The sequence below is a fragment of the Macaca thibetana genome, chromosome 2, assembly GCF_024542745.1.
Source record: "Macaca thibetana thibetana isolate TM-01 chromosome 2, ASM2454274v1, whole genome shotgun sequence".
Classification (NCBI taxonomy): Eukaryota; Metazoa; Chordata; class Mammalia; order Primates; family Cercopithecidae; genus Macaca; species Macaca thibetana.
This window is the reverse complement of record NC_065579.1, coordinates 54034469-54106557: the sequence shown is the minus strand read 5'-3', so window position 1 is coordinate 54106557 and position 72089 is coordinate 54034469.

The following is a 72089-nucleotide window of genomic DNA, read 5'->3' as shown; positions in this document are numbered from 1 at the left end:
GACTGTACATAAAGATTATACATAAAAAATAGAATCTATCCACTGGAATTCTCCAAAGCTCCTCCTAACAGACTCATTTTGGCAAACATATTTTACCAAATATGTGTGTGTGTGTGTGTGTGTGTGTGTGTGTGTGTACACTTTATATTTGCTTTGGGTCTGTTAAAATTGATTAAGCAGCAAGGCATGAAGTACAGCTCATGGAGTTTTTTTTTAATAAGAAAGAAAAACTATACCCCAACTTGTGAATGTGTCCCTAAAATGTAGACAATATACTGAAGATGAGTTAACGTTAAACTTAGGGGAAATGTTTAAGCTTAGTAATAAACAAAGAGATCATTTGTAGCAAATAACGATCCAAGACTAGGAGAGTGCCACTACTTGCACACAGGGACCTAAGCAGTTCACTCACCCTTCTTGTATTAGAAGCAGAATCTCTTCTTTCCAGAGAGATTGGAAGTCTATCCACAAAGCTACTAATGGAATCCTTAAAGCCAGCTAATGCTGTTTTATCTTCCATGCTAAGGATCTTGGGTCGCTCACAGAACTTGTTGGGGGCTCAGAAAACATCATTTCATAATATGCCCCTTTGTATTCAAACTGAGAGCATCTGGGAAGTAGCAAATGCAGGGAAGGGAAGGGCTTTCTCTGAGGCTCCTCCATCTAACTAAACTTTTGTAAATTTCTTCCCCACATATCTCATCAACTAAAGAAAATCAGTGTATATCACTGGAAGGATGACTGGAGTTGACACCACACCAGAGGCCAGGAGAACTTTGTCCTGGACAACTCTCTGTCCTTCAGGCCCATTCATCTCTCTTAAATTTATTTACTCTTCCCCTAACATTGCCTACACCTCTCCTATAAAGAGGAAGGGTGTTTGAGCTTCAACCATCTGGCCCTTGTTTGAGTCACATATTTTGTGTGACTTCCATGCACAAGTGCACATAATAAATATGTATAGCTTTTTTCCTGTTAATCTGTCTATTGTCAGTTTATTTCAGCAGACTCAGTTATTGAACCTTCAGAGGAAACGTTTGAACTTTCCAACAAACCTAAAACTCTCTTCATCCTCCTTCTCCCCTTCCCACACCTTTTGTTAGTCTCCTTCATTCATACATTGAACAAATAAATGTTTTCCTCCCAAACCCAAATTCCCACTCTTTCTCTCCTTCTCAAAGACATTCCAATGATCATTTGTGTAAGATGACCAGAGAAATGGTTATCCAAACTAGCATGTTATAGACAGAACAAATGGTCAGCCAGACAGGATCCCAAAGCATTAGGCAATAAAACATGACTTCTATGAAAGCAGGAACTTACCCTCCTATGTATAACTACTTAACAATCAAGCTTCTCTACATCTTTAATCTGAAACTCACCTACCATTTCCCCTACCATCCTCTCAAAGACTGGAGAGGAGATTGTGTCAGCATTCTTCTTATTCTCCAGTGCTATGTACTGAAATCTTTTTTCTTTGAAACACGTTCCATGACTCTCTCTGTTCCTTTCTCTCTCTCTCTGTCTCTCTTTCTCTCTCTCTTCCTTACTCTCTTCTTTTCCCCTCTACTGTATTTCTTTAACAAATTTTGCTGCTGTTTACTAAAGCTTCTTATATCTTGTTCAGTTTTTCTCTTCAGTTTTTGTATGATTTCAATATGCAAGCAGAAAATCTGTTCTATAGCATACCCTTTTCCTTAGCGTAATTGTTCTGTTTCTTCAAAACTCCCATGAGAGGGCAAGGGAAAGGGTGCTCATTGAGCGCATTTTTCAGCTTAGTTTTGCACAAAGAAAGTTATGATTCCAAAGACCTTCATACATTTTGGATAGTCCCACATTGTTTTAGTCCAAGTTAGTGGTACTTTTACCTATGGAAGTCTCTAAATTGTTTTTAATAATTTTCCTGTGAATCTGATTAGCGTACATGTCATTTGACAAAATTCACACCATTGGCTACAGAAAAATAAAGATCAAGCTTTTAAAGAATGTAAGTTAGTTTTACTCAGAATTCTCACTGAGGATTAACCAGCAGGGCCTATGTAGCCCTAGAGCAGTTCCGTCAGACTGCTGCAGCCCAGTATTTTATCCCACTGCTCATATACAGGTAGAGAAGGTTCAGTATGTGTGAAATCACATTAAACTTGCTCAGAAGTTATACTGAGGCAGAATCATATCAAGGTTTGAGTGTGAGAGCACATCTGGTTATAGATTACAGAGACATAATCACGAACCCCTTGAGATGTTTTTTATTTGCAGGGAAAAGCAAGGACTAGAGTCATTTTTCTTTTAAGGAATATAGTGACTCAGGCCAGAGACATGGGGGGGCTGTGTGCTCTATCCTGTTTTGTGTTCAAAGCATTTCTGCAGAGAGTTGCACGTTGTTACATAGGCAGGCGCTTTGTAAAATCATGCTGGCAAGCAGAAATGAGTAAACATGGCTTCTTACATTTGCTCCTTTATCTTACAACACCCGTAATTCTTTTGAGACAGGCCCTGTTCTCTAGACTCAATCAGTGCTACTTTGGTTAGGTCAGGCTGCTGGGAGGCAAGACCCTTATGATTCCTAGCAGAATTTTGCAGGCTCAGAGGTATACCAGGGACCACTTTAATTCCTTCAGAGGTCTTAACTAGAGTTTTTTCAGCCACAAGCTTGATTTGATCATTTCCTTAATCCCATTACTTTGATAATTTTTTAACTGCCTCAACTAGATGAAGATGGTAAATAGCTTTATTTTTTCAACTGTGTAAGTCCTAGTTCCTCTCTATTCCCTCTATATTCCGCTTGCGAAGTGGCCAGTGTTTTGTCTGTCCTATCTATTTCATGTAACATTTTATCATCTGCAGCTAATAAAAGACAGTTGATCATTTTAATATTTTGTGTAGAAATCTTGCTCAAATCCAAAAAGTTTATTTAAAAACATTTTTCGTTTTTCCAGTTACCGCAGGTGACAGTTTTACACATGTTTTGTCACTATTAATGGGACACAATCTTTCCAGTCTGCCATGGCAGTTCCCTTAGTTCTCTCCCAGCCTTTGCTAAGTTTCCTTGCCAATTTAAAGTCTGTGCTTGTCATCTGAATCAGAAGTTGGTGCCACATTCTTCAGGGGTTTGTTATGCCAGCATTCTGCTTCAGGATACCAAATTCCATATCAATTATTTATTGCCACAGTGTAGTGCTACATAACAAATCACCCCAAAACTTAGTGGTTAAAATGGAAACCATTTACTATTTCCCACAGATCTCTGGACAGCCTCGAACCCTTGCAAGCTATGAAAATGGCACTAACACATTTATTAAATAAAAAATTGTTAAAGTTAAATATTTCACTGAAACTCCAGAGGCATTCCTTAGGCTTTGTATAATACATGGTTTAAATTTGTTCTGAGGAAATAAGGTCTCAACCTTGTCAGTAGTGATATTTTTTGGTACAATTCAAAGATTGTATGAAATATTTTCTGGATCTGACAAACTATGGAACATCCTGATAAAAATACATGTTTAATGTGACTTTATAACCACTTCAGATGCAAGATAGAAATGAAACTAGACAAGATTTTATATGAAAAAAATGCAAATTGATTTATTATAGATAAAATAGGTAATGAACTATTACCTATAGAGTTAGGCGAAATCACAGAAGGTGCCCAAACATGGAGAAAATCGCTTTGGCAAAAATTGAAATGTTTTGCTAGCCTTAGCTATTCATTATGAAGTTGTTTAGCACTAAATATGTTAGCAAAATTTACAAAAAAAAAAAAACACAAACAAACAGGCTGATCTAAGATGGGCTCTTGACTTTTGTAAAGTATATAATTTTTTAATTTTTATTTTCAGAGTAAAAATACATTCAAACAATGCAGCAAAATGCTATTCCAATAAAATCTTTGGAATTTAAAGGAAAAGCAAAAACTTTTGTAATTTTGACTAGGAAGAAGAAGTTCATGTATAAGAATCTCAAAAACAACTTTGTGTGTGTGTGTGTGTGTGTGTGTGTGTGTGTGTGAGACAGGTCTCACTCTGTCACCAAGGCTGGAGTGGCGCAATCACGGCTCACTGCAGCTTCAAACTTGTGAGCTTAAGCAATCCTCCTGCCTCAGCCTCTGGAGTAGCTGGAACTACAGGAGCACACCACTGTGTCTGGCTACTATTTTTCTTTTGGTTTGTTGTTGTTATTGTTGTTGTTTTAGAGACAGGGTCTAGCTTGTTGCCCAGGCTGATCTCCGACTTCTGTTTTCAAGTGCTCCTCCCACCTTGGTCACCTTGGTCACTCAAAGTGCTGGGATTACAGGCATGAGCCACCATGCCTGGCCTCAAAAGCAAATTCTAATGAAAATATTTTCTGCCCAGTGTTTTTCAATGTAGAGTTTGACTGAGGAGACTTTTGAAAAACTTGAGGAATGTATCATTGTTTTTGGTTTGCTTTATAATATGCTAGTATTGAAAAACTCAGAAGATAAAAAATTAAGAAATACCATATATATATAAAATACTATATATATACACTATATATATAATACTATATATATTTATAGAGAGAGAGACAGAGAGAGAGAGAAAGAGAGAGACAGAGACAGACACAGAGAGAGAGCTCTGAAAGAAAGTGGAATTCATACATTATAAGAAAATTTAAACTAGTTTTAAGAATCTGTGATAGCGATTTGTCGTAACTGATCACGTTCGAATGTTAACATGGTATGAAACATTTTTAGTTCATTTCTGAATCTAAGTATTGCTTTAAGAACTTTTATTGACAATTTTAATAGCTACTGCCTCAAAAGAATAGTTTTTCCAGCTTAAAATAAATAAAAACATTATTTAATGAAAACTCAAGATTATCTTCTCATTAGCTTCATTAGAATGCAGATTATGTGAAAATTTTGATTACAACAATGATATGTGATTTTGCTGAAATAAAGGAAAGCAAATTTCACAAAATATGTAAGACAATTTGTCTTTATATTACCATTTATCCAAAATTGCTGATCCTTCAGCAGAACACTCAGATGTATAACCATAATTGTTACAGGCATCTCTATAACCATAGATGTATACATGACTTTCTACTTTGTATTAGAAAGGTATATTTCTATTTACATTATGAAGCTACATTTATTATATTTTCAGTTATATGAAAATATAGCTTTGTATGTATTTTTTACATACATACAATATACAAATTTTGTTAGGGTTGGGTAGGAGCTAGAGATAAAGGTATTGGAGTCATCACTTGGATTCATAGATATGGATGAGCCATAAAACTAATGGGGTCCTTAAAAATTATATAGTATAACCACTTCCTCTTAGATGTTATGCCAGATGGTTTAACAGTAAAAAGAAGGCCTATCATGACTAACTTCATTTTGCTCCTAACCCCATCACTGCAGTCATTTCTTTTAGGTTAACTGCTTTTGCTTATCTCTGCATGTAGGCAAAGCTAACTATGAGAGGTATTTCATTTATAGTTTAAAGCAAGAATAATAATAGTTTCTTTCCCAGAACTAACTCCCTGAGGAGATAAGAGAGGATGCATGTGACTAACAATGTTATGCTAAAGATTGATAGGAACATTGTGACCTGACTTACATCATCCAAAGCCAACTGATTGAGAAGAAAGAAGATTCAGAACCTCCTCGGACCCTCGTTGCCACCCAGATGTCTGTGGTCATCGGTCTATTGATCTCAATCCCTTCCCTCTTCCCCTAAGATAAAAGGAAAATAAAATTCCTGAAATTCATATTTACTTAAGATATTGCTTTAGGACACTAGTCTGCCATCTTCTCAGTTTGCTGGCTCTCCAAATAAAGTTACTTTCCTTGCCCCAACACCTTGTCTCTGGATGTATTGGCTGTCATGTGGTGTATTAGTTCATTCTCACATTGCTATAAAGAACTACCTGAGACTGGGTAATTTATGAAGAAAAGAAGTTTAACTGACTCACAGTTTCTGCATGGCTGGGGAGGCCTCAGGAAACTTACAATCACAATGGAAGGCATAGGGAAAGTAAGCACATCTTCACATGGCTGGCAGGAGAGTGAGAGCAAAGGGGAAAATGCTATACATTTTTGAACAACGAGGTCTCATGAGAACTGACTATCACGAGAACAGCAAGGGGGAAGGAAATCTGCCCCCGTGACCCAATCACCTCCACCAGATCCCTCCCCAAACACTGGGGATTACAATTCAATAAGAGATTTGGATGGGGGCATAGAGCCAAACCACATGATGCAGTGAGTGAGTATGAGCATTGGACTTGGTTACTATGGCATTATTGTCCTGTTCAAAATGATCACAACTTGTTTGAATCACAGCTAAGACTAGAATTTCTAGTTTTTTCTGTATAATGTTTGAATATAGGTTCTAGATTTTGTAACTTAAAATTATTGAAATTAAAAGAAGGATACTCAATTAATATTTAAATTGCAAGAACAGAATGCCTTAGATTTGTTATTAAAATATTTTTTCATGAAAAATTGAAACCTCAACAAATATGCCTTCAGGGGTGTGTGTGTGTGTGTGTGTGTGTGTGTGTGTGTGTGTAATGCCCGTGCTCCAAGGTATTTTATATCTTAAACATTTTAAGATTGAAAATTATTTCTTGTATTTGATATCTGATTAACATTTTCTGAAATTAAAGTGCAGCTGACCCTTAAACAACATGAGTTTGAACCATATGGATCTACTTACACATGAATTTTTTTCTTTCTTTTTTATTTTTGAATTTTGTTCAATTGAACTCAGATCAAAAATACATTATTGGGGTGATGCAAAACACATGAAAATAGAAGGCCAACTTTTTGTGTACACAGATTCTGCAGGGCTGACTGTGACACCTGAGGATGTGTGGATTTTGGTATACTGTGGGGTGGGGTCTTAGAACCAATCCCCCACATATTGAGGGATGACTATAAGTTATTTCCAAAAAACAAATTTAATAGGAAACCACTGAACTCATTGAAAGCTTATAAGTATGCATCAAAGGGAGTTAACACCTGCGCTTAAGGGAACAAAGAGGTTTTATTCAATACACAGCAAATTTCCCTGCAAGCCAAGAAACCACTCTTCACCTCTGGTTGCCAGTATGCTCTGAGTTTGCTTGGCAGAACAAGGACAAACCTCATAGACACACAGGCAAGTTGGGCAGTCTTGAGAAGGGTTTTCAGGGGCCACACTGAATCATACTGGGTTGTTAGGGAGACTGGCCCAGGCAAGTCCATTCCAAGGAGTGAGAACCAATGGGGGACAAGCAGCAGAGCCAAATGACAGCACCAAGGGAGCAACATCAGCCTCAGATTTAACGGGCAAGCATACAATCGCAGGCAAGAGCGTAGGCCAGATTTCAGGAATCAAGAACAGGCACAGACCAGAATATGAAGGACCAACAGACAGGAAGAAGTGATAGGATCAACTCCAGGGTACATGGACACAATCTAATTTGGTGCTGGCCACAGAAAGCCAGAGATGGTCAGATCAGCTGAGTTCATGGCACAGGGCATGGTCAGACAGTAGAAACGTAAAAACGAGAAAAAAAATGTAATGACCAACTTCTTTTTTAAAAATCAGGTCTCTAAATATACCTGAAAAAAGATCGAGTTGGCAGCCATACGTGCCATATCTATCTCACAACACCCCCAAAAAGAAACATTTTAAATAGCCATTTGTGAAATTAAATTCTTCATAAATTAATTTTGCCAAGTTGGATCCTTTCCCTGACTGTATCCAGAGCATATGTGCAGAAACCTCAAATGCCCTTTCTCTTGTCTGAGAAAGCTCTTGGAATTTGTTCTCTTATATTGGCCTGGACACAAGAACACTTAAAAATAAATTCTCAATTAAAGATTATAAAAGACAATCTAGAAGATTTCACAACATTTTTCTTGATAACAAGTAAAGAACATTTCCTTGATAACGAGTAAAGAAATTCAAATGTTTGACCAGAGGGAAATCAGGATGAAAATGTCAAGTTCACTACTCCAGAGACACGCCAAAATGGAATAAGATTTTCTTTTGCCTCAGGTAAAATTGTGAAATTGTGTACAATTCCATGATTATTCATTTTTCTCTTACTATTAGCAGAGTCAAAATATAAGACAAACTATTGATGAACTACTACTACAAGTCATTTTCTCCCTTTGCTTTGTTGCTAAAAGTTCTCAATTTTATTTTTTATATTTAATTACTATAGTTTCTCAATCCAAATATTTCCAGGATTTTACACTTTAATTTTTCTTAAACCAAGGTCTCTCTTACAATCAACATGTATATTTATTGGAAATAGTGTCTTTCTTCAGAGGCTGTTATTAATTTCAATATGCCACTCAGAAATGAATGAAGAAATTATAACATTAAAAATTACAATAATCTTATAAGAAAAGGAATTCAATGAGACATATCCAGATTAGTTAACAAATTCTAAATTTTAATATAGAGATTCCTTTGATGTACATATTTTAATTTAACAATAAAGAAGGTAGATTGAGTACATATATTTACTTTATTTGCCTCTCTGGTTTCCATTAAAATCATAGCAAAGAGCTGCCTAAAAAAGCATATCAACCAAAGACAAAGGGAAAAGGAAAGAAAATGACAGTCGCAAAATTTTGGAAGCTGTAAGATGAATGAGTGATACTGACTTAGCAGAAGCACAGCTAAATTCTGAAAGTTAAATCTCAAGGCTGGGCAGAAGAAACAAGTAAATATTTGAATTCACACTGCAAACCCTTAAATGCATAGGAATTGAGGATATTGGACAGCTCCAGATATAAAGAAGATAGGACAAAAACTGGGAGATTGGTTGAAGTCTCTTCATGTTAGACGCCAGGTCCATGCAGCTAAACAATTGTCCTCTCCTGCTGGGGGCTAGAGGTTCATTCTCTGGAGTGTAAAATAGAGGATCTCTGGGCTGGTAGACAGCAGGCACAGATCGAGGTAAGGAATCACATCCATTCCTGCCACTTCCCTCTAAAAAAAGATAAAAATATTGATACCAGGACTTCCCCCAATGAAATGGCCCAGACAGAATATCAATCAGTAAAGCCATCAACCAACTACTCCTCTCCATTTTTAGTGTCCTGTTCTTAACTATGAGAAAACAACCAAGGATCAGAAAGCATCAAAGAAAGAGACAAAAACAAATAGATAAAAGCAGCTTTTAAGCAACAGAGACTATTCAAGTACAAGAAAACTTTAAAAAAGAAAGAAAAACAAGCAAACAAAAAATGATTACTAACGTCCTAGTATAGACAAGAAGAGAAATTGCACACATTTTAGAAAAGATGAAAAGAACAAAATGCCCTTAATAAAAGTGTTGAAGATTAAAACTATGACAAGAATGAGAAAAATAATGTTTGCAAATTTTTCCAGAAATTAAAATTTAAAAATTAAGAGCTGGAAAATAAAAGAAAAAAAGAAGTGAGAGAATTAGAAGATTATTAGCCCAAGAGTTCTGGCCTCTAAATAACAGAAACTTGAAAAAGAAAAAAAAAAAAAGAAAAACTATCACTGCCAAAACAATTCGATAAAATCTCTAAGAACTGAAAGATATGAATTTTTCACACTGAAAGGGTTGACTTACAATGAATGAAATAACCACCATAAACTTTCAGGACACTGAAAAACAGAAATGAAATCCTAAGAGCTTTCAAAAATGTTTTTAAAAGTCCCATACTGTTCCGGTCATTAGTGTCATGCAACAAATTCTCCCAACACTTAGTGGGTTAATAAAACAATTTTATTATGCTCTTGGGTTCTGTGGGTCAGTAATTTAGGCAGAGCACAGTAGGAATGGCTTATTTATTCTCCACAATCTGTATGACTTCAGCTGGGAAGACAACTAGAGATGATGGACAGATGGCTCAAATCATCTGAAGTCTCATTCACTCATATATTTAGCATTTGATGCTGGCTGTCAGCTCGAACCTTAGCTTGGGCTGTTGACAGAGGAACCCCATGAGGCCCATCTGCCCTGAGTTTCCTTAGAACATAATGTTTAGGGTAGTCAGACTTCTTATATTCCCACTTGGGGTTCCACAAACAAGTGTCCCCATGAACAAGGCAAAAGGCATACTGCTTCTTCTAAACTAGCCTCAAAATTACCCCAACATCACTTCCATTATAAGGTATTGGATATAAGCAAATCACTGGCCATGCAGATTCAAAGGGAAGGTACACAGATCTCAATGGGAGAGTAGAAAGGTCACATTGTAGAAGAGCATGTGAGACAAAGATATTTTGCAACCATTTTTGGAAATACAATCTTCCGCACCACAAACATATAAAATTAGAATGACTTCAGGTTGCTCAAACAGTAAAACTGGAAGTTGTATAATGAGGAATTGATGCCATTTAAATATGAAGGAAAATACATTTAAACCTAGAATTCTATTTGCAAGCTAACTGTGAATAACATGCCGGTGGATTATCTACATTTTCAGACATGCAACATCTGGAGCATTTGTCTCCCAGGCACTCTTTCTCATAAAGTTACTGAAGGATTTGCTCCAAGATGAAGTCTTAAACCAAGAAAGAAGAATATCTGCGCTCTAGAAACCCGAGTACTCCATACAATGCAGCGGCAAAGAACATCTCTGAAAAAAGAAAACCAGAGTCCAATGACAACTATGCACCAGGTGCAGTAAGCCTCCAGTCCGGGCTCTAGGAGACGCTGTTTCACAAACATGAGATTGATAGAATACATGATGTCTATACTGAGAGAAGACCTAGACAATTGGAAACAGTTTAGTTTTGAATAGCATGTGCGTGTGTGTGTGTGTGTGTATATATATGTGTGTGTGTATATATATACACACACACACACACATACATATATATATGGAAAACTAAGGAGAGGAGTCAAAAGTAAGATTAATTACTAACTTCAGGAAGAACATAATAGTGCAAGAACATAATCACTGGCTATGGCATTGCTCAGCTGCAAATAGCATTTACATCCTGATGAACATATTTAATAAAATGAATGTTGTTCTAATGAAAACTATTAAAAAGGATGGAGTGGATCTGGGAAGCTTGCATGTGTGGGAGGGTATAGTTGTGAAAGGGAACTAAATCCTTATTTTTCATGGTAGAAAGTGAATAGAAAATGTCTAAAACGGAAAAATCCTGAAGAAGTAATATTAACATATTATTTAGAAATATGGAGAAAAGAATTAATTTAAATAATGTAAAGAGGCTATACTTATAGAATGGGGAAGAGGGACACAGAGGACTTTCACTTCAATCATCAGGCTTGTACAAACAATTTATGTGCATATAATGTTGCCAAAAATAAACATACGCCAGGCGTGATGGCTTACTTTGGGAAGCCAAGGAGGGATTTGAGGTCAGGAGTTCAAGACCAGGCTGGGCAACATAGTGAGGCGTCATCTCTACTGAATATTTAAAAAAAAAATTAGCCAGGCATGGTGGTGGACCCCTGTAGTCCCAGCTACTCAGGAGGCTGAGGTGGGAGGATCGCTTGGGTCCTGGGGGTCAAGGCTATAGTGAGTCATAATTACACCACTGCACTCTAGTCAAGGCAACAGAGCAAAACCCTGTCTCAAAAAGTAAATAAACATAAAATAAATAGTAAATAAGAAGCATAGAGATTTGTCAGTTGCTCTTGTTGGTGGGATGGTGATGGTGTTTTGGTGGTTTAGACAATGCTGTATTTTGGTAGGAGAGGGTTTTCATAATAGTCTCACTGCAAACTAATATCACCCCCTGAGCCTTGCCCACAGAGATTTTTGCTTAATGGTCCAGAGTGAGACCTGGTCATAGGTCTGTTTTTGATGCTCCCAGGTTGAGAACCACTGCACTAAAACTGGGATCAGCAATAGCTTTCTGTACAGAGCTAGGTAACAATTATGCTAGGCTTTTGGTTTTTTGTTTGCTTGTTTGTTTTTTGGCCACATATGGTCTCTAATGTTTTGTTTCGTTTTGATTTGATTTGTTTTGTTTTACAATCCTTTAAAAATGTAAAAACCAGACTAAGCTCATCTGCTGTGAGCAGCGTTTGGATAGGGAGCAGTAATTTGTTAACCCCTGCATTACAGATTCCTAACCAGTTACCCTTCAACACCCTTTTGCTTCTTCCTGATTCAGGACAATTTCAATTAAACAAATATTCACCACATGTTTATTTTCTTTCCATTCAAAAAGTTTATCAAATTGACAAATGATTTTTAAAGTACAAATTCAAGGACAAAGGTGAGAAAGGTGAGGAGATGACAGCAGATGAGGAATGTCAATAAATAACTGGAAAATACAAATAAATAACAAACAGCTGGAAGGGTGGTTCTCGACAAAGCAAAGTTCAGGAATGCTAAAGTGCAGACACCTGCAGAGGGATTGCAGCTGTGAATGGAGCCAATTTTCCCTACGGGAACTTAGAAAGCTTCAGGACTTGATGGTCAAAGGTACCACAGAAATTGGGCTAAACCATAAGACCAAAAACAAGGGAAGTGATAGAAAGCCTATTATTTAGCAGTCAGAGCAAAGGCCTTGCTTCATCCTCCAAAGCTGCAAGGCAGAGGATTATAGAATGCTTCACTGTGAAACTGAGCAGCTCAAGAGAAAAATCCCTTAGTATCTTCTACATGAGAAGGGCACCTTGCTGCCTTATTGTCCTACAGTGAATTCTGCCAGTCAAACTGCACTCAGCGATTCCATTTGCTTCTCGGGGCCTCCTGCTAACTGCAAGTGGGAGTCAAGCATTGCCAGGTGTTTGAGAAAAGTCTCTAATGTAAAAAACAGGCCCAAAATAATAGAAAATCAAGCCCAGAAAAAAAGAGAATAAGCAAGGAGCACAAAAAATCTTTCAAAAGTATATAACTAATATCCTCAAAAAGATTAAAGGATATATTACAGTCATGAGCAATAACAAAAGGCTATTAAGGAATAGGCCAATGCAGATATCCAGGCCTGCATGACTCAGCGAGTTTGGCACGCAGGTGCACACCTCCACTTTTTATATAACCTATTTGTGTAAGTTCATACTTGGCTCTGAGCCACTATTGTCTGTAAAAGGTATAATTGCCCTGCTGACACTGTGCACAGGGACTTGGCTCAACTCAACTAGACATGGCTTTTGTTCAGGCACTGGTACCCAGAGAAAGAGAGAGAGCGAACCAAAGCTGTTCATCTTGCATGTGAACAGAGGGAGCCAGGACACAGCTTGGCATGGCACGGCATGCCACAACACTGCTCGTGCTCATGCCAAAAGAGAAAAAGAGTTAAGCTGCTGACCCAGAAGGCAAGGGAGAGCCAGCTATGCCGCTGCAGGCATGGGGGTGGTAGAAGCCACAGAGCTGGAGCAGACACCCAAGATAAAGGTGAACAGTGTGAGAGAGCTAATGTGGCTAAGCTGCTGATGAAAAACTGCCGAATAAAACTACATTTCACCCGCCTATGGCCCCCTGAGTGTTCTTTCTGCCCATCGACCCACTCCTCCCCTTGGACCGCAGCATAGGCTGAACCCAGACCCCTGAACCTAACATTTACTTACAGCAGGAAAACCCAAATGATAATCATGAACTTACTAAGTCCTTGACTAAGGAGAGAATTCTTACAAATATTCATAATGTAAAATTTAGTCTTAATTAAACCAAAATTCTGATATAATTATATTGAAAAATTGACTAGGGGAATTAGTAGGAGAGACTTTATAAAAGAGCTGTATCATTTTTTGAACAAAAATATCAATAGATGATGTCTAGAATTGGCGAAGATAAAGCACATTTTGAAAGATGAGCACATTGTCTTGAAATACAGCAGTAATGTCAGAAAAAAAAAGCTAAAATTGTATGACCTCTAGACAGCAGATGAGGAAAGTACAAAAATAAAACATACTATTTTAACAAAAGTATATAAAACAAATTACAAATCATCAACAATAACTTCGGGCATTTCCTCCTTGAAAGGACGTAATCTAACAGGATTACAGTATAGTTTTAAGAACCCAAACCAGAAATTATAAGAAGTTTTCCTTATGTAAATTCTTACTATAAACATTTCTGAGTTTATTTTATTTTTATAGTAAGTATTCAAGTTATATTGTTAGTGGAAAAACAAGGAAATAACTGTATCCACAGCAGAATATAAATTTTAAGAAAAATACACACGCATATATATTTATACAAAGGGTATCCCTGCAAGGATGTAGCTGACGTTGAGCAGAGTCGATGCCTGTGAGGAAGAGGACTAGAATACAGAGGTCAGAAATGAGAGGAAGACTTGCTTATCCCTATATACTTCTGTGTATTGTCTTACTTTAAAGTATCCTTATGGATGAATTCTACTTACGTTAAAGTAAGTAAGATTTTTGTTACAGTGAGAAAATATAGTAAAAAAATTACTATATGTGTCTTATGTCCAAAATTATATATAAACAAAATGAGTATTTGTATGCATTTTATAGTTCTGACATAAGATATACAGGAAGAAAATCATTTGCGGCCTGGATATATAAAATAATGGATTTATTTTGAAATGATTTGAATTAGTGCCTGTGTGATATCCAGAACCTGGAGTACCTGTAAGTCATTTGGGCTGGAGATAGAGCAAGTGCTGTAAAAGCCACTGAATAAATAAGATCACCTGGGAAACTTTTAAAGCGTGAATGAGAAGAGAAGGGAGTTGGGTGTGAAAGCAACAGTAATTTAAGAAACAACTTAGGAAAAGAGATTAAAATGAAGCCAAAGAATCTGTTAAGACCATTGGTCATGCTACCTGCCACATACACAATCCTTTCTAAGGAAAGCTGCTTTGCTTAAGGGACAGTTACAAGTGGCCATGCTTAGCTTGCTTTGACCCCCATTTCCTCCACAGCGGATTGGTCCAGCATGGGCCCCAGACATCCATCTATCTATCTATCTATCTATCTATCTATCTATCTATCTATCTATCTATCTATCTATCTATCTATCTGTCTATCTATTCATCCACACATATACATGTATATGTATTTATGTATCGTACTTTCTGTATGTCCTTGAGAGATGGAGGAAACGATGATGAATTTCAGAAGACATGAGGAGGTATTAGTAAGATGAAATAATAAAAAATAGAGATAATACAAAGAAAAAACTAGAACATATGCAGAGAGAGAGAAGCCAATTTATCAAAAAGGACAATATAAAATTAGAAATATCAGCCTCCTAAAAGAATAGTGTCAACTTTAAAGTACAATTATGAGCAAATCTCTAAAAGTACTTTGTTCACTCAGTAATGTGTTTAAATCTTGTCTATATGACTATAAGAAAACTGAATTTATGGCCTAGCAAATTAAACAAAGAACTTTAGCGTGCTAGCTAATCTCACTGACATCAAATTCTAAAATATGATTATTTTGACATGACATCTTTGTATCATAACAGATCTTACTACTTTGTTAGCCTCCCACATAATGTAAAGATATACTGTCTTAAAGTCATTCTACTTTGCACATCTGACTTTCTGGCAGGAGGTTTGTAAAATAGGTTTTAGATAATTGTGGACAGTCAAAAACATGACTGATGTAGGAGAAACTGATAGTTTATGAATCTTACTGCTAATCATGTCAGATGTAATGAACTTAATTAAACTACAGGTGTTTTGAGGGTATTTTAAGGTTTTTTTTTTTTTTTTTAACCTCAAACAGAATCATTTGTTCCATACACACTATACAAACTTCAGCATGATTTTCACTATCTGGAACTGAACTCCCTCTGATGTCTCCCCTCTGCAGCTGTTCAAATAATTTCTTCTGTAGCCTTCACACCTAAAATGTGGATGGTTGTTCAGGGTTCAACAGTGAAAAACTGAGGAGATCCTCAGAGAGCAACAGAATTACCAGTGGATCTCCACTGTGGCTCTGAAAGTTCCTTTTGCCATGCAAGGTACCATATTGGCAGATTGCAGGGATTAGTTTGTGTGCATTTTTGTGGGCAACTAGGCTTGTGAGGATGTAAAGCAACAGAAATTCTTGGACACTGCTGGTGGGTGTATAAACTAGTAAACATTTTGGAAAACTGCTAACATCCACAAAGCCAAAGAAATATATACCCTCTGACCCAGCAATACCATTGTAGGCATAGAGCCAACAGAAGTACATAGATATATGTGTACCAGAGATATGAACAAGACTGTTCACATCACTGCTATTTATAATAGCCCTAAATTGTTAACTTCTCACAGGCTATCAAAAGTAGAATGAATAACTACACTGTGGCTTAGTTACACAATGCAGTACAACACACTAACGGGAATAAATGATCTGCAAATATACACAATAATATGGATACATCTCAAAAAATAATGTTAAGCAAAAGAAGCTGGACATCAGAGTACATACTGTATTATTCCATTCATAAAAAGTACAATGCAGGCAAAATTAATGCATTATCTTAGAAATTCAGATAAACATACCCTTCGGTGAGGGTAACCAGAAGAGAATAACATAGCTCAGAAGAATTGGTAATGTTCTGTTTTTCGATCATGTTCAATTTTTGAAAATTAACTGAGCTGTATACTTATGATATATATGCTGTTCTGTGTTTATTTCATACTTCTATTAAAAACTTAAATTATGCTACTTAGTTGTGATGGGTGGGATTTCTTTATGACAATTAATTGAGGGATAGGCTTCTGACTTGTTCATTGATTTAGAAAGTCTTCTTTCACTTCCCGCCACAAAATGACACCACTGACACCCAGCTAAGGGGATAAAAAACTTATTTAGGTTACTTAGGCTGGGACTAAGGCCAGTTCTGTCAGAAGCCTCCCACTACAAATTCCCTCCCTGCACCCCTTCTTTCTTAGATGAATGGATGGATGAACAGACAGATGAATGACAGACACACACAGAGATGATTGATAGATAGACAGATAGATAGATAGATAGATAATAGATAGATAGATAGATGATAGATATAGATAGAAGATAGATGGATAGATAGATGATAGATATAGATAGAAGATAGATAGATAGATAGATAGATAGATAGATAGATAGATAGATAGATAGATAGATAGATGGATGTTGTTGAAATAATGCTGGGTGAAAGGATTACAGCTTAAGAATAATCAAGGATCACTCTTCATTATTTGTTGAGAGAACAACTAGCTGGGTGTTGGAGGTGGGGGTGGTTGGATTACAGATTCATGTTGACACAATGAGTTTCAAGTGACTATGACACATTTTTTCTGCATCTCCATCTCTTAACTGTAAAAATAGGGAAACTATGTACTCTGCTTACCATCCTGAGTTTGGGAAGGAGATGAATATATAAACATATTTTAAGCCAAGAAGTGTTAAAAGATCCTTAAGTAGAAACAATGCTCCACTTCTCTGGTTTTTCTAAGCACCAGTTTCTTGTTCCACCCTTAACACACACACTCAGGTGGAGTGAATTCACTTATCTGATGAATTTAAAACAAGGAAGAGGGCAGGCATAGCTAGCTCCTCTCTTCCCCTTCCTTTAAAGAGCGGCTACCTGGAAGTTCACATCTGTGTCTGGTCTTCTCCCGGGTTACAGGATGAAGCCTCCACGTGGGAAGCAAAGCTTTTGTCTGGACTGCTGTGACTTATGACTCTTCTGTAGTCATGTGTAACATATGGACTCCACTGGAAAAAAGCAAGGATTAAAGTAAGTCCCTAATTCTAGGGATCTGTATTTGCAGGTCTAGCCTTACCAAAATCTAAGCCCCTTTCCAACAGCAATGAAGCTGATATTTTGATCTCCATTTGCCAGAAATTTTTGTTCCTCTTCCAATGTTTTCAAGAACACAGACAAGAAAAAAAGCTGGCTCTTTATTGTGCCTCTTCAAATGCCCACAGAAACTGAAGTATTATTGTTATTGGGATGTGTTTTTGTTTGCTGGAGTAACAGTTCTCACAATGCATGTTTTGTTCTAAAACCTTTTCTTTTTCCCTGAGCCCTTGCTGCCTGTGAAACAATTATCATGGTTTTAAGGGTCCAAGATTTAACTCATATTCTTTATGTGGCTTGTAAATTCAACTCAACGTTGTTCTGTGAGACTACTACATGCCAGACACTGTGCTAGACTTGGGGGTTGAAAGAGTAATTTTCTTAAAGCAGTATTGTCTCTTGGACATTTTAAATTAAATTTCTTTATGGAAACTCTGTTCAGGGTCTGATGTCAGCAGTGTTAGTGGAAAAACAGCATCAAAGTTCTGGTGATTGTGTTTGTTTAAATGTTGGAACTAGATACTCTTTTTCTCACTTTTATATTCCAATGAGTAATCCGAAGACTTACATTTCTCATTCTACTTAAGCTGTGGTCTTATGTTTCCTCTACTATTACTTGGCTGTGAAGTGAGATATTTAACCATTTAAACCATTATAATGTCCTCATTTAAGTGAGAGAGAATTAAAAACCAAATGAAACAAGCACAGACCCACAAATAATCCAGGTCTTTCTTGTTATAAAAAGGGCAACAGCCTTTTTAAGCTTTTAGTTAATAATTAAATAAATATATTAGAGAAGCAATAATGAGTGAGCAATAATGAACTTCTATGGTCTTTGTGTTTCTGGTGTTATGGTGGTCCCAGGAGCGACCCATCACAATTGTAAGAAACCTCTAAGAATATAAAATATGTTTATCAGTCAAGTCTCAGAATGAGACTTTGACTCGGCATCTGACAATTAGTAGGTCCTTCTGGAGATCCATAACTAAATGTGAACTTTGGCAACTATTAAGAATCCCACAATTTCAATCGCTGCCAAGTCGTGGACCCAGGAAAAGTGAGGAGTGAATAATAGTCAGAGGACTCTGAAACTGAGGGAGCAGGAGGGCTCATGAGAGGGATCCTAGCTGCTGTGACGACTTCAAATCTTTTGGCCTAGCTAAACTACATCTTGGGGAACAGAAAGAATGTATGTCTGTAATTACTGAACCACTGTGGGTACTTATTGGGAAACCATGGAAAACAGGAGAGATTCCAGGAGACTGAAGGATGGAAAATGTTACTCCAGTTTTTAGAAGGCAAAGAAGGTAGATTTATTGAATTACAGATCAGAGAGCTTGACAAAAATCCTACAAGAGATTAGTTTTTAAGAGTCCATGAACACTTAGAAGAGGAAACAGTGATGACTAAAGTTAGAATGGCTTTGTCAGTAACAGGCCATTACAGATTAACTTCACTGCTTGATTTTTGACAGTGTGGCTAAACTGGTGTATGAAGAAGGCATAGTATAAACCCCATTTCAGCTAATAGTCAAGTGTTTCATCATAGCATCATGTACATGATGGGGAAAAATGAACTAGATGGTAGAACAATTCGCTTTGCATGATTGAATGATGTCTCCATCTAAAGGGTGCAGACTTGCCAAGTGACAAGCTATAGTTCTCTCTTCTTGGCCTCAACCTCATCAATATTTCTCTATAATTTTGACAAAAAATCAATAGCTTGTTATTCTCTTCAGACTTCAGGGGAAAGTCACAAATCTTTGAGCATCTTCTATCTTTGAGAGACAGTAACCCAAGCTGATTCTTTACTACCTATGTTGCTATTACTCAGTGCTATATGTATTGAGTAAATCCTACACTCCTGCTCTAGCCACAACTGATTGGCCAAAGTAACAATGCAGGACCAAAGCAAATACTAATGGACTCAACTTTAGAGAGGCAGAAAAACTGCCTTTGAAATGGCTTACCCAAAAATTTTTCCCTCAGGGTCCCCCCATATTAAATCCTTGCAAATCATCCCAAGCAAATATTGTTATTGGAAAGAATAAATGTTAGAATAAAGAAAAAGCTTAAATTCTGTAGTTTGGGGATTTCACTCTTATTGGGCCAGCTGTTTTAAAAGCAACAGGACCTAGAATAATCGTTCTTTCAATACCCATCAGCCAAGGTAATTTGCCTGTGTCTTTCTGGTATTAAAAGGACTGGCTTATCACCTGCATATCAAATTTAAGAATCAAATGATGCTAGAAGTAGTTCACATAGTTAATGCGATGTACTACAGAATTAAGACTTAAAAATATCAACATATTAAATTAATGGACCAAATTGAACAAAATGAGCTTTAAAGGGGAAAGTAAAGAGAAAACAAAATATTTTTAACCTCTAGTCAAATCTGGTACTTTAGATTCAGCACTTTTTGGTGAACATTTTGTTGTTAACCTTGGTTAACAGTAACTGAGGTTAAGCTTTACATTAGAATCAGGACAGATTTACAACGCTAATGAAACTTAAGCTTCAGGACCCCTTCCTTGCATGGACCCTTTTCAAAGCTGTCATGTAGGGCCACAGTGATAAGGTTGCCAAATAAAATACAGGATGCTCAATTAAGTTTTAATTTCAGATAAACAATGAATAACATTTTCACTTAAGTAGGTCCCGAATAACAGATGCAACCTACATTTTTATTTGCTAAATAAACTCTACATAGGAAAGAATCATCGACATCAGACTGAGGGTCACCCTCTCTGCCCTCGTGGTGGTCTTAGATCTGTAGGTGGAGTGGAGAGGCTGCCAGTCCTACCTTCACATCCACCCAGCCCAAGTGACAACCTTGTCCCAGGGGATCTCTTGGAGTATCCAGACTTTGAATCCAAAGAGAAAGCCACAAATGAGATTTTTCCCTGCTTCCTGCTCAGAAGTCAGTGTTAGACTTCATGGCGTTTCACCACCACCTCCCATCCCCTCAATCCCTCCAGGACTAGTAGCCAGAGTAGGACAGGACACAGCGGCAGCTAGGACTTTGCCAACCTAGAAACTGCAGCTATCAAAGAATATGAAGACTGAGATCAAGGGACTGTAAACATTTGAAAGTCTGCCCCTGAAAGCAGTGCCATCTCAGCAAGAAGCTGCAGCTGCAGCTCCACGTACAAGATTACAAATAAGAAACGGTGAAGTTGAAAGAAACTGCAAAACCAATTTCAAAAATGAATTTTGCTCTATCATTCTAGAGGAGAGACTTGATTATTTTTCTATTATCTTTATTGAAAATACAAGACTTGTGACAGAATGAAGCAAGCAAAGAAAATGCAGCCCAAAAAAGGTAATTTAGAAGCGTGTAAGCAAATAATTAGAATCAAAAGATGTCCTGATTTGCACTATTTGTAATACTTACCATACTTTATATATGTGTAATTTATTATAAATTCTAATTCTAAGTATGAAATTTTATACCTAATCTTAAATAAAATTTTAACTTTTATTTTCGATTCAGAGCATACATGTGCAGGTTTGTTACATGAGTATATATAGTGATGGTTTAGGGTGCGATTGATCCCTTCACCCAGGTAGTGAGAATAGTACCCAATAGTTAGATTTTCAACCTTCCCCCTTCTCGTAGTCCCAGTGCCTATTTTTGCCATCTTCATGTCCATGAGTATCCAATGTTTAGTTCCCACTTATAAGTGAGAAGTATATTATTTGGTTTTCTGTTTCTGCATTAATTCACATAGGATAATGGCCTCCAGCTGCAGCCACATTGCTGCAAAGTACGTGATTTTCTTTTTTTTTTTTTTTTTTTGGTGGGGGTGGGGGAGGTTATTACAGCCAAATGTTATCTTCAATAAGTTTCTGTGGCCCACATTATAATATCTCTACTAGGAACAAAATAAGGGATGATAACTGGATTTAATAGTTATTGTTTTTGCACTGTGTCAGATGTTGTTACCATTGGAGTTACATTTCCTCATTTACTTCTCTGAAAAACCTTTAGAGATAGTATCATCTTTAATTTTACAGATGAGAAAACTGAAATGCAGATAGCTTTTTTTTTTTTTAATTGCCAAAGATCACACCCATAGAAACTGGGAAAGCTGTATTGGATCCCTCATCAGTCTGACTCTAACGTTCTTGCATACTTGTAACTACTGTGACAGAACAGTTGGATGGCACTACATTTTTCATGCATCCAGTGAACATGATTCTGTAGTTTCCTCTAGATTCCTATAACCCTGTCCAAACCTTATGTATATACGCTTTAAGTTCTGGGTACATGGGCAGAACCTGCATGTTTATTACATAGGTAAACACATGCCATTGTGGCTTGTGTTTACATTAGGTATTTCTTTTAATGCTACCCTCCCCCAGCTCCCCACCCCACAACAGGCCCCCGTGTGTGATGGCCCCGTCCCCACCCATGTCCATGTTTTCTCATTGTTCAACTCCCATTTATGAGTGAGAACATGTGGTGCTTGGTGTTCTGTTCTTAGTTTGCTGAGAATGATGGTTTCCAGCTTCATCCATGTCCCTGAAAAGGACATAAACTCATCTATTTTTATGATTGCATAGCATTCCATGGTGTATATGTGCCAATTTTCTTTATCCAGTCTATCATTGATGGGCATTTGGGTTGGTTCCAAGTCTTTGCTATTGTGAACAGTGCTGTAATAAACATACATATGCATGTGTCTTTATAGTAGAATGATTTATAATCCTTTGGGTATATACCCAGTAGTGGAATTGCTGGGTCAAATCTAGTTCTAGATCCTTGAGGAATCGCCACACTGTCTTCCACAATGTTGAACTAATTTACACTCCCACCAACAGTGTAAAAGTGTTCCTATTTCTCCACTTCTTCTCCAGCATCTGTTGTTTCCTGACTTTTTAATGATTGCCATCCTAACTGGCATGAGATGGTATCTCATTGTGGTTTTGACTTGCATTTCTCTAATGACCAGTGACGATGAGCTTTTTTTTCACATATTTGTTGACTGCATAAATGTTTTCTTTTGAGAAGTGTCTGTTCATATTATTCACTCACTTTTTGAAGTGGTTTTTTTTTTTCTTGTAAATTTAAGTTCTTTGTAGATTTTGGATATTAGCCCTTTGTCAGATGGAGAGATTGCAAAAATTTTCTCCCATTCTGTCAGTTGCCTGTTCACTCTGATGATAGCTTCTTTTGCTGTGAAGTAGCTCATTAGTTTAATTAGATCCCATTTGTCAATTTTGGCTTTTGTTGCCGTTGCTTTTGGTGTTTTAGTCATGAAGTCTTTGTCCATACCTATGTCCTGAATGCTATTGTCTAGGTTTCCTACTAGGGCTTTTATGGTTTTCGGTCTTATGTTTAAGTCTTTAATCCATCTGGAGTTAATTTTTGTATAAGGTGTAAGGAAGGGGTACAGTTTCAGCTTTTTGCATATGGCTAGCCAGTTTTCCCATCACCATTTATTAAGTAGTGAATCTTTCCCCATTGCTTGTTTTTGTGAGGTTTGTCAAAGATCAGATGGTTGTAGATGTGTGGCGTTATTTCCAAGGCCTCTGTTCAGTTCCTTTCGTCTATATTTGTTTTGGTACCAGTACCATACTGTTTTGGTTACTGTAGTCTTGTAGTATAGTTTGAAGTCAGGTACAATGATGCCTCCAGTTTTCTTTTAGCTTAGATTGTCTTGGCTATATGGGCTCTTTTTTGGTTCCATATGAAATTTAAAGTAGTTTTTTCCAATTCTGTGAAGAAAGACAATGGTAGCTTGATGGGGATATCATTGAATCTATAAATTACTTTGGGCAATATGGCCGTTTTCATGATTTTGATTCTTCCTATCCATGAGTATGGAATGCTTTTCCATTTGTTTGTGTCCTCCCTTATTTCCTTGAGGAGTGGTTTGCAGCTCTCCTTGAAGAGGTCCTTCACATCCTTGTAAGTTGTATTCCTAGGTATTTTATTCTCTTAGTAGCAGTTTTGAATGGCAGTTCACTCATGATTTGGCTTTCTGTTTATTATTGATGTATAGGAATGCTTATGATTTTTGCACATCGATTTTTGTATCCTCAGACTTTGCTTCCTTAAGGAGATTTGGGGCTAAGATGATGCAGTTTTCTAAATATGCAATCATGTCATCTGCAAACAGAAACAATTTGACTTCCTCTTTTCCTAATTGAATATCCTTTATTTCTTCCTCTTGCCAATTGCCCTGGCCAGAACTTCCAATACTATGTTGAATAGGAGTGTGAGAGAGGGCATCCCTGTCTTGTGCCAGTTTTCAAAGGGAATGCTTCCAGTTTTTGCCCATTCAGTATGATTTTGGCTCTTGGTTTGTCATAAACAGCTCATTATTTTGATATACGTCCCATCAATGCCTAGTTTATTGAGAGTTTTTAGCATGAAGGGCTGTTGAATATTGTTGAAGGCCTTTTCTGCATCTATTGAGATAATTATGTGTTTTTTGTCATTGGTTCTGCTTATGTGATGGATTATGTTTATTAATTTGTGTATGTTGAACTAGCCTTGCATCCCAGAGGTGAAGCTGACTTGATCGTAGTAGATAAGCTTTTTGATGTGCTGCCGGATTCGGTTTGCCAGTATTTTATTGAGGATCTTTGCATTGATCTTCATCAGGGATACTGGCCTGAAATTTTTTTGTTGTATGTCTGCCAGGTTTTGGTATCAGGATGATGCTGGCCTCATAAAATGAGTTAGCATTCCCTCATTTTCTATCGTTAGGAGCAATTTCAGAAGGAATGGTACCAGTTCCTCTTTGTAACTCTGGTAGAATTCAGCTGTGAATCTGTCTGGTCTTGGACTTTTTTGGGGGGTTTGTAGGCTATTAATTATTCCCTCAATTTCACAACTTTTTATTGGTCTGTTCTGGGATTTGACTTCTTCCTGGTTTAGTCTTGGGAGGGTGTATGTGTCCAGGAATTTGTTCTTTTCTTCTAGATTTTCTAGTTTCTTTGCATAGAGGGGTTTATGGTATTCTCTGATGGTAGTTTGTATTTCTGTGGGATCAGTGGTGATATCCCCTTTATCATTTTTATTGCATTTATTTGATTCTTCTCTCTTTCTTCTTTATTAGTCTTGCTAGCAGTCTATCTATTTTGTTGATCTTTTCAGAAAACTAGCTCCTAGATTCATTGATATTTTGATGGGTTTTTTGTGTCTCTATCTCCTTCAGTTCTGCTCTGATCATAGTTATTTCTTGTCTTCTGCTACTTTTTGAATGTGTAGTTCTTTTAATTGTGATGTTAAGGTGTCAATTTTGTATCTTTCCTGCTTTCTTTTATGGGCATTTAGTGCTATAAATTTCCCTCTACACACTGCTTTAAATGTAACCCAGACTTTCTGGTATGTTGTGTCTTTGTTCCCATTGGTTTCAAAGAACTTATTTATTTCTGCTGTCATTTCATTATGCAATGCCCTTCTTTGTCTCTTTTGATTTTTATTGTTTTAAAGTCTGTTTTATCAGATACTAGGATTGCAACGCCTGTTTTTTTTTTTTTTTTTTTTTTTTTTTCCATTTGCTTGGTAAATATTCCTCCATCCCTTTATTTTGAGCCTATGTGTGTCTTTGCACATGAGATGGGTCTCCTGAATACAGCATACTGATGGGTCTTGACTCTTTATCCAATTTTCCAGTCTGTGTTTTAATTGGGGCATTTAGCCCATTTATATTTAAGACTAATATTGTTATATGTGAATTCGATCCTGTCATTATGATGCTAGCTGGTTATTTTGCCCATTAGTTGATGCAGTTTCTTGCTAGCATCGATGGTCTTTACAATTTGGTATGTTTTTGAAGTGGCTGGTACTGGTTGTTCTTTACATGTTTAGTGCTTCCCTTATGAGCTCTTGTAAGGCAGGCATGGTGGTGACAAAATCTCTCAGCATTTGCTTGTCTGTAAAGGACTTTATTTCTCCTTCATTTATGAAGCTTAGTTTGGCTGGCTATGAAATTCTGGGTTGAAAATTCTTTTAAGAATGTTGAATATTGCCCCCCCAACTCTCTTCTGGCTTATAGGGTTTCTGCCAGGTGATCCACTGTTAGTCTGATCGGCTTCCCTTTGTGGGTAACCCGATCTTTCTCTCTGGATGCCCTTAACATTTTTTCCTTCATTTCAAACTTGGTGAATCGATCATTATGTGTCTAGGGGTTGCTCTTTTCAAGGAGTGTCTTTGTGGTATTCTCTGTATTTCTTGAATTTGAATGTTGGCCTGCCTTGCTAGGTTTGGGAAGTTCTCCTGGATAATATCCTGAAGAGTGTTTTCCAGCTTGGTTCCATTCTCCCCATCTTTTTTAGGTGATGCATCCTATCAAACATAGATTTGGTCTTTTCACAGTCCCATATTTTGTTTGGAGGCTTTGTTTGTTTCTTTTCATTTTTTTCTCTACTCTTGACTCTTGCTTTATTTCATTGCATTGATCTTCAATCTCTGATATCCTTTCTTCTGCTTGATTGATTCTGCTATTGATACTTGTGTATGCTTCACGGAGTTCTTATGCTGTATTTTTCAGTTCCATAAGGTTATTTATGTTCTTCTCTAAACTGATTATTCTAGTTAGAAATTTGTCTAACCTTTTTTCAAGGTTCTTATCTTCCTTGCATTGGGTTAGGATATGCTCCTTTAGCTTGGAGGTATTTTCTATTACCCACCTTCTGAAGTCTACTTCTGTCAATTCATTAAACTCATTCTCCATCCAATTTTGTTCCCTTGCTGGCAAAAAGTTATCCTTTGAAGGAGAAGAGGTGTTCTAGTTTTTGGAATTTTCAGCCTTTTTGCACTGGTTTCTCCTCATCTTTGTGGAATTATCTACCTTTGGCCTTTGATGTTGGTGACCTTTGGATGTAGTCTCTGAGTGGATGTCCTTTTTATTGATGTTGACACTATTCCTTTCTGTTTGTTAGTTTTCCTTCTAACAGGCCCCTCTGCTGTAGGTCTGCTGGATTTTGCTGGATGTCCACTCCAGACCCTGTTTGCCTGGGTATCACCAGCAGAGGCTGCAGAACAGCAAAGATTGCTGCCTGTTCCTTCCTCTGGAAGCTTCATCCCAAAGGGGCACCTGCCAGATGTTAGCCAGAGCTCTCCTGTATGATGTGTCTGTGAGCCCCTACTGGGAGATGTCTCCCAGTCAGGATACACGGGGGTCAGCAACCCACTTGAGGAGGCAGTCTGTCCCTTATCAGAGCTCAAACGCTGTGCTGGGAGATCCACTGCTCTCTTCAGAGCCTTCAGGCATGGAGTTTATGTCTGCTGAAGCTGCGCCCACAGCCATACCTTCCCCCATGTACCCTGTCCCAGGGAGATGGGGGTTTTGTCTATAAGTCCCGGAATGGGGGTGCTGCCTTCCCCCCCACCCCACCCCCACCAGAGATGCACTGCCCAGAGAGGAAGAATCTAGAAAGGCAGTCTGGCCACAGTGGCCTTGCTGAACTGTGGTGGGCTCTGCCCGGTTTGAACTTCCCGGCAGCTTTCTTTACACTGTGAGGGTAAAACCACCTACTCAAGCCTCAGCAATGGTGGACACCCCTCCCTGCACCAAGCTGAAGCATCCAGGTTGACCTCAGACTGCTATGCTGGTACAAGAATTTCAAGCCAATGGATCTCAGCTTGCTAGGCTCCATGTGGGTGGGGCCCACCAAGCCAGACCACTTGGCTCCCTGGCTTCAGCCCCCTTTCCAGGGCAGTGAGTGGTTCTGTCTCACTGGCATTCCAGGTGCCACTGGGGTATGGGGAAAAATAAAAAATAAAAAAAAAGCTCCTGCAGCTAGCTCAGTGTCTGCCCAAATGGCCACTTAGTTTTGTGCTTAAACCCATGGCCCTGGTAGTATAGGCACCAGAGGGAATCTCCTAGTCTGCCAGTTGCAAAGACTATTGGAAAAGCACAGTATCTGGGTACCATTCCTCCCGGTACAGTCTCTCACAGCTTCCCTTGGCTAGGGGAGGGAAATCCCCCGACCTTTGCATGTCCTAGGTGATGTGATGCCCCACATTGCTTTGGTTCACCCTCCATGGGCTGCACCCACTGTCCAACCAGTCCCAATGAGATGAACCAGGTAACTCAGTTGGAAATGCAGAAATCACCTGCCTTCTGCGTCAGTCTTGCTGGGAGCTACAGACCGGAGCTCTTCCTATTCGGCCATCGTGCCAGCAAGTCCCCCTATATCTAATTTTTATTTATAGTATTGTATGCTTTCTCTTTAAAATGCCTTATAAATTAATGAACTTTAGGCCCTTCAAAATCTGGATCAGTCCCTGAATGAAATGATGTAATACAATAAAACTATCAATGACAACAAAAAGAATGAATAAACAGATAAAAGTGGAGGAAACCAACATTTCTGAGTCTATTATTATGTTTCAAGTTCACTGCTAATAATAAGAGCTGCTATTTATTGAGAGCTTTCTTATGCCAGGTCCTATCTAAAGAGCTTAACCTACTGCATCATTGCATTTAATCATCATGATACTAGGTAAAAAAGCACTATGAGTATTCATGGTGTAAAGAAATGAGGCTAAAAACATAAAATATTTTGCTCAGGTCATGCACCTATTGATGAAGATAAAATCTGAACCCAGATTTCCGTTTTTTTCTTCAAGACAGGATCTTGCTCTGTCACCCAGGGTGGAGTATAGTGGCATGAAGACATCTCATTTCAGCCTTGACCTCCCCATCTCAAGTGATCCTGCCACCTCAGTCTGCCAGGTAGCTGGGACTACAGGCATGCACCACCATGCCCAGCTAATTAAAAAAAAAAATTGTAGAGACAGGGAGGGTCTCACCATGTTGCCCAAGCTGGTCTCAAACTCCTGGGCTCAAATAATCCTTTCACTTCAGCCTTCCAAAGGGCTGGGATTATAGGCATGAGCCACTGCACCTGGTCCAGATTTGTATTTTAAAACAATGCTTTTTTCTCCTCCTTATTCCTTTTCTTTTCTTTTTTTTAACACTAGAAATTATCTTCTGGGCAATTAACTTTATCCATTTGTTCCTTTTTCAGTCAACTAGCATTTTTATTAGGCATGTAACATGTAAGGTAACATAAAAGTTATGTAAGTCAAAAAGTATTTATGGAGACATTTGAATATCTGCCTTATCACTGCTGTATAAAAAATCCATTATCGACTCTTCAGAAATGTATTGGGCCCAGAAGAATTCTGACGTTTTATTGTTCACTGGGAATAGATGACCCCACAGACATGTTTTGATGAGGGAATTGCCTGAGAATGGAACCAGCATGAAGCATAAATAAGCAAAAAAAAAAAAAAAAAACAACAACAACAAAGGAGTGAATCCAGCTCCTGTTGATATCATATGGGCCTGTTAGGTTAGGTGAACCAAAAATCTTCCTATTTTCCAGATCCAGGCTGGGCTGAGTTTTCTGTCATTTACGGGCAAAATAATTTTAACAGGCATAATATTCTAAATGAAAAAAGTGACTTCTAAAGTCAGTCGTGGTTTTTGTAGCCAATGGAATAGGGAAAAAATTTTTTTTCTACAAATCCTACCAAAAGTTGGAAAGACCAAATCTGTACAGCGTTTAGGTTAGGGCAACAAAAAACAAATTCAGCAACTGAACACTGCTCAGTTTTCACCCATGTACGCTGGAGCTACGTGAACTTCTCCTTCACATATGTCCATACCAGGTTCAAGATGGTGACAACAGGGCAGGCAATTTTGGCCCCTGCAGTGTGCACACATTCTGCCCAAGCACCTGATACAGAGTGTGGAAGGCAAGTCTTCCAGCAGGCACTAGGTTATGATGAAGACGAGGCCAAAAACATTAAGGATAACTGGGATGATGAGTATGGAAGAAAGGGAAAAGACTGGAGTAAATCTGAAAGCAAATGCATCAGAAAAAGAAAAAAGTGAGATGAATGAGAAAAACATCAAGGAAAGAAATTTAATTTTTTTTTCATATTAGAGGAACTAGAAGAACCTAAATAACTTATGCAGAAAAAAGTTCAGAGAAACCATGAATCAGAAAATTGCTGGAGAGGCTAAATTTAAGTTGACAATAGAAACTTCGTGATACGAAAAGTCTTTGGAGCAGATACTCTGAACTCAAAGAGAAGACTTTACAGTTTAAAAAGTTATTAAAAGATAAAATGATGCAACATCAAACATTTTTTCATTATACCAAGTCTTTTAAAACATTAGTTTGAGATGAATATATTTCAGTGTTAATTTCAAAAAGATTACCAATTTATGGACAAAGTTATACAACTAAAAAGAAAAAACAGAATCAAGAAAATGACAACAAGAAAGGTCTGCCTTCTGGAGGAAAGGTCAAAGGCTTCCAGGCTTGGACAATCCAATAAACCATGGAGCTCTGACAAAAAGAACAAGACTGAAGACATTTCCTCTTCCAAACCTTCACTCTGTTTCCCAATCTCTTCAACATATAGCTCAAACTTTTCCCTTTCATTTCTGCCAAATGTTAGAAGTATCATGGTTATGTGCTAGATAAATAGTTCACTCCTTGACATTAAGGTGCTCAAGTGATGAGGGGCCTTGGAGCAACAAGGAGTTAAAATTGGTGTGGCAGGAAGAATTCGGAGATGACCTTTGAGATTCCCTCTCCCTAATATACATGTTCTGTATAATCCCCTCCCCTTGAGTGTGGGTGAGATTGACTATGATGAACTTCACTCCTGTAATTAGGTTACTTCATATGGAAAAAAAGTGAAGGGATTTTTGCAGATGTAATGAAGTCTCAAATCAGTGTACTCTGAGTTAATTGGAAGGGAGATTATCCCTGGTGGGTCTGACCCAATTTAGTAAACTCCTTAAAAAAGATTGGGCTCTTGTTGAAGGAAGGGATTCAAAGGGCAAGGGTATGTATGGAGTGGGGCATGTGGCAAGGATGCTTAGGGTAGTCTCCAGTCAATAGTGGACAAGAAAACAGATTTCTGTTCTACAGTCACAAGGAACTGAATTCTACCAACAATGTGAAGAATCTTGGAAGCAGTTCTTTCCTTATTCAAACCCTCAGGTAAGAATGCAGCTGGCTGGCACCATTATTTCAGCACTTTTGAGACCTTAATAGACTACAGACTACTGACCCATAGGAAATGTGAGATAATAAATTCGTGTTCTTTTAACCAGCTAACTTGGTGGCAATTTCTTACACAGCAATAGAAATCAATACAGTTAGGAAACTTGGATGCTACTATATCTTAAACAAACAAAAATCTTAAATAGTGTTTCTTGTAGCTATCTGAATTCAGAGGAGCAACTAATTGGAACTAAACTTTAGCATGTTATGTATAAAATAGCAACCAATTGGAACTAAACTTTACATGTTATGTATATAATAGCCTCATTCTGTAATCTGGCCTTAATTGTACTTCCCTAAACTACTCGAATTTGTCAGAAAAAGGTGTTTGCAATAAAAGCTAAATGACTTTGTGTTAAAGATGATTATAATGAGCCAGGCAGGGTGGCTGGTGCCTGTAATCCTAGTGACTCAGAAGGCTGAGGTGGAAGGATCACTTGAGCCCTGGAGCTCAAGGCTACAGAGAGCTGTAATTGTGCCATTTCACTCCAGCCGGGCTGACAGAGCAAGACTCTTTTTTTTTTTTTTTTTTCCTTTTTTAAAGAAAGTGTAATGCATTTTTAAAATTGTTACAAAGATTACCTATTTCATATTGACAATATTACAGCTGGAAAAGACATTTTATTTTATACTAAAAAGGAAAGAAGGAATGATAGACGAGAAGGAAGAATGAAAGAAGGAAAAAATCAAAATCCACTCAGTTGAATCTGATAAAGTAGCTTTCCATTATTACATGTCTCAAATCAACCTTTGGAATATCTATTTATGTATTTTTAACGTTTTAGGTTCAAGGGTACATGTGAAGGGTTGTTACACAGGTAAAGTCATGTCACAGGGGTTTGTTGTACAAATCATCACCCAGGTATTAAGCCCCGTGCCCAATAGTTATCTTTTCTGTTCCTCTCCCTCCTCCCACCTTCCACACTCAAGTAGACCACAGGGTCTGTTGTTTCCTTATTTGGGTTCACAGTTCTCATCATTTAACTCCCACTTATAAGTAAGAACATGTGGTATTTGGTTTTCTGTTCCTGTGTTAGTTTGCTTAGGATGATAGCCTCCAACTTCATTCATGTTCCTGCAAAAGACATGATCTTGTTCTTTTTTGTGGCTGCATAGTATTCCATGGTGTGTATGTACCACATTTTCTTTATCCAATCTGTCATTGATGGACATTTAGGTTGACTCCATGTCTTTGTCATTGTGAATAGTGCTACAGTGAACATTCTTGTCCATGTGCCTTTACGGTAGAATAACATATATCCCTCTGGGTATATGACCAGTAATAGATTGCTGGATCAAATGGTAGTTCTGCTTTTAGCTCTTTGAGGAATCACTATACTTCTTTCCACAATGACCAAGTTAATTTACACTCTCACCCACAGTTATAAGTGTTCCCTTTTCTCTGCAACCTCACGAGCACCTGTTACTATTTTACTTTTTGTAATAGTCATTCTGATTGGTTTTGATTTGCATTTCTGCAATAATCAGTGATGTTGAGCTTTTTAAAATATGCTTCTTGGCCACATGTATGTCTTCTTTTGAAAAATGTTCATGTCCTTTGCCCACGTTTTAATGGGGATTTGTTTTTCTCTTGTAAATTCAAGTTCCTTATAGATGCTGGATATTAGGCCTTTGTCAGATGCATAATTTGTGAAAATTTTCTCACCTACTGTAGGTTGTCTATTTAATCTGCTGATAGTTTCCATTGCAGTTCAGAGGCTCTAACAGTTAATTAGATCACACTCATAAATTTTGGCATTTGTTGCAATTGCTTTTGGTGTCTTTGGCATGAAATCTTTGCCAGTTCCTATGTCTAGGATGGTATTGCCTAGGTTGTCTTCCAAAGTATTTATAGTTTGGGGTTTTACATTTTAAAACTTGCACTGAGTTTTGTATATAGTATAAGGAAGGAGTCCAGCTTCAATCTTCTGCATATGGTTGGCCGGCCAGTTATCCCAGCATCATTTATTGATTAGGTACTCTTTTCCCCATTGGTTGTTTTTGTCAGCTTTGTCAAAGATCAAATGGTCATAGGTGTGGGGCTTTATTTCTGGGTTTTCTATTCTGTTTCACTGGTCTATTTGCCTGTTTTTGTACCAGTACTATGCTGTTTTGTTTACTGTAGCCCTGCAGTACAGTTTGAAGTTGAGTAACATTATGTCTCCAGCTTTGTTCATTTTGCTTATGATTGCTTGGATATGTGGGCTCTTTTTTTGTTCCATATGAATTTTAAAATAGTTTTTTTCTAGTTCTGTGAAGAATGTCATTGGTAGTTGGATAGGAATAGCATTGAATCTATGAATTGCTTTGGGCAGTATGGCCATTTTAATGATATTGATTCTTCCTATCCATGAGCATGAGATGTTTTTCCATTTGTTTGTGTCATCTCTAAATTATTTGAGCAGTGTTTTGTAATTCTCAGAAATTACAGAAATCTTTCAACTCCCTGGTTAGCTGTATTCCTAGGTATGTTATTCTTTTTGTGACTATTGTGAATGGGATTGCCTTTCTGATTTGGCTCTCAATTTGGCTGTTGTTGGTGTATAGGAATACTAGTGATTTTTGTACATCGATTTGCTGAAGTTGTTTATCAGCTGAAGGAGATTTTGGGCTGAGACTATGAGGTTTTCTAGATAAAGAATCATGTCATCTGCAAACAAGATAGTTTGACTTCCTTTCCTCCTATTTGGATGTCCTTTCTTTCTCTTGCCTGACTGCCCTGGCCAGAACTTCCAAAACTATGTTGAACAGCAGTGGTAAAAGAGGGCCAGTTTTCAAGGGGAATGCTTCCAGCTTTTGCCCATTCAGTATAATGTTGGCTATGGGTTTGTCATAGATGGCTCTTATTATCTTGAAGTATTTTCCCTCAATACCTAGTTTCAGAGTTTTTTAACATGAAGTGTGTTGAATTTTATCAAAAGCCTGCTCCGTGTCTATTGAGATAATCGTGTGGTTTTTACTTTTAGTTCTGTTTATGTGATGAATCACATTTATTGATTTGCATATGTTGAACCAACCTTGCATCCCGGGGATAAAGCCTACTTGATTGTAATGGATTAGCTGTTTGATGAGCTGCTAGATGTTTGCAAGCATTTTCTGGAGGATTTTTGCATTGATATTCATCAAGGATATTGATCTGAAGTTTTCTTTTTCAGTTGTGTCTCTGCAGGGTTGTGGTATCAGGATGATGCTGGCCTCATAGAATGAGTCGAGGAAGAGGTTCTCCTCCTTAATTGTTTTGGAGCAGTTTCTGTAGGAATGACACCAGTTCTTTGTACATCTGGCAGAATTTGGATGTGAAGACTTCAGGTCCTGGGATTTTTTTTGGTTGGCAAGCTATTTATTAGTGATTCAATTTTTGAGCTCGTTATTAGTCTGTTCAGGGATTCTCTTCCTGGTTCGGTCTTGGGAGGTTGTATGTGTCTAGAAATGTAGCCATCTCTTTTAGGTTTTCTATTTTGTGTTCATAAAGGTGTTCATAGAAGTTTCTGATGGTTATTTTTATTTCTGTGGGGTCAGTGGTAACATTTCCTTCATCATTTCTAATTGTGTTTATTTGGATTTTCTTTTTTCTTCATAGTGTAGCTAATGGCCTATCTTTTTTTTTTTTTTTCAAAAAGCCAACTCTTGGATTTGTTGATCATTTGAATGGTTTTTGTATCTCAATTTCCTTCAGCTCAGTTCTGATTATGGTTATTTCTTGTTTTCGGCTAGCTTTGGGGTTGATTTGTTCTTCTCCAATTCTTTCAGTTGTGATATTAGATTGTTAATTTGAGATCTTTCTAACTTCTTAGTGTAGGCATTTAGTGTTATGAATTTCCCTCTTAACACTGCCTTAGCTATATCCCAGAGATTTTGGTATGTTGTATCTTTGTTCTTATTAGCTTCAAATAATGTCTTGATTTCTGCTTTTGAATTTCATTATTTACCCCCAAAGTCATTAAGGAGCATGTTTTTTAATGTCCGTGTAATTGCGTGGTTTTGAGTGATTTTCTTAGTTTTGACTTCTATCTTTATTGCACTGTAGTCTGAGAGTGTGTTTGGTGTGATTTTTATTCTATTGCATTTGCTGAGGATTGTTTTATGTCCAATTATGTGGTCAGTTTTCGAGTATGCACAATGAAGCAATGAGAAGCATGATAGTTTGTTGTTTTTGGGTGGACAGTTCTGTAAATGTATATCAAATCCATTTGGCCCAATGTTGAGTTCAGGTCCTGAATATCTTAATTTTCTGACTCGGTGATCTAATACTGTCAGTGGAGTATCGAAGTATCCCACTATTGCTGTATGGGAGTCTATGTCTCTCTGTAGGTCTCTAAGAACTTTCTTTATGAATCTGGGTGTTCCTGTTTTGGGTATAAAACAGGATAGTTAGGTTTTCTTGAATTGAACCTTTTACCATTATGTAATGCCCTTCTTTGTCTTTTTTGATCTTTGTTGGTTTGAAGTCTGTTTTGTCTGAAATTAGGATTGTAACCCCTGCTTTTTTGTTTTCCATTTGCTTGGTAAATTTTTCCTTCATCCCTTTGTTTTGAGCCTGTGGGTGTCATTATGTGTGAGATGGGTCACTTAAAGATAGCATACTATTGGATCTTGCTTTTTAAATCTAGATTGCTACTCTGTGCCTTTTAAGTAGGGGAATTTAGCCCATTTTTCTATACATTCAAGGTTAGTATTGATATGTGTAGATTTGATTCTGTCATTGTGTATCAACTGGCTATTATGTTGGCTTGTTAGTGTGGTTGCTTTATAGGGACACTGGTCTTGTGTTTAAGTGTGTTTTTGTATTAGCTAGTATTAGGCTTTCCTTTCTATATTTAGTGCTCCTTTCAAGATCTCTTGTAAGGCAGGTCTGGTGGTAACAAACTCATTCAACATTTTCTTATCTGAAAAAGATCTTATTTCTCCTTTGCCTAGGAAGCTTTGTTTGGCTGGATATGAAATTCTTGGTTGAAGATTATTTTCTTTAAAGATGTTGAATATAGGCCCCATTCTTTTCTGGCTAGTAGGGTTTCAACTGAGAGGTCTACTGTTAGTCTCATGGGGTTCTTTGGAATATAATGAATGTATAAACAGTATGGTTTTTAATCAAAACACTTCTACCAATGACATTTTTCATAAGAGGAATAAAAACTTTATCAGTTTTGTCTGAGAAGCAAGTTCTCTTTCATTCTCTTAAACTGCAATAGGACTACTTTTACCATCCTTTCCTAACCAAGATATGCTAATAAACTGGACCACTTAAATACACTTTGGCAAGTTAACAGTTATGACCTCTGCAGTATTTTATAAAACATTTAATAAAGTCACCATTATGAAGACAAAACAAATTGGGACAGGATTAGCTGGCAACAAAAAAAATATATCAATAAAATAAAATCCTGAATATCTGAAAAAGGTACACCAGAGTGCGTTTTGTAAGCTACCACTTTTTTCAAATGGAAGTACACCCATTGACTATCACTGAGAGGATACAGGAAAAAAAGGTAGGAAGGGAATCTGGTGACCCAAAGGTTGGATTAGAGGACTTAATTATCACTTTATACTCTTTAGGACTTTTAGAATTCTCAAAACTTTCAGGTATTACTTTAATATGAAGCAAAATAAAATCTTTAATATGCACTGCAACAAAATCAATGTATTAATCTTTCTTTCAGCTTGAAAAGTCAGTATGTTCTCACTGGGAGAAGTTTACTGAAAGAATGCACATAGTAGCCTACAGGCCCAGTATGTCTAAGGCTTTACTATCACCTGGGACAGTAGCTCTTTATCATTCATAGTACAGTAGCAATCAAAACTGGTCATTTTGTTTCCCCTTCAGAAGTAAGAATTCATTGCTTTATTTTGCCTTTTTAGCATGCCTTTCACACTATATACCTCAAAGAAAAAAGATGGTGTCTGTTAGTCATCATTCTGCATGCAGCCCATCCATTTGTCAAAGTCTAGCACCAAAGTAACCACATTCTTACAATGAGATGGCCGGCATTACTTAAATATAGGGTAAGTTGAAAGTGAATCCCAGTCATATTAATATATCCCACTAACACTAAATAAAATGTATCCCCCAACTTAACCTCCCTTTAGTGAGGTACCAAACTGGGGCTATTCTAATGTGGCCTAATACAAAAATGATTAGAAAAGAGGATTGGAAAGAGACAGTGGTCTTAAATTGCAGTTAAAAATCTAACTTTTGAAATTTTTACAAAAATACATGACCCATGCAAGTGAAGGCCCTAAAACTTAAGCTTCATTAGCTTCACAGAAAAATGTGCCTCTGGGTGGCTGAATGTATGGAAGACTGGAGGCTGGCACAAAAATTATTAAGTTGCCATAAGTCTCCACAGACACATGAACAAGAAACAAATGCTAATTGCTTCATGTCACTGAGATTTTTGTGGCTGGTTGTTTTGCAATATTATTGTAGCAATAGCTAACTAATACAAATACAAGCAATCATACATATCCTGCGATCTCCCATCTCATCAGAAACATTTCTTTTCCTTTGCATTTTTAAGTATTCTGCTAGTTTTAAGTGTAAAGTCCCAATACACAGAGGCTGTCAAAGATAGCTAGCACTGTGCACATATAAATCAAGTCACCATTTTGGTAAGAGGAAGGAAAGAACCAAGTAAGAATGGAAATGTCCCCCCGTTGAACACTAAATCTATCAAATTTAGATCCTCAAAATACTAGCATACTCTTTAGAACGTCTCCTTGTTTGACATTTTCCCAATAGAGTGCCCCTTAGTTATCAATACCCAACTTTTATAGAACATACAGATCTCTCAGTACAAAACTTTTGGCTGATCCTTACATAGGAAATACTTATATTATGTCCCAAAACTCAATACAACATTTTAAATAAAACAACATGCAGATAAAGTCCTATGTGACATCCCAAATACAATTGGTGAGAAATCAGAATTATATCCATATTTTGAAAAACATCTACTCTGTCAACAAAGGGGATGTGTACTGCATTAAAGCAACTGTTTGGTGACAATTGTACTCATTGCTTAATGATTAGAAAATGGTATTTAAACATTTTCTTCCTAACCTAATTGTTGTTACTGTTAAAAGAAACACTTTAGCCAAATTAAATTTAGAAGAGTTTAACTGAGCAAAGAACGATTCATGAATCGAGCAGCCTCCTGAGCCAGAGTAGGCTGAGACTCCAGTGCAGCCACGTGGTGGAAGAAGATTTGTGCACAGAAAAAGGAAAGTGAGTTACAAAAAACTGGAAGTGAGGTATAGAAATAGCCAGATTAGTTATAGCTTGGCATTTTTCTTATTTGAACACAGTTGGAATAGTTGGCCATCTTTGGCCAAAAATCGGTGATTGGCACAAAAGTTTATACAAAAATCTGTATAAACTCCACTTAGGTTATAGTTCACAATGTACAGAGAAACATTTGGGCTGAATTTAAAATATATAAGTAGGCAGCTTTAGGTAAGCTTGATTTAACAATTCCCCCTTTTGGTCATTCTCTCAATTTTAAGAGAGTGATTAGTCATTGAAAGCACCAAAACCATTGTAATGTATTTATTTGTCTTGAAATCGACTAGGAAATAACAGAATACTAGGGTTTGTAAGGTGAGAACAAGGACTTCAGGTTATTTTTTTGTAAGGGTCAGAGTACAGGGTACCTCCTTATGCTGGAATGTCCTGTTTACAGGACAAAAAGGCAAAACCCAGCCTGTTCTAGTATCTATGTATTTCCTTAAAGTCTTAGTTTGATTGTTACATTTAGCACAAGTGACTCCATTTTGGTTTGGTCTGGTTTTTTGGTACCTAGTACAAAAGCTCACTCCAGAACAATGGCCTCCCTTAACTTTGTTTAAAAATTCCTCCCTTTTGGTCATATTCTTACTTACGTGAGAGTGTAACCAAAACTTAGGGCCTTAATGCCACTCTCAGTTACCATCATATTGGGTTTCCAGTCTCAGCATATCATTCACAGGTCACACTGCCCTCATGGTCACACATTTCTTTCAGCTCTTTTCATTTCAGTTGAAGAGAGACCATTTGACATTCTACAGATGACTGCATGCAAACATTTAAAACTTTTGAGAGAATGCAGTGCACCAGGGAGACTACTATTATGACTATCAGGAGGATAATACCAAGAGTTTGGAGTATGCTCCCTAGCCAGGGTTCCCAAAAACCAAACCATCTAAAATCAAATAGATCAAAGAATGAGCTAAACAGTCTACTCACTTTAAGCAGTCTCTTCGTTAATCCCCCGCAACTAAATCTCTCTAATACCTGATATGATGTATTTCTCTGTGGTCAACAAGAAGGGCCAGCAGCTGCAGAGACACTCCTGTTTAGTGAGTAAGTAATATGCACTGGTTCTATTTGGCATAACTTTCACAATAGAATTTAAACTGTTGTGTAGCCATAGTCTTTACAATATAATCTGCTATCGAACCTATCATGAAGGATAAATTTCTAATCATTGCCTCATTTACTTCCAACCATAGAAAAAAAACAAATGACGCCCTTCTAGAAGAATGAAGACTTTCAGGCAATGTTCTCTTCAACCCGTGATGTAGGTTAAGAGGAGTGGACCAATGTTCTGCTTCTGATTGATTGTGAGGCAACGTCTGTACCATTAAAATTTCTCACATACATTGGTCCTTCATCTTCCATCTGTCAAGGCGTAAGGTTATCCACATATAAGACTGGCTGCAAAATCCTTCACAGGTTAAAGTGTACCCCACAAGTGCACACAATAGACTCCCTTTTCACCTCTATTGTTCATAGAGACATAAGTGGGGCTGGGGAGGTGGGGAATTGAAAGATAAGAGTCTCCTGATAGTAATCTTGATCTGTGATCTTGGGATAAAGCTGTCCACATCAAGGATGTCATCATCTTCCAGGGAGAAACTTCCTTCCCTGGTTACCTTTACCTTAAGGTTTCCAATGGGTGTACAGTTCTAAGAACTTTAGAGTGGTTCTTAGTTGGAGGAACCTTCTGAGTTGTGAGATTATGAACATAAGTTTCAGGGTCCTGAAGTTCTGTCTGCTTAGTGTGGATGGCAAGGACAGTCTACTTCTGATGTTATCAGAAGATCCAATCTTTTGGTTCTACATTTTGAAGGTGTTGATCGTCCTCAGTCAGTGAACCATGAAAACTTTCTTTATCTGGTGAAAATGAATATGCACTGTGGCATAATGAGCATAATGTGTAACATCAGCCCTCTTGCCTGGGAAAGCTTTTATATAAACATGAAACATACACTGACAATGACAATTGAAAGAAATCCCTCTATAAATATTTAAATGGCCCATCAGGTAGCGGAATGTACCTGAAGTTTTGGTTGTCTTCCCAGGAATTTGGGCTTGACAAACCAAATACTGGTCATAGGCTATAGCAATTTAGAAGTCACCACATACACACACACACACACGTGTGTGTGTATATACATATGTGTGTGTGTGTGTATTACATGTATATAATTTGGATCATTTTATCTTCTCCATGATGAGTCACAGAATGCAGAACTTTTAATAAAAGCTTTAAGGACTCAGGAAGGACAACATGGTTGTCCTGGTTCTCCAAAAGTCCATGCTTAACATTGGACTTCTGTCCTTTTGAACACCAGTTGTTTCTCCAATTTAGGTGCATAGCACTGATAATTGATAGGTTATCACAGGTAATTTGACTGAGAGTGTGGAGTTCATTCAAATTTTATATCTAAACAATTTAATATTGACTGATTTAGCATGAAAATCTGGCAAAGTATTTTCTTGGAATTCAATTAAATTTTGTTGTGCTTGGGTTAGCAGTTTAATAAACCTATCAGTCTTTTCATTAAAGCTCTAAGAATTCTTACCCAGTGCAAATGATGTGATTCTAAAGTTATCAGATACCTGTATTCAAGAGTGTTTTTCAAGGGTCCTTTTCATCCGTCCAGGAACCTTCTTACATTATTCTAACATACCTTATTCTAACATTGTGTATGTGCTGTGAAGTTTTCAGATACTGTATCAGAGTTAAGCAATTAACTGTGGAAATGACTTTAGTAAAGACAGAGTTGACAAGGAAATTTGCTTATTTCTATGGTCTACAGTAACATAACCATAATTATAATTGATAGCATATACTCAGACATATTAGAATTTTAGAAATCCCATACAATTTTGAAACATGTATAATAACATTCATTAAAATATAACCTGAAGAAGGTTAAACATTATTTCTTATTTGACAGTGCTTCCCATGTAACTTAACATGTCAAATAATCCTGTTTATCTCTCTTTTGGATGCTCTGCAGGCCCTCTGAAGCATCCCAAAGTTAGAGGTCAGAAAAGACTTAATTTCAAAGCTGCAATTTGATTTTGGAAAGCTTTTCAAATATGTCAAACATTTAAAATATTTGACCAACATAGGATCACAGATCACTGTAAAACAATAGTCATTTAACCAAAGTAGTAATTAAAAGATTTTTTAAAACAGAAACCTTTACTCTTTGATAAAGGAGACTCTTTTCCAAACAATCAAAAGACCTTAGACAGCATGAGACAGAATCTGTCTGTTTCCTCTTCCACACTTTTTTTCCTTTTTTCAGTTTACTCAAAAGGTGAAAAATACTTTATTATGTCTTATTAATGCTACACAAAATTTTTGTTCAAAAGAGAGAACCAAATTTTACTTTTGTATTAGTGTATTATCAATAATAAACTAATTTAAATAAAACCTCACAAAAACTTTCCATAAGCCTTTCATGTTTTCCATAACTTTCTATTTTTATCTTGTTGTATCTATTTTTTACCCCTTCAATTTGAAACTTTTAAGTAACTTTAAACCAGACAAAATTTTAATGCACATTTTTATGCCTTTATAACTTCCTCATCAAATACATATTTTGCCTTTGTTTGTGCACTCTGTATACAGAATTGCTCCTCTGATATCTAGTAGTTTTTAACTCTCAGTAGCCCAAATTTCTAGTGAAAACCCTAGAAAGTAATTTTGAACTGTTTTATATTAGTATTTGTAGATAAAAACCATTTTACAGTCTTTTAGAAAAATAGTTCTTCAAATTATTTGACAGATCTAGATCTAAATTTATTGATAGATCTTCAAGTTATTTATTGTCAATTATTTATTGACAGCTTTTTTATACCATATAAAAATAATGTCCAGGTATATAGACTTAAACTCATGTTTAATAATTAATATTTAGTTTGGTTTAACTGTGTCCCCACCTAAATCTCATCTTGAATTGTAGTTCCCATAATCCTCATATGGGCATAGGGACTTATAGGAGGTAATTGAATCATGCGGGTGGTTACCCTCATGCTGTTCTCATGATAGCGAGTTCTATTGCGATCTGATGGTTTTATGAAAGGCTTTCCCCCTTTTGCTCTGCATGTCGCCTTCCTGCCATCATGTGAAGAAAGATGTGTTTACTTCCCTTTCTGCCATGATTGTAAGTTTTCTGAGGCCTCCCCAGTCATGCAGAACTCTGAGTCAATTAAATCTCCTTTCTTCATAAGTCATCCAGTCTCAGGCAGTCCTTTATAGCAGGATGTGACTGGACTAATACAATATTTCAGTATCTTATAGATTACTCAGATATTTTAAGATTATCTACTTAATTTAATATAACATGACTCTAAGATTTTAAATTACTGAAAAGAATTTTGAAACTATGACACAGGTAGCTTCCCTAATGTCTTCCCCCAGCAATTCTAGATCCGAAGTAGCCACATGGCTCCCAGGAGGAATATGAAGGTCAGGGCCATTCTGAGTCCATCAGGACAGAAGACAGAACTGTGAAGACCATATCTGGAGGATCCAACCCCTCTCAAAATAACTAGCAGACAAAACAGGGAAAGTAGAGGAATAAAGGGCCATATCGGACTTGATTCTGGCTTGTAGCTGCTGGTCTAGGCACTAAGAACATGTCACCGGACTTCATCATGGCCACCTATCCAGACCCCTGAACCTAGAGACTCTAAACCAAAGCTGTAAGCTCACAGTCAAATCAAGCAAGTATCTAATTGTATTTAACTGATAATTTTGAAACCAGTTCTATTTTACCAACTGTTTAAAAACTATAATAGCTTTATTTACCAAATATCACATATGCATATAGACATACAAATATATAGAAGCACATCTTATAGCTCTCATGAAGAATGTTCATTGATCAGTTTTGAAACAGTTTTCTTTTTGCCCATTTGGTCTATCAATCTTCCAGTTACTGGTTTTGTTGCCATAAGCAATTGTTAACTAGGCAATAAATTTACATTTCTAAAGGGACAACTCTTAGGTGGAACAAAAAATATTTTATATCTGGTAAGCATAGAGCTAAGATTTTAGGCCTACATATTGTTCAAACCAAAGGAATTTAGGCCTACATTTGCTGAAACCAAGGAAAAAAAATCTACTCAAATAAAATTCACTTAAGAGAAGGTGGCCAGAAAAGCACCTTAAACCAAAGTATGACCTTTTATGTAAATTTAAAAGAATGGTAAGAGTTTTTAATTGTACATAGGCAGACATCTTTAAAAATGATTTCCTTTACTAAATGTAATAAATAAACTCTTTGACAAAAGAGTTTCAAAATAGCCAATTAAATTCCAGAAAGGTGTGTTTGAGTTGAATAGGGTGTTCCTTTTAACTTACCTACTGCTTTTTAGCTAAAATTACAGAGCCCAGGGTAATTGGTGGAGTCCATAAAGGAATAGGGCCAAAAAAGCATCATATGCCTGGATTCAGCATGGATAGATCTGAAAAAGAAGCAAGCCTAGGCCAGATGTGGTGGCTCATGCCTGTAATCCCAGCACTTTGGGAGGCCGAGGTGGGTGGATCATGAGGTCAGGAGATCGAGACCATTCTGGCCAACATGGTGAAACCCCGTCTCTACTAAAAATACAAAAAAATTAGCTGGGCATGGTGGCTTGTGACTGTAGTCCTAGCTACTTGGGAGGCTGAGGCAGGAGAATCATTTGAACCCGGTTGGCAGAGGTTGCAGTGAGTCAAGATTACACCACTGTACTTCAGCCTCATGACAGAGCAAGACTCCATCCCCCCCCAAAAAAAGAAGCAGCAGCAAGCCAGCCTAGTTTGCCTGCAGGCCTATGTTTTATATAAACACCTTATCTAGGATAGCTTACTTTGCACCTTTGGGATGGAATACTAAGTAAGCCAAAATATTAGCAGATTTAATTTTTTTATCAATTAGTCACTTAAGCATTTTATTTGCCTTTTATAAAGTCTTTAAATATGGAAAATTTATAGAAACTTCTGCATATTAATAGGCATCTCTAGATGAGAGTAATTTGGGAGGCCTCATTTTCAAAAGCAATTCAGTGCAGTGTTGTTCATTTGGAATGTCCTCTGTAACTTATCTTTATAAAGATTTCACCATTCCCATAAGACTTTGCAGCTTCCAGGGCCTAACATCTATGCATATATAAATCAGAAAGAACTTAGTTCTCAGGGAACTAAGGATCCCCTTTTTACCTGATAATTTTGAAACCAGTTCTATTCAGTTCTATTCTATTAGTCAATAATTTTTTTTCCTCACCTAACTGGGCAAATCTCATACTGAATTGTTCCCATAATCTCCACTTGTGATAGGAGGGACTTGATGGGAGGTAACTAAATCATGGGAGTGGTTTCACCCTTTCTATTCTCCTGATGGCAAGTCCTCACGAGATCTGATGGTTTTATAAAGGGCTTCCCCCTTCACTTGGCTCTCATTCTCTCCCTTGCTGCCATGTGAAAAGGACATGTTTGCTTCCCTTTCCACCATGATTGTAAGTTTCCTGAGGCCTCCCCAGCCATGCAGAACTGTGAGTCAATTAAACATCTTTTCTTTATAAATTACCCAGTCTCACACAGGTCTTCATAGCAGCATGAGAATGAACTAATACAGTAAATTGATACCACAGAGAGTGGGGTGCGGCTATAAGGATACCCAAAAATGTGGAAGCATCTTTGGAACTGGGTAATAGGCAGAGGTTGGCACAGTTTGGAGGGCTCAGAAGAAGACAGGAAATGTGGGAAAGTTTGGAACTTCCTAGAGACCTTTTTGAAATGTCTTTGGCAAAAATGCTGATGGTGATATGGGCAATGAAGTCCAGGCTGAGGTGATCTCAGATGGAGATGAGGAATTCATTGAGAACTGGAGAAAAGGTCACAGCCAAACCTTATTAGTATAGAAACAGCCGGATTGGTTATAGCTCAGCATTTATCTTATTTGAACATGAACAGTTGGACACATTTGGCCAAAACTTGGTGGTTGCCACAAGAGTAGACTACAGTCTGTATACAATTTAATTGGAAATGTGAGTTTGATATGTAACTATTATAACTTTCATTTAAAATAATAGGAAATAGACTTCCAGTCAATATTTAAGAGAACAATTGATTTTCATGATGGGATTATATCTTAGTTTACTCATTCTTTGTCTCTAATCTGTTAAAGCTCTCTATTGATCTTAATTTTTATTGTATATAAGTATATTTTATTTCTAGAAGTTCTACTTGTATTATTTTCAAATTCATGTTTTTATTGTTTCCTGTTCCTGCAAATATCTCTAAGTTTGCATTATATTACTTTAAACATAATACTTGCAGTTAATTTATTGTCTGTGACTTATATTTTAACTGAAGACTTTGTGAGTCTTCTTCTGCTCATTCTGTCTGTTCTCACTCTTGGTATCTTATTTCCTAGTGGGCCTGATTATCTTTGACAGTATACTGGTCATTGTACTTGAAGATTTATTTGTAAAGCATTTTAGGGCCTAAGATAAAAGTATTTTCTACCAGAGAGGGTTTGCCTTTACTTCTGCACTGCCAGCCTGGGGACCCTTTTGTTCAGGTTCAAGAATTAAACTTCATTATTTTTTTATATGATCTCACACAGGAAAGACAAAGGCTGTTTTATTTCTGATTTACTCCAAGAGTGATGATGGAGTCCCAATTTATTTTGGAGAGAGGTTGCGATTAGCCTTCTACTTCAAGTAGAGAAGGGCCTTTAATTTCTGTCCTTCTCACTAACGAGCCTTTCAAAATGGAAGTTCAGATTTGCTAAGGCCACAGAAGCTCTCAAGATGAAAGCACCTTTCTGGTTTTCTTATCACTCTAGTTTTTGTTCAGGATTTTCTTGCTATATTGTTAGCTCTTCATAGATTTTAAGGAAGATTTTAAAATAATTTACATGAGCTGTTTAGTTCTTTTTAGTAAGAGGTTGGTCCAAATAACCAAGCCTGCCAAAACTGGAAGCTGGAAGTCTTATTTCAAGTCTCAAAATATTTTAAAATAATAGAAAAAATTTTAATATATAGTAATTTTATAATGCTATTAAAATGGAGGGTTGAGCCATTATAAAAACAGATCAAAGTAAGTACCCTAGGTTCTGAATTTTTCCTTGCTAAAGCGTAGTTAAAAACAGGAAGCAGCTGTGGCAAAATCTATGAAGAGAATTTTTGTTTATCTGTTATTTAGTGGAGCTAATATTCCACAAATACCATGCCAAAATACTAGGCCAAGAGTGACTAAAATAAAAGCGTCACTCCATAGGCTCTTTTCCTTACCCATCTTCCCTTACACTTGAATCCATGACTTTCTCTAAACTTCCAGAACATTAAGATTTTTACTGTGAAAAAGATTTACTTACAAAATGTTAAGATTTTTCCTGAATTTTTCGTTGATACTATGAAAAACCTTCTGGCAAATCATCAGTTCTTACTAACATAATAAAAAAAAAGATAAAACTTGTTGTTTCACACTTTGCAGATAAGAAAAACAGTTTACTGAATGCTTGGTTCCATAGAAACATGGCTATGGAGAGTCGTAAGTGTAATATGAGCACTTAAATAAGGCCAAGAGTAATACATTTTAATCATGTGGCTGGATATATGGGTGTGGGGAGGAAGATCTATTAAGTAATTTCCCACTATCTTAACAGTTTTTAGATCTGTAAAAAGTGATGCATCCAATCTAGGACTCCTTGATTTAGAGAAGAAATAGAAACATGCTGAGAAATAAATGCTGAGTTGTTATCAATTTATTGTGTAACTTTACTGGCAAGAACAAAAGAGCTATTTCACTAATTTTTCCAAAAACAATGTTGATATTGTATAAACAATATCTGAAAAGGTCAAGGAAACATGTTTGTGAACTGTACTTTTCATATTGGTTACCTACATAAACACTCAATGTTCCTATGAAGACTCAGTTAATCATTTGAAACAGATTTGTTGACTATCATTTTGTGTTTGTTGGTTTGTGCAAAATCTCTAAAATTCTGTATCAACATTTTACACATTTTGGCCAAACCGTCAACTCAGCATTTCTCAAACTAAGGAGCCTGCAGATATCCTGTCCTGACATTCTTAGGTTTCAAGTTTGAGAAACACTCTAATACTTAGAAGGAATCCATTTACTGATGACTAACTTGAATAGATCCTTGAATGATAATAATCTCGGGTACCATTTTTTAAATGCCTTCTGCATACCAAGCTTTATTCTAAGTGCATTATTTTCAATATATTATCCTTTTTCTAATCCTGGAAGTTAAATGTTATGATGATCCCTATTTTACATATAAAAAAGGTTCAGAGAGGCTGTTTGACAAGGACAGTAAAAGCTAATAACTTGTTCTAGCTCTTGAATGAATGGGCTAGAATTCAAATCCTAGTCCGCCTAACAAAAGTGCAGAAGACAGGGAAGCTTGAGGCAAACCTAAAAAGAAAAAATAGAAAAAAAAAAGTCCTCAAACTGCCTTATAGATCATTTCCAATGGTGTAAGCAGCCCTTGAATTTTTGGACAGATCTTTTTGTTTTTTTATTATACACAGGTCTGTAATCAAGCAGGTTTTGTTACCACTGTGGTAGATCGTATTTTTGTTCAAAATATCCATTCTTTTTGAGTTGTTCCTCTTCATGGGAGGATTATATATCCATGGTTCCTTGACATTATAGATACATAATATCATGTGACTTCTAGCACCTTTCCTTGAAGGGAGATTTTACCCGATGGAAGTCAGGCATGGCCATGTGATTTGTGACCAGAAATATATGAACAGAAATGACAATAGAACCTGTAAGAGGTCACTCAAGATCTGCTATGATCTCTTACTTATTCCCTTGAGTTTGACAACAACCCCATAAGTGGCTGCTCATTAGGGTTGAGTACCAGAGAAAAGATGACATGGAATATACGTGCAAATGTGATGGACAAGTAATATCAGTGAGAAATATTTCTTTGTAACCACTAAACTTAGGAGCCACTTAATTGCTTTTTTGAGTCTTGAGTTCTTCATTTGTAAATTGGTATGATAATACCTGCTTGTAGATATTGTGAAAATTTGGAGAATTGTCTAAGAAAATGTATTTAAAAAGCTGAACACATTGGTATGTGCCATGTCTGGCCATTACTATTCCCCATTCTATTATTGAGTCATATATTTAAGTAATTAAGTAAGCAGATGTATCTGAGCTTATTTCTGGGAAGGTCTTGCTGCCCCAAAGTAAAATTAATATATCCCCATGTGAAATTTGGAATTCAAAATCCTTCTTCAGAATTCAAAAAAATAATAGCAAAATACAGTGGTTAGTTCCTCAAATATTAATAACTATCAGGTATTAGATATTGTTTAGTGCTTGGGACATACACACACACACGATTCATTCTCTTTTCCTAATGGGTGGCTAATCTAGTGGATTTATGAAACTGGTGGCAAATTAAAGCTTAAAATAGAAAATAAGGTTACATTTTTTATTTGACCGCAGCCATATTTCTTTCCAGTAGAATAATTTGAATTACCAAGGTGCTATTCCTAAGAAGTTGAGTTGGCTACAATGGATAAATAAAATTCATTAGTAATTAATGTCAACATTGATATTAAATAATCATGCTACTATTTTTAAATGATTATTCTCATGACAATAGTGTAATTCTATTTTGTTTATGCTACAGTTTCTTTGCATCTTGTTTACACTACAATTTCTTTCATGGAAATCAAAATAGTATTACTTCAACCAAAATCTAAGAACACCAAGTTGCGCATCATTAAATTATACACTGATTGTAATTTGCTCTTACATGAAACATGGCAGCAGGCAAACCCATCAAGTCCTTAGATGTACATTTCTTTGCCTGAGGGCCCATATTTTATTCTTCAGTTTTCAGAGCTCAAATTATAAAGTGCATTTTAATCCCATCAGAAGCTACAGAGTTGGAGCAAATGGGGCACCTGAAACCACTGTGTGAGCTGAATCACCTGAGTGCGACAGACAGGAGTAGAATATCTTCTGGTGGGATCCTGGAGCCACACTGCTGCTTTATGGCTCTTAAGAATTATTTATTAAAAATACAGTAATCCACTATGAACACAATTCTCTTGTTCACAGAGAGTTTTTAGAGTGCCACAGATACTGAAGTCACATTCCCTGACCTCAAACTCAGCAAAATGCTCTCTGAGCAAAATTCTGATGTAATCCACAATGGCCATTTACTGAGAATTGGGTGGAGCAAGCAAAATCAGTTCCCTAGATCCTTGGAAAGATTTACTGTGTAATGCCACGTGTTTTCCATTGCAGAAAACAACGTACAAAGTTCCCTGCCAGTGCCAAACTGACATCACTAAAGTAAGTATTCTAAATGTATGCTTTCCTTCAATTCCCTGTTAGCATTACCTTTTAGCAAAAGATCTGCAACCACTGGCAAGACTTTTTAGTCAAATAAAATAAAGGAATTGTTCAGGGTATAATGCTTTTTGTTGCCAAATGCTCTTGACAGGATTAATAATTCAGATGAAATACATAGCCAAAGGAATTGTATGCTTTCTCTCATTTGAACAAATGTTTAATTATCTGCAGATGTGCAGGAAAACATGTACAAAAGTAAAATGTACTCACTTGCTATTATTTTAAATGTAAATGCATCCTATGACTTCCTTTGCATATTAAGAATTTTAAAAGTAAACATTTGCATTACAGATCTCTTCAAATAAAATCCTATTAAACACAAATGCAATATGAGCCAAAATACCTATTTTAAGAGCCAGTTCCTGAACTAATATTATCCTGTATTGGGTGAAATGTAGATGGAATTGAAATAATCAGTGTGCTCAAGTCTAAGTAGATGTTCTGAAAATACACAAAGGCAAAGTTGTTAACAACGAGGTCCATTATGGTGAAAAGTTCTACCTCATTGACTGGCATGACATCCTTATTCAGCATCTGAAATGGTATCTGCTTTTAGTCATTTCCCAGTAAAAATGAAGATGTGTAAATTTTCAATTTGTCTACTTTCATGACTTTATCTAACGTGTCCCATTACTGCATTTGCTATACATTGTATAACAAATACCACTTCAGAGCTTCTGACAAAAGCTGTGTAGGCTTCAGATGATACCTACTTTGCTGAAACCATGCGTACATACAAGCCAAAAAGGAATGTATCCTCCCATTCAGGCACAAAAGTGGCTTCTAGAAGGGCCATATATTCAAAGTATTTCCTAAGTTTTTTCCTCTAATGGCACTGTATAGAACATGTGTATCAGACTGAACCTTAATCATAGGTTGACTTTGACCAGTACCATTACAGATATAAGCAAATATGGTAAACATCCACCAAATCTCAACACCCACTTTAATATCAGAAGTAGGAAAATGAAATATGATTGATCCTACTCAGCCTGGTGCAGATGTACATATTGGGAAATGGGAATACACTCACATATAAGATTGTGTCTAAATAGTTCACCAGTTTCAGGAAAAATATGTTATTTGGTGGTTTAGTATCCAATTTGTGAGAAATCCACAATCTTTGACTTATGTTCTCCTTCTTCCCTCTGGCTAGATTCCTTTTGACCATTTCACTCCATGGGTGTATTTCCAGTAATAGGTAGAAAGAAGACATAAAAAAAGGTAAATATCAAATTAGTCATTTGGGATGCTTGTTATTAGTTCTATGAAAGGTCTGATGAAAAAAGTGAAAATTAAATTTATGAGTTATTTGTCGTTCTTAATTTTTTTCACTTTAATGTTGTCATGGATAATGTAGAATTTGTGTCTTAGCCCAAATTCTACCATTAAGCTCGACATGTTTTTATTGAATAAGCCATGAGTATTCATTGACATTCGTGGTAGATCATAATCACAGCCATAGTAGGTTTTGTTCCAAAGATCTCCATTTAGTTTTCACATAATTGCATTTGTGCTATTTTTACTTTGCAACTGACCTTCTCTGTTGTATGAGTATATAGTTAGAATTTGGTACCTTGATGAACACAGGAAGTTTCCCATTCCAGTCATAATTTCTAAATTGCACAGGTTGCAACTTTGGAATGATGTAGATTAAGTGAGTTATGCCCAGAGAAAAAGTTTTGCTTAAAAGAGAAAATAGTAATCACATTTATGTAAGTATTAAATTGTGTCGGAAAGTATAAATGTCATTTCCATTTTCCAATCAAACTTCAACATATGCTTTGGTGTTTTGGCGCCACATGATAGTATGTACAACCAGACCGGGGGAACGTTCATCCTTACCTTGCATATACTGTCTAGGCTCTCAATTTATTCTTTCTATGCTTCTCAAAAAGCCCAATATTGAATTACATAAAGTACTAAGCCTTTCCCAGAAGGCTTCTGAAAAACATTTGGAATATTTTATCCTAAAATGTGTTTGTGATTTAATGGCACTACTTTAAAATACAATTGTTAGACACACCCTTGCTGATTATCTTATTTTGCCAGCAAATCCAGGCACATGAATTTTATAGAGACATAGTGAAATTCATTACCATCGAGGAACAAGAGAGTTACAGTTAAAAGTAAGCCGTATTTTTGACAGAATCTATGAATAAAAGGTAAACTTTTCAGTATTTTCAATATGAAGGGATAATTACCTTGTAAGTACAATCAAGTCTAGTTACTGTCAAGATCTAATTATTAAATTGTAAACTAAAATAAAGAGAATTGTAACCCTGAGTCCTATGTACATTATTTGCTCATAAAATCAGCCCAGATATTCCATGAACAATTGAAAACTAAACAATGCAGAGGGGAAGAAAAAATACAAGTTTTTAGTTACTTGAATTAGTAAGGCTGCCTTTTTGATTATTTTGATTATTTTTTAATGCAGTTAACATTTTCATCAGAATTTAAAGCCATTCCCATTCAAGATATTCCTGGGGTTTTTGCACATACCTCCCCTCCTGTCTTTCTTTCTAACTCAATAAAAAAATTCTAGTTATATTTAGAAGACGTTGAAAAATCATTGTTTCTTCTTCGTTTTTCTTTATTTCACAGAATACAACATTTTAGAATTAAAGTCAATGGAGTATTTATGTTAACCAATAAAAAACTTTTGAAAATTTGGAATCCTGGGTCTCTTTCCAAGAAATACAGTTTTAAAAGGTATTTTGGAGAAGTTGAGTTGTAGATGTGGTATCTTAAAGCTACTAAATTAGAAATTTCTCAATGTTTCTTATTTTCTCTTCCTAAATGTATTTTTTAAACATCAGTAATAGTACAGAACTACAATATAAATTGTTTTTTGTTTTTTTCTTTATAATGCTCTCTGAGTTGTACGGTTTTAGTCATCTATTGCTGTGTAACAAATTACCCCCTAAAATTTAATGGCTTAGAACAACAAATACATACTAGTCATCTCAGTTTCTGTGGGCTAGCAATCTATTTTTTTTGTTTTTTAAACAAACAAACAAAAAAAAAATTTGGTACCTTTTATTTTGTATATGTGAGGTTTACACCATATTATGGGATACGTATACAGTCATGTGTCACTTAACAATGGAAAAAATGTGTCGTTAGGCAATTTCTTCATTATATGAACATTATAGGGTGTACTTACACAAACGTAGCTTGTATATCATACTGTTCACCTAGGCTATGTGGAATGTTTTATTGCTCATAGGCGACAAAGAATACAGCATTTTGAAAGAATACAGAATTACAGCATTTTAGCATTCTGTACTGGATGCTATTGTACTGAATACTGCAGGCAACTGTACCACAGTTGTATTTGTGTATCTGAACATATCTAAACATAGAAAAAGTAAAGTAAGAATATGTTATAAAAATTTAAAATTGTGAATAGTGCCGCAATAAACATACAGGTGCATGTGTCTTTATAGCAGCATAATTTATAATCCTTTGGGTATATACCCAGTAATGGGATGGCTGGGTCATATGGTACATCTAGTTCTAGATACTTGAGGAATCGCCATACTGTTTTCCATAATGGTATAGTTTACAATCCCACCAACAGTGTAAAAGTGTTCCTATTTCTCCACATCCTCTCCAGCACCTATTGTTTCCTGACTTTTTAATGATTGCCATTCTAACTGGTGTGAGATGGTATCTCATTGTGGTTTTGATTTGCATTTCTCTGATGGCCAGTGATGATGAGCATTTTTTCATGTGTCTGTTGGCTGTATGAATGTCTTCTTTTGAGAAATGTCTGTTCATATCCTTTGCCCACTTTTTGATGGGGTTGTTTGTTTTTTTCTTGTAAATTTGTTTGAGTTCTTTGTAGGTTCTGGATATTAGCCCTTTGTCAGATGAGTAGATTGCAAAAATTTTCTCCCATTCTGTAGGTTGCCTGTTCACTCTGATGGAATCAACCCAAATGTCCATCAGTGACAGATTGGATTAAGAAAATGTGGCACATATACACCATGGAATACTATGCAGCCAAAAAAGGATGAGTTTGTGTCCTTTGTAGGGACATGGATGCAGCTGGAAACCATCATTCTTAGCAAACTATCGCAAGAACAGAAAACCAAACACCGCATGTTCTCACTCATAGGTGGGAACTGAACAATGAGATCACTTGGACTCAGGAAGGGGAACATCACACACCGGGGCCTATCATGGGGAGGGGGGAGGGGGAGGGGGGAGGGATTGCATTGGGAGTTATACCTGATGTAAATGACGAGTTGATGGGTGCAGCACACCAACAAGGCACAAGTATACATATATAACAAACCTGCACGTTATGCACATGTACCCTACAACTTAAAGTATAATAATAATAAATAAATTTTTTAAAAAAATTTAAAATTGCACATCTGTACAAGGCTGCTTCACTAAAATCTTGTGGAACCACCAGTGTATATAGGGGTCCATCGTTGACCAAAATATTATTATGTAACACATGACTCTAGATAGTAAAATGGTTGCTATAGTGAAGCAAACTAATATATTAACTCACATTGTTACTTTGGTGACAAGAGCCATTAAAATCTACTTATTTAACAAAAACCAGTAATATAATTTGATTAGCAATAATCCTCAGGTTGTACATTAGATCACTTGTTCATTCTACACATCTGCTATTTGTATTCACCCCTAGTAACTCACCCCTAGTAACCACTATTTCATTCTATTTCACCTTTTTTCCCCCAAAGATTCTACATGTAAGTGAAATCATGCAATATTTTTGTTTCTGTGTCTGGGTCATTTTACTTAGCATAATGTCCTTCAGGTCCATTCATATTGTGGCAAATGTCAGGATCATTTTCCTTTATATGGCTGATTAATAATTCTTTATAAACTATATACATATGCATATATAAGCATACATAGGCATACATAAAATATATATCTCACATTTCCTTTATCAACAGACTGTTTCCAATCTTTGCTATTGTAAATAATGCTGTAGTGAACATAGGAGTACAAATATCTTTTTGAAGTGATGATTTCATCTCCTTTGGGTATATATCCAAAGATAGATTGCTGTGTCATATGATGGGTTTTTGTTTGTTTGTTTGTTTTGTTTAATTTTTTTTAGAATGAGTCTCAAAGCACTGAAAGCCTGTACTGTCACCCATGGAGTGCAGTGGTGTGATCTTGGCTCACTGCAACCTCCACTTCCCAGGTTCAAGTGATTCTCCTGCCTCAGCCTCCCAAGTAGCTGGGATTATAGGCATGTGCCACCACACCCAGCTAAGTTTTGCATTTTTAGTAGAGGTGGGGTTTCACCACATTGGTCAGGTATCAAACTCCTGACCTCAAGTGATCCTCCCACCTCAGCCCCCTAAAGGACTGGGATTGTGGTTCCAATGTTAATATTTTTAGAAACCTCCATACTGTTTTCCATAATAGCTATACTGGTCTACATTCCCATCAACAGTGTGCTAGGGTTCCCTTTTTCTCCATATCCTCTCCAATATTTGTTATTTCTTGCCTTTTTGATGATAGTCGTCCTAATAGGTGTGAGATGACATAAGGATTTTAATTTGCATTTCTCTAATTAGTGATGTTGAGCACCTCTTTATACACCTGTTGGCCATTTATACGTTGTCTTTGAAGGAACGTCTGCTCAGATATTTTGCCCATTTTTATAAAATCAGGTTATTTATTTTGCTGTTATTGAGTTACAAGAGTTCTTTATAAATATTGGATATTAACTCTCTATCATATATGTGATTTGCAAATATTTTTTCCCAGTCTGTAGGTTGCCTTTTCATTTTGTTGATTTTTTCCTTTGTGGTGCAGGAGGTTTTTTAGTTTGGTGTGGTCCTATGTATTTATTTTTACTTTTGTAGTCTGAGATTTTGATGCAATATCCAAAAGAATAATCATGATATATAATCTTTTTGATGTATTCTTACACTTGGTTTGCTAATGTTTTATTGAAGGTTTTTATACCAATTTTTATCAGAAATAGTTTTGTAGTTTTGTTTTCTTGTGGTGTCTTTGTATGGCTTATGTATTAAGGTTATGCTGGCTTCATGTGTTTGTAAGTATTCCCTCTGGCTCTATTTGGAAGAGTTTAAGAAATATTGATATTCTTTCTTTTTTTTTTTAATTTATTTATTATTATTATACTTTAAGTTGTAGGGTACATGTGCATAATGTGCAGGTTTGTTACATATGTATACTTGTGCCATGTTGCTGTGCTGCACCCATCAACTCGTCATTTACATCAGGTATAACTCCCAATGCAATCCCTCCTACCTCCCCCCTCCCCATGATAGGCCCCGGTGTGTGATGTTCCCCTTCCTGAGTCCGAGTGATCTCATTGTTCAGTTCCCACCTATGAGTGAGAACATGCGGTGTTTGGTTTTCTGTTCTTGTGATAGTTTGCTAAGAATGATGGATTCCAGCTGCATCCATGTCCCTACAAAGGACTCAAACTCATCCTTTTTTATGGCTGCATAGTATTCCATGGTGTATATGTGCCACATTTTCTTAATCCAATCTGTCACTGATGGACATTTCGGTTGATTCAAAGTCTTTGCTATTGTGAATAGTGCTGCAATAAACATATGTGTGCATGTGTCTTTATAGCAGCATAATTTATAATCCTTTGGGTATATACCCAGTAATGGGATGGCTGGGTCATATGGTACATCTAGTTCTAGATCCTTGAGGAATCGCCATACTGTTTTCCATAATGGTTGAACTAGTTTACAATCCCACCAGCAGTGTAAAAGTGTTCCTATTTCTCCACATCCTCTCCAGCACCTGTTTGTTTCCTGACTTTTTAATGATTGCCATTCTAACTGGTGTGAGATGGTATCTCATTGTGGTTTTGATTTGCATTTCTCTGATGGCCAGTGATGATGAGCATTTTTTCATGTGTCTGTTGGCTGTATGAATGTCTTCTTTTGAGAAATGTCTGTTCATATCCTTTGCCCACTTTTTAATGGGGTTGTTTGTTTTTTTCTTGTAAATTTGTTTGAGTTCTTTGTAGGTTCTGGATATTAGCCCTTTGTCAGATGAGTAGATTGCAAAAATTTTCTCCCATTCTGTAGGTTGCCTGTTCACTCTGATGGTAGTTTCTTTTGCTGTGCAGAAGCTCTTTAGTTTAATGAGATCCCATTTGTCAATTTTGGCTTTTGCTGCCATTGCTTTTGGTGTTTTAGACATGAAGTCTTTGCCCATGCCTATGTCCTGAATGGTACTACCTAGGTTTTCCTCTAGGATTTTTATGGTATTAGGTCTAACATTTAAGTCTCTAATCCATCTTGAATTAATTTTCGTATAAGGAGTAAGGAAAGGATCCAGTTTCAGCTTTCTACTTATGGCTAGCCAATTTTCCCAGCACCATTTATTAAATAGGGAATCCTTTCCCCATTTCTTGTTTCTCTCAGGTTTGTCAAAGATCAAATGGCTGTAGATGTGTGGTATTATTTCTGAGGACTCTGTTCTGTTCCATTGGTCTAGATCTCTGTTTTGGTACCAGTAACATGCTGTTTTGGTTACTGTAGCCTTGTAGTATAGTTTGAAGTCAGGTAGCGTGATGCCTCCAGCTTTGTTCTTTTGACTTAGGATTGTCTTGGAGATGCGGGCTCTTTTTTGGTTCCATATGAACTTTAAAGTAGTTTTTTCCAATTCTGTGAAGAAAGTCATTGGTAGCTTGATGGGGATGGCATTGAATCTATAAATTACCTTGGGCAGTATGGCCATTTTCACGATATTGATTCTTCCTATCCATGAGCATGGAATGTTCTTCCATTTGTTTGTGTCCTCTTTTATTTCACTGAGCAGTGGTTTGTACTTCTCCTTGAAGAGGTCCTTTACATCCCTTGTAAGTTGGATTCCTAGGTATTTTATTCTCTTTGAAGCAATTGTGAATGGAAGTTCATTCCTGATTTGGCTCTCTGTTTGTCTGTTACTGGTGTATAAGAATGCTTGTGATTTTTGCACATTAATTTTGTATCCTGAGACTTTGCTGAAGTTGCTTATCAGCTTAAGGAGATTTTGGGCTGAGACAATGGGGTTTTCTAAATATACAATCATGTCATCTGCAAACAGGGACAATTTGACTTCTTCTTTTCCTAACTGAATACCCTTTATTTCTTTCTCTTGCCTGATTGGCCTAGCCAGAACTTCCAACACTATGTTGAATAGGAGTGGTGAGAGAGGGCATCCCTGTCTTGTGCCAGTTTTCAAAGGGAATTTTTCCAGTTTTTGCCCATTCAGTATGATATTGGCTTTGTCATAAATAGCTCTTAGATTTTGAGGTACGTTCCATCAATACCGAATTTATTGAGCGTTTTTAGCATGAAGGGCTATTGAATTTTGTCAAAAGCCTTTTCTGCATCAATTGAGATAATCATGTGGTTCTTGTCTTTGGTTCTGTTTATATGCTGGGTTATGTTTATTGATTTGCGAATGTTGAACCAGTCTTGCATCCCAGGGATAAAGCCCACTTGATCGTGGTGGATAAGCTTTTTGATGTGTTGCTGAATCCAGTTTGCCAGTATTTTATTGAGGATTTTTGCATCGATGTTCATCAGGGATATTGGTCTAAAATTCTCTTTTTTTGTTGTGTCTCTGCCAGGCTTTGGTATCAGGATGATGTTGGCCTCATAAAATGAGTTAGGGAGGATTCCCTCTTTTTCTATTGATTGGAATAGTTTCAGAAGGAATGGTACCAACTCCTCCTTGTACCTCTGGTAGAATTCAGCTGTGAATCCATCTGGTCCTGGACTTTTTTTGGTTGGTAGGCTATTAATTATTGCCTCAAGTTCAGAGCCTGCTATTGGTCTATTCAGGGATTCAACTTCTTCCTGTTTTAGTCTTGGAAGAGTGTAAGTGTCCAGGAAATTATCCATTTCTTCTAGATTTTCCAGTTTATTTGCGTAGAGGTGTTTATAGTATTCTCTGATGGTAGTTTGTATTTCTGTGGGGTCGGTGGTGATATCCCCTTTATCATTTTTAATTGCGTCAATTTGATTCTTCTCTCTTTTCTTCTTTATTAGTCTGGCTAGTGGTCTGTCAATATTGTTGATCTTTTCAAAAAACCAACTCCTGGATTCATTGATTTTTTGGAGGGTTTTTTGTGTCTCTATCTCCTTCAGTTCTGCTCTGATCTTAGTTATTTCTTGCCTTCTGCTAGCTTTCAAATGTGTTTGCTCTTGCTTCTCTAGTTCTTTTAATTGCAATGTTAGAGTGTCAATTTTAGATCTTTCCTGCTTTCTCTTGTGGGCATTTAGTGCTATAAATTTCCCTCTACACACTGCTTTAAATGTATCCCAGAGATTCTGGTATGTTGTATCTTTGTTCTCATTGGTTTCAAAGAACATCTTTATTTCTGCCTTCATTTTGTTATGTACCCAGTAGTCATTCAGGAGCAGGTTGTTCTGTTTCCATGTAGTTGAGCGGTTTTGATTGAGTTTCTTAGTCCTGAGTTCTAGTTTGATTGCACTGTGGTCTGAGAGACAGTTTGTTATAATTTCTGTTCTTGTACATTTGCTGAGCAGTGCTTTACTTCCAATTACGTGGTCAATTTTAGAGTAAGTATGATGTGGTGCTGAGAAGAATGTATATTCTGTTGATTTGGGGTGGAGAGTTCTATAGATGTCTATTAGGCCTGCTTGCTGCAGAGATGAGTTCAATTCCTGGATATCCTTGTTAACTTTCTGTCTCGTTGATCTGTCTAATGTTGACAGTGGAGTGTTGAAGTCTCCCATTATTATTGTATGGGAGTCTAAGTCTCTTTGTAAGTCTCTAAGGACTTGCTTTATGAATCTGGGTGCTCCTGTATTGGGTGCATATATATTTAGGATACTTAGCTCTTCCTGTTGAATTGATCCCTTTACCATTATGTAATGGCCTTCTTTGTCTCTTTTGATCTTTGATGGTTTAAAGTCTGTTTTATCAGAGACTAGTATTGCAACCCCTGCTTTTTTTTGTTCTCCATTTGCTTGGTAAATCTTCCTCCATCCCTTTATTTTAAGCCTATGTATGTCTCTGTGTGTGAGATGGGTCTCCTGAATACAGCAGACTGATGGGTCTTGACTCTTTATCCAGTTTGCCAGTCTGTGTCTTTTAATTGGAGCATTTAGTCCATTTACATTTAAGGTTAATATTGTTATGTGTGAACTTGATCCTGCCATTATGATATTCACTGGTTATTTTGCTCGTTAGTTGATGCAGTTTCTTCCTAGCCTCGATGGTCTTTACATTTTGGCATGTTTTTGCAATGGCTGGTACCGGTTGTTCCTTTCCATGTTTAGTGCTTCCTTCAGGGTCTTTTGTAAGGCAGGCCTAGTGGTGACAAAATCTCTAAGCATTTGCTTATCTGTAAAGGATATTATTTCTCCTTCACTTATGAAACTTAGTTTGGCTGGATATGAAATTCTGGGTTTAAAATTCTTTTCTTTAAGAATGTTGAATATTGGCCCCCACTCTCTTCTGGCTTGTAGAGTTTCTGCTGAGAGATCTGCTGTTAGTCTGATGGGCTTCCCTTTGTGGGTAACCCGACCTTTCTCTCTGGCTGCCCTTAAGATTTTTTCCTTCATTTCAACTTTGTTGAATCTGGCAATTATGTGTCTTGGAGTTGCTCTTCTCGAGGAGTATCTTTGTGGTGTTCTCTGTATTTCCTGGATTTGAATGTTGGCCTGCCCTACTAGGTTGGGGAAGTTCTCCTGGATGATATCCTGAAGAGTGTTTTCCAACTTGGTTCCATTTTCCCCCTCACTTTCAGGCACCCCAATCAGACGTAGATTTGGTCTTTTTACATAATCCCATACTTCTTGCAGGCTTTGTTCATTTCTTTTTCTTCTTTTTTCTTTTGGTTTCTCTTCTCGCTTCATTTCATTCATTTGATCCTCAATCGCTGATACTCTTTCTTCCAGTTGATCGATTCGGTTACTGAAGCTTGTGCATTTGTCACGTATTTCTCGTGTCATGGTTTTCATCTCTTTCATTTCGTTTAGGACCTCTGCATTAATTACTCTAGCCATCAATTCTTCCACTTTTTTTTCAAGATTTTTAGTTTCTTTGCACTGGGTACGTAATTCCTCCTTTAGCTCTGAGAAATTTGATGGACTGAAGCCTTCTTCTCTCATCTCGTCAAAGTCATTCTCCGTCCAGCTTTGATCTGTTGCTGGCGATGAGCTGCGCTCCTTTGCCGGGGGAGATGCGCTCTTATTTTTTGAATTTCCAGCTTTTCCGCCCTGCTTTTTCCCCATCTTTGTGGTTTTATCTGCCTCTGGTCTTTGATGATGGTGATGTACTGATGGGGTTTTGGTGTAGGTGTCCTTCCTGTTTGATAGTTTTCCTTCTAACAGTCAGGACCCTCAGCTGTAGGTCTGTTGGATGCTTGAGGTCCACTCCAGACCCTGTTTGCCTGGGTATCAGCAGCAGAGGCTGCAGAAGATAGAATATTTCTGAACAGCGAGTGTACCTGTCTGATTCTTGCTTTGGAAGCTTCCTCTCAGGGGTGTACTCCTCCCTGTGAGGTGTGGGGTGTCAGACTGCCCCTAGTGGGGGATGTCTCCCAGTTAGGCTACTCAGGGGTCAGGGACCCACTTGAGCAGGGAGTCTGTCCCTTCTCAGATCTCAACCTCCGTGTTGGGAGATCCACTGCTCTCTTCAAAGCTGTCAGACAGAGTCGTTTGCGTCTGCAGAGGTGTCTGCTGCATTTGTTTAGTTTACTGTGCCCTGTCCCCAGAGGTGGAGTCTACAGAGACAGGCAGGTTTCCTTGAGCTGCTGTGAGCTCCACCCAGTTCGAGCTTCCCAGCAGCTTTGTTTACCTACTTAAGCCTCAGCAATGGCGGGCGCCCCTCCCCCAGCCTCGCTGCTGCCTTGCCGGTAGATCACAGACTGCTGCGCTAGCAATGAGGGAGGCTCCGTGGGTGTGGGACCCTCCCGGCCAGGTGTGGGATATGATCTCCTGGTGTGCTTGTTTGCTTAAAGCGCAGTATTGGGGTGGGAGTTACCCGCTTTTCCAGGTGTTGTGTGTCTCAGTTCCCCTGGCTAGGAAAAGGGACTCCCTTCCCCCTTGCGCTTCCCAGGTGAGGCAATGCCTCGCCCTGCTTCAGCTCTCGCTGGTCGGGCTGCAGCAGCTGACCAGCACCGATCGTCCGGCACTCCCCAGTGAGATGAACCCAGTACCTCAGTTGAAAATGCAGAAATCACCGGTCTTCTGTGTCGCTCGCGCTGGGAGTTGGAGACTGGAGCTGCTCCTATTCGGCCATCTTGCTCCGCCCCTCCAATATAGATATTCTTTGAATGTTTGGTAGAACTCAGCTGTGAAGCCATCTGGTCCTGGGCTTTTCTTTGCTGGGAGATATTTTATTACTTATTCAATCTTTTGCTACTGGTGTATTTTTGGTGACTTCATTGATTGATTGATTGATTGTGACTGTATCTTACTCCATTACCCAGGCTGGAGTGCAGTAGCACAGTCTTGGCTCACTGCAATCTCCACCTCCTGGGTTCAAGAGATTCTCCTGCCTCAGCTGCCCAAGTACCTGGGATTACACGCACGCACCACCACACCTGGCTAATTTTTTGTATTTTTAGTAGAGACAGGTCTCATCACATTGGCCAGGCTGATCTTGAACTCTTGACCTCAAATAATCCACCGGCCGCGGCCTCCCAAAGTGCTGGGATTACAGCTTGAGCCACCGCATCTGGCTGGCTCAATCTTGGCAGTTTCATTTTCCTAGAAGTTTATCAATTTGCTCTACATTGTTCGATGTGTTGGTGTATAGTTGTCCATTATAATCCCTTATGATCCCTTTTATTTTTGCAGTGTCTGTTACAACTTCTTCACTTTAATTTTCTGTTTTATTTTTGTCTTCTTTCTATTTTTCTTAGACTAGCTAAGGGTTTGTCAAATTTGTTGATTTTCCAAAGAATCAACTTGATTTTGTTGATTCTTTCCATGACTTTTTGTTTTCTATTTGATTTACTTCTGTTCTAATCTTTATATATATATATATATATACACACACACACACACACACACACACATATATACACACACACACATACACTTTAAGTTCTAGGGTACATGTGCACAACGTGCAGATTTGTTACATATTTATACTTGCGCCATGTTGGTGTGCTGTACCCATCAACTCATCAGCACCCATCAACTCATCATTTACATCAAGTATAACGCCCAATACCATCCCTCCCCTATCCCCCCTCCCCACAATAGGCCCCGGTGTGTGATATTCCCCTTCCAAAGTCCAAGTGATCTCATTGTTCAGTTCCCACCTATGAGCGCGAACATGCGGTGTTTGGTTTTCTGTTCTTCCGATAGTTTGCTGAGAATGATGGTTTCCAGCTGCATCCATGTCCCTACAAAGGACACGAACTCATCCTTTTTTATGGCTGCATAGTATTCCATGGTGTATATGTACCACATTTTCTTAACCCAGTCTGTCACTGATGGATATTTGGGTTGATTTCAAGTCTTTGCTATTGTGAATAGTGCTGCAATATACATACATGTGCATGTGTCTTTATACCAGCATGATTTATAATCCTTTGGGTATATACCCAGTAAGGGGATGGCTGGGTCAAATGGTATTTCTAGTTCTAGATCCTTGAGGAACCGCCATACTGTTTTCCATAATGGTTGAACCAGTTTACAATCCACCAACAGTGTAAAAGTGTTCCTATTTCTCCACATCCTCTCCAGCACCTGTTGTTTCCTGATTTTTTAATGATTGCCATTCTAACTGGTGTGAGATGGTATCTCATTGTGGTTTTGATTTGCATTTCTCTGATGGCCAGTGGTGATGAGCATTTTTTCATGTGCCTGTTGGCTGTATGAATGTCTTCTTTTGAGAAATGTCTATTCATATCCTTTGCCCACTTTTTGATGGGGTTGTTTGTTTTTTTCTTGTAAATTTGTTTGAGTTCTTGGTAGGTTCTGGATATTAGCCCTTTGTCAGATGAGTAGATTGCAAAAATTTTCTCCCATTCTGTAGGTTGCCTGTTCACTCTGATGGTAGTTTCTTTTGCTGTGCAGAAGCTCTTTAGTTTAATGAGATCCCATTTGTCAATTATGGTTTTTGTTGCCATTGCTTTTGGTGTTTTAGACATGAAGTCCTCGCCCATGCCTATGTCCTGAATGGTATTACCTAGGTTTTCTTCTAGGGTTTTTATGGTTTTAGGTCTAACATTTAAGTCTCTAATCCATCCTGAATTAATTTTCATATAAGGAGTAAGGAAAGGATCCAGTGTCAGTTTTCTACTTATGGCTAGCCAATTTTCCCAGCACCATTTATTAAATAGGGAATCCTTTCCCCATTTCTTGTTTTTCTCAGATTTGGTCAAAGATCAGATGACTGTAGATGTGTGGTATTATTTCTGAAGGCTCTGTTCTGTTCCATTGGTCTAGATCTCTGTTTTGGTACCAGTACCATGCTATTTTGGTTACTGTAGCCTTGTAGTCCAGTTTGAAGTCAGGTAGCGTGATGCCTCCAGCTTTGTTCTTTTGACTTAGGATTGTCTTGGCAATGCGGAGTCTTTTTTGTTTCCATATGAACTTTAAAGCAGTTTTTTCCAATTCTGTGATGAAAGTCATTGGTAGCTTGATGGGGATGGCATTGAATCTATAGATTACCTTGGGCAGTATGGCCATTTTCACAATATTGATTCTTCCTATCCATGAGCATGGAATGTTCTTCCATTTGTTTGTGTCCTCTTCTATTTCACTGAGCAGTGGTTTGTATTTCTCCGTGATGAGGTCCTTTACATCTCTTGTAAGTTGGATTCCTAGGTATTTTATTCTCTTTGAAGCAATTGTGAATGGAAGTTCACTCATGATTTGGCTCTCTGTTTGTCTGTTACTGGTGTATAAGAATGCTTGTGATTTTGGCACATTGATTTTGTATCCTGAGACTTTGCTGAAGTTTCTTGTCAGCTTAAGGAGATTTTGGGCTGAGACGATGTGGTTTTCTAAATATACAATCATGTCATCTGCAAACAGGGACAATTTGACTTCTTCTTTTCCTAACTGAATACCCTTTATTTCTTTCTCTTGCCTGATTACCCTAGCCAGAACTTCCAACACTATGTTGAATAGGAGTGGTGAGAGAGGACATCCCTGACTTGTGCCAGTTTTCAAAGGGAATGCTTCCAGTTTTTGCCCATTCAGTATGATATTGGCTGTGGGTTTGTCATAAATAGCTCTTATTATTTTGAGATATGTTCCATCAAAACCGAATTTATTGAGCGTTTTTAGCATGAAGGGCTATTGAATTTTGTCAAAGGCCTTTTCTGCATCTATTGAGATAATCATGTGGTTTTTGTCTTTGGTTCTGTTTATATGCTGGATTACATTTATTGGTTTGCATATGTTGAACTAGCCTTGCATCCCAGGGATGAAGCCCACAAAATTGTGATGGATAAGCTTTTTGATGTGCTGCTGGATTCGTTTTGCCAGTTTTTTACTGAGGATTTTTGCATCGATGTTCATCAGGGATATTGGTCTAAAATTCTCTTTTTTTGTTGTGTCTCTGTCAGGCTTTGGTGTCAGGATGATGTTGGCCTCATAAAATGAGTTAGGGAAGATTCCCTCATTTTCTGTTGATTGGAATAGTTTCAGAAGGAATGGTACCAGCTCCTCCTTGTACCTCTGGTAGAATTCGGCTGTGAATCCGTCTGGTCCTGGACATTTTTTGGTTGGTGGGCTATTAATTATTGCCTCAATTTCAGAGCCTGCTATTGGTCTATTCAGGGATTCAACTTCTTCCTGGTTTAGTCTTGGAAGAGTGTAAGTGTCCAGGAAATTATCCATTTCTTCTAGATTTTCCAGTTTATTTGCGTAGAGGTGTTTATAATATTCTCTGATGGTAGTTTGTATTTTTGTGGGGTCGGTGGTGATATCCCCTTTATCATTTTTTATTGCATCTATTTAATTCTTCTCTCTTTTCTTCTTTATTTGTTTGGCTAGCAGTCTATCAATTTTGTTGATCTCTTCAAAAAACCAGCTCCTGGATTCATTGATTTTTTTTGGAGGGTTTTTCTGTCTCTATCTCCATCAGTTCTGCTCTGATCTTAGTTATTTCTTGCCTTCTGCTAGGTTTTGAATGTGTTTGCTCTTGCTTCTCTAGTTCTTGTAATTGTGATGTTAGGGTGTCAATTTTAGATCTTTCCTGCTTTCCCTTGTGGGCATATAGTGCTATAAATTTCCCTCTACACACTGCTTTAAATGTGTCCCAGAGATTCTGGTATGTTGTATCTTTGTTCTCATTGGCAAAGAACATCTTTATTTCTGCCTTCATTTCGTTATGTACCCAGTAGTCATTCAGGAGCAGGTTGTTCAGTTTCCATGTAGTTGAGCAGTTTTGATTGATTTTCTTAGTCCTGAGTTCTAGTTTGATTGCACTGTGGTCTGAGAGACAGTTTGTTATAATTTCTGTTCTTGTACATTTGCTGAGAAGTGCCTTAGTTCCAACTATGTGGTCAATTTTGGAATAAGTGCAATGTGGTGCTGAGAAGAATGTATATGGTGTTGATTTGGGGTGGAGAGTTCTGTAGATGTCTCTTAGGTCCGTTTGGTGCAGAGTTGAGTTCAATTTTGGATATCCTTGTTAACTTTCTGTCTCGTTGATCTGTCTAATGTTGACAATGGGGTGTTGAAGTCTCCCATTATTATTGTATGGTTGTCTAACTCTCTTTGTAAGTCTCTAAGGACTTGCTCTATGAATCTGGGTACTCCTGTGTTGGGCACATATATATTTAGGAAAGTTAGCTCTTCCTGTTGAATTGATCCCTTTACCATTATGTAATGGCCTTCTTTGTCTCTTTTGATCTTTGATGGTTTAAAGTCTGTTTTATCAGAGACTAGTATTGCAACCCCTGCTTTTTTTTGTTCTCCATTTGCTTGGTAGATCTTCCTCCATCCCTTTATTTTGAGCCTATGTATGTCTCTGCATGTGAGATGGGTCTCCTGAATACAGCAGACTGATGGGTCTTGACTCTTTATCCATTTGCCAGTCTGTGTCTTTTAATTGGAGCATTTAGTCCATTTACATTTAAGGTTAATATTGTTATCTCTGAACTTGATCCTCTCATTGTGATATTAGCTGGTTATTTTGCTTGTTAGTTGATACAGTTTCTTCCTAGCCTCGATGGTCTTTACATTTTGGCATGTTTTTGCAATGGCTGGTACCGGTTGTTCCTTTCCATGTTAATGCTTCCTTCACGATCTCCTGTAGGGCAGGCCTGGTGGTGACATGTCTCTAAGCATTTGCTTGTCTGTAAAGGATTTTATTTCTACTTCACTGATGAAACTTAGTTTGGCTGGATATGAAATTCTGGGTTGAAAATTCTTTTCTTTAAGAATGTTGAATATTGGCCCCCACTCTCTTCTGGCTTGTAGAGTTTCTGCCGAGAGATCTGCTGTTAGTCTGATGGGCTTCCCTTTGTGGGTAACCCAACCTCTCTCTCTGGCTGCCCTTAACATTTTTTCCTTCATTTCCACTTTGGTGAATCTGACAATTATGTGTCTTGGAGTTGCTCTTCTCAAGGAGTATCTTTGTGGCATTCTTTGTATTTCCTGAAATTGAATGTTGGCCTGCCTTAGTAGGTTGGGGAAGTTCTCCTGGATGATATGCTGCAGAGTGTTTTCCAACTTGGTTCCATTTTCCCCATCACTTTCAGGCACACCAATCAGACATAGATTTGTTCTTTTCACATAATCCCATATTTCTTGGAGACATTGTTCATTTCTTTTTCCTTTTTTTTCTCTAGACTTCTCACTTCATTTCATTCTTTTGATCTTCCATCATTGATACTCTTTCTTCCAGTTGATTGAGTCGGTTACTGAAGCTTGTGCATTTGTCATGTATCTCTTTTGTCATGATGTTTATTTCTGTCAGTTCGTTTATGGTGTTTTCTGTGTTGATTATTCTAGTTATCCATTCTTCCATTTTTTTTTTCAAGATTTCTAGTTTCTTTGCACTGGGTACGTAGTTCCTCCTTTAGCTCTGAGAAATTTTATTGACTGAAGCCTTCTCCTCTCAACTCATCAAAGTCATTCTCCATCCAGCTTTGATTCATTGCTGGCGATGAGCTGCGTTCCTTTGGAGGGGGAGATGCGCTCTGATTTTTTGTATTTCCAGCTTTTCTGCCCTGCTTTTTCCCCATGTTTGTGGTTTTATCTGCCTTTGGTCTTTGATGCTGGTGAGGTACTGATGGGGTTTTGGTGTGGGTGTCCTTTCTGTTTGTTAGTTTTCCTTGTAACAGTCAGTACCCTCAGCTGTAGGTCTGTTGGAGATTGCTTGAGGTCCACTGCAGACCCTGTTTGCCTGGGTATCAGCAGCAGAGTCTGCAGAAGATAGAATATTGCTGAACAGCGAGTGCTGCTGTCTGATTCTTGCTCTGGAAGCTTCATCTCAGGGGTGTATTGCACCGTGTGAGGTGGGAGGTGTCAGTCTGCACCTCAGTTGAAAATGCAGAAATCATCCATCTTCTGTGTCACTCGCACTGGGAGCTGGAGGCTGGAGCTGTTCCTATTCAGCTATCTTGCTTGCACCCCCTGTTCTAATCTTTATTATTTCCTTCCATCTGCTAATTTGGGGGTTTATTTTTTTTTTTTTTTTTTTTTTTTTTTTTTGAGAGAGAGTCTTGCTCTGTCACCCAGGCTGGAGAGCAGTGGCGCCATCTGGGCTCACTGCAAGCTCCACCTCCTGGATTCACACCATTCTCCTGCCTCAGCCTCCTGAGTAGCTGGGACTACAGGTGCCCGCCACCATGCCCAGCTCATTTTTTTGTATTTTTAGTAGAGACGGGATTTCATCGTGTTAGCCAGGATGGTCTTGATCTCCTGACCTCATGATCCGCCCGCCTCAGCCTCTCAAAGTGCTGGGATTACAGGCGTGAGCCACCGTGCCTGGCCTATTCGTTCTTTTACATAGTTCCTTGAGGCATAATCTTTTACTATTTATTTAGAAGTTTTAAATGTAGGTATTTAATACTATAAACTTCCCCCCAAAATTGCTCTTACTGCATTCATAAGTTTTGATATGTTGTGTTTGCATTGCCATTTGCCTCAAGATGTTTATAATTTTCCCTTTTGATTTATTTATTGACTTATTCAGGAGCACGTTGTTTAATTTCCCATATTTGTGAATTTTCCAAGATTCTTCTTGTTATTGATTTCTGATTTCATACCGTTGTGATCTGAAACAATATTAGATATTATTTTAACTTTCTGAAATTTGGTGAGACTTGTTTTGTGGCCTTACATATAGTCTATCATGGAGAATGTTTTATGAGCACTAGAGAAAAATGTATATTCTGCTGTTGGATGGAAAGTTCTAAATATGTCTGTTAGGTCTTTTTGGTAAAAAATTGCAGTTCAAATTAGTATTCTCATATTAATTTTCTATCTAATTGATCTATCCATTGTTGAATATGGGATATCAAATTCTCTACTATTGTATTGCTGTCTATGTCTCCCTTCCTGTCCAATAATATTTATATATTTAGGTTCTTCAATGTTGGGTGCCAATATATTTACAATGGTTCTGTCCTCTTGATGAACTGACCTATTTATCATTAAATAATGACACTCTTTGTTTGTTGTGAGTTTTTGACTTAAAGTCAACTTTAAGTATAGCCACCCCTGATAAATTTTGATTACCATTTGCATGGAATATCTTCTTCCATCACTTCACTTTCAGCCTATGTGTGTTCTTAAAGCTTAAGTGGGTCTTTTGAAAGCAGCATATAATTGGATCTTGTTTTTAAAAATTCATTCAGCTACTCTTGATTGGAGAATTTAATGTTTACATTAAAGGTGATTATTGATAAGTAAAGATTTATTACTGCCATTTTGTTTTCTGATTGTTTTGTAGCTCCTTCATTCCTTCCTCTTTTTTAAATTATACTTTAAGTTCTGGGGTACATGTACAGAGTGTGCAGCTTTATTACATAGGTATACACATGCCATTGTGGTTTGCTCCACCCATCAACCTGTCACCTACATCAGGTATTTCTCCTAATGCTATCCCTCCCCTAGCCCCCCACCCCCCAAGAGGCCCTGGTGTGTGACATTCCCCTCCCTGTGTCCATGTGTTCTCATTATTTAACTCCCACTTACGAGTGAGAACATATGGTGTTTGGTTTTCTGTTCTTCTGTTAGTTTGCTGAGAATGATAGTTTCCAGCATCTTCCATGTGCCTACAAAGGACATGAACTCATCCTTTTTATGGCTGCATAGTATTTTCTTTATTCATTCTATCATTAATGGGCATTTGGGTTGGTTCCAAGTCTTTGCCATTTTTGAATAGGGCCACAATAAACGTACGTGTGCATGTGTCTTTATAGTAGAATTATTTATAATCCTTTGGGTATATACCCGGTAATGGGATTGCTGGGTCAAATGGTGTTTCTCGTTCTAGATCCTTGAGGAATCACCACACTGTCTTCCACAATGGTTGAACTAATTTACACTCCCACCAACAGTGTAAAAGCTTTCCTATTTCTCCACATCCTCCCCAGCATCTGTTGTTTCCTGACTTTTTAAAGATCGCCATTCTAACTGGCATGAGATGGTATCTCATTGTGGTTTTCATTTGCATTTCTGTAATGACCAGCGATGATGAGATTTTTGTCAGATGTTTGTTGCCTGCATAAATGTCTTCTTTTGAGAAGGGTCTGTTCATATCCTTTGCCCACTTTTTGGTGAGGTTGTTCGTTTTTTTCTTTTAAATTTGATTAAGTACTTTGTAGATTCTAGGTAGTAGCCCTTTGTCAGATGGATAGATTGCAAAAATGTTCTCCCATCCTATAGGTTGCCTGTTCACTCTGATGATAGTTTCTTTTGCTGTTCAGAAGCTCTTTAGTTTAATTAGATCCCATTTGTCAATTTCGGCTTTTGTTGCCATTCCTTTTGGTGTTTTAGTCATGAAGTCCTTGTCCATGCCTATGTCCTGAAAGGTATTGCCAAGGTTTTTTTCTAGGGATTATGATTTTAGGTCTTACATTTAAGTCTTTAATCCATCTGGAGTTAATTTTTGTATAAGGCGTAAGGAAGGGATCCAGTTTCAGCTTTCTGCATATGGCTAGCCAGTTTTCCCAACACCATTTATTAAGTAGGGAATCCTTTCCTCATTGCTTCTTTTTGTGAGGTTTGTCAAAAATCAGATGGTTGTATATGTGTGGCATTATTTCTGAGGCCTCTGTTCTGTTCCATTGGTCCATATGTCTGTTTTGGCACCAATACTATGCTCTTTTGGTTACTGTAGCCTTGTAGTATAGATTGATGTCAGGTAGCATGATGCCTCCAGCTTTGTTCTTTTTGCTTAGAATTGTCTTGGCTATGTGGGCCCTTTTTTGGTTCCATATGAAATGTAAAGTAGTTTTTTCCAATTCTGTGAAGAAAGTCAATGGTAGCTTGATGGGAATAGCATTGAATCTATAAATTACTTTGGGCAATATGGCCATTTTCATGATATTGATTCTTCCTATCCATGAGCATTGAATGTTTTTCCATTTGTTTGTGTCTTCTCCTATTTCCTTGAGCAGTGGTTTGTAGTTCTCCTTGAAGAGATCCTTCACATCCTTGTGAGTTTTATTCCTGGGTATCTAATTCTCTTTGTAGCAGTTGTGAATGGGAGTTCACTCATGATTTGGTTCTCTCTTATTGATGTATAGGAATGCTTGTGATTTTGGCACATTGATTTTGTATCCTGAGATTTTGCTGAAGTTGCTTATCAGCTTAAGGAGATTTTTGGCTGAGATGATGGGGTTTTCTAAATATACGACCATGTCATCTGCAAACAGAGACAATTTGACTTCCTCTTCTTTTCCTAATTAAACACCCTTTATTTCTTTCTCTTGCCTGATTGCCCTAGCCAGAACTTCCAATACTATGTTGAATAGGAGTAGTGAGAGAGGGTATCCTTGTCTTGTGCTAGTTTTGAAAGGGAATGCTTCCAGTTTTTGTCCATTCAGTATGATATTGGCTGTTTTTTGTCATAAATAGCTCTTATTATTTTGAGATATGTTCCATCAATGCCTAGTTTATTGAGAGTTTTTAGCATGAAGGGCTGTTGAATTTTGTCAAAGGCCTTTTCTGCATCTATTGAGAAGATCACGTGGTTTTTGTCATTGGTTCTGTTTGTGATGGATTATGTTTATTGATTTACATACGTTGAACCAGCCTTGCATCCCAGGGATGAAGCCAACTTGATAGTGGTGGATAAGTTTTTTGATGTAATGCTGGATTCGGTTTGCCAGTATTTTATTGAAGATGTTTGCATCGATATTTGTCAGAGATATTGGCCTGAAATTTTCTTTTTTTGTTGTGTGTCTGCCAGGTTTTGGTATCAGGATGATGCTGGCCTCATAAAATAAGTTAGGGACAAATCCCTCTTTTTCTATTGTTTGGAATAGTTTCAGAAGGAATGGTACCAGCTCCTCTTTGTACCTCTGGTAGAATTAAGCTGTCAATCTCTCTGGTCCTGCACTTTTTTTTGTTGGTAGGCTATTAATTGCTGCCTTCATTTCAGAACTTGTTTTTGGTCTATTCAGGGATTCGACTTCTTCCTGGTTTAGTCTTGGGAGGTTGTATGTGTCTAGGAATTTATCCATTTCTTCTAGATTTTCTAGTTTCTTTGCGTAGAGGTGCTTATAGTATTCTCTGATGG